General features: G+C 39.3%; 1 protein-coding gene across 1 annotated transcript; it reads left to right on the plus strand.

Moving 5' to 3' along the window:
* The first annotated feature begins 736 nt into the window (after positions 1–736).
* Positions 737–40,814, plus strand: STK33 (serine/threonine kinase 33). Its single transcript, XM_030560436.1, has 13 exons — positions 737–1,005; positions 6,480–6,596; positions 8,445–8,558; positions 10,042–10,146; positions 11,246–11,384; positions 12,863–12,951; positions 20,018–20,102; positions 23,605–23,680; positions 26,964–27,076; positions 27,349–27,434; positions 36,876–37,121; positions 38,663–38,746; positions 39,988–40,814. The coding sequence occupies exons 2-13, from the start codon at positions 6,480–6,482 to the stop codon at positions 40,153–40,155; spliced, it is 1,422 nt and encodes a 473-aa protein (XP_030416296.1). The 5' UTR covers positions 737–1,005; the 3' UTR covers positions 40,156–40,814.
* The last annotated feature ends 31,275 nt before the right edge of the window (positions 40,815–72,089 follow it).

Below are 72,089 nucleotides of genomic sequence, written 5' to 3' on the forward strand. Positions count from 1 at the left end.
TTAACCAGAAATTTATCTTTCAGTTCATTGATCAGCTGAGAAAGGACTCTTATCTGATAAGAACCATTCCACAGTTTGCCAGCTTGCAAAAACCTTGAATCAGGCAGGAAATGTAGGATAACATTTAAAGTTGGCCCTTTTAAAAAAAAAAATTAGCAAAATATTTTTCTTTTAAGTGAGCAAAACTATTTTATGGACCACTATTAAAGAACCTCCTTCATTTCCCTTTCCCCGCCATTAGTTACTCCTGAGGGAATTTTGTGCCAAAAAATTAAATTTTGCACACAATATTGGAAAATTCTGCATATTTATTTGTCAAAACAACAACATAATCATGCCAGTTACAATTATTTAGGTTTAATTAAATATTTTGAAGTATTTTAACAAATATGTTATCTCCATTTATGAAAAAGAAACAACTAGAAATAAATGTGGGAAAACACCTTGCATTGGTAATAAGCAGGAATTTATTTTTCCCATCTCCAATGTCTATGATTCCCTGATTGTGCTAGGCGTGGGTAGAAAAGCTGAAGGAAAATTTTCTTAACTACAACTTCTGTTTTTGCAGATCTGCTGTACAAACCGGTATACTTTGTTGTACCAGTCTAGTTCCTTGTCAGTGTGGCAGACATTGATAATCAGAACATAAGTTGTTTTTTTTTTGTGCCACAGATTCACTAATTGTGACCTTCCCAGTCTTCTCCTCAGCTTTTTGTTCTTCCTTCAGCAGTGGACACATTCCTGCCAGTCTTTGTGCTACCATTTAATTTGCACAGCAAGTTCTACAACACTGAACAGATGACTGATCTCAGCCAGAGCAAGAAAACCATAAATGCACCAGTGCTTCCGCTTCATTTCAACCAAGCGATGTTGTATTTTTTGCCCCAATTGCAACAAGGGTCCAATGTGCTCCGGAGGTGCTCTGCTAGAGACATCTGAGTTTTCAAGTCCCATGAATGACACCTTGCCTCACCAGTCAGAGGAACAGATCTCTCTTGAACAGAGGTGAGCAGATTGGGTTTAGAGAACCATTCCTTCCCACCCAAGTTTTATTTCATAATGACTAGTGCTCATTTCTGCTTAGAACAATAAGAACTATATTTCCCGGTGTGCCCTCGTAAGTGTGTATAGTAGAACGGCCCAGATTCTAACTACATTCTAAAACATCTTCCCTATTCACGATGTTTTTGAAGCCTTGTACCTAATAATAATAATTCCTAGCTCTTATGTACTGCATGTAACAATCTGTAATGTTTTTTTTAAAAATCCCTGGTTCTCTAGAAATTGTGGATACCATGAGAAGAGTATGATATAACAAGTTGTGCTTGACCATACCCATATAGGACCAATTATATGGAATAATCTGTTTCACTATTATAAAAAAATCTAATAATTTATTAGAACATTTGCAGAACAAATTAAATTAATATATTAAAACATGTAAATTCCTGATTTTTTTCTTTTGAAAGAAATGTAGTGTTAATATCTTACCTCAAGAGACACGAAAACATTACATATTAAATGGATTTAATGTGATTAATTAGTTAATGCTTTGAAACTGCAAAGTGGTTTATAAGTGCTAAGTTATTCATGTACTATGATGTACATTTTACTTAGAGTGAAGATTATACCATGTGAATACAGAATTATATCATTTTTAACCTAAGTTGTAAACAAATGTTGAGTAAACCCTGGTTTCAGAGGACTTTTTTTGCTCCCTAAGAGCTAGGCCAAGGAGTTGTAGTACTCTGAGACAAATTATGTTGTAGCCCTAAGAAATATGTCTGTCAGACTATATAGTGCAATTAACTGTAAATGAGGTGCTGGTAATACATGTAGTAAACAATCTAGGAGACTCTATATGTAGGTCCCCTTGACCCCATTCAGTAACGCGTATGTTGAAATACTTTGCTAAATGATGGTTTGTTGAATCATGTCCTGAACAAGGATTGATTTAGGCACATGCTTAATAGCTTTTGCTGAAGCAAAGCTTTAAATGGAAGTGGTCTAATTTTCAGAAGAACTGAGTACTCACAAATTCCCTTGAAGTCAATAGAACTGTTGTGTTTGGCACATCTGAAAATCAGGCTTTTGATTTAGGAATCTTTAGGCATCCAGGTTTGAATATGTTGGTCAGTTTATTTTCCCCTCTAATATCTTTCAATTATAGTAATCTTAAATGTTTTAATAGTACATCATAATAATTGTATGCTATATAATAGTAGGTAAAAAATTTCAGACAAAAGTATGTTTTTTAAGTTGACTATCTGTCTTTAATTTCTCTTTAGGCCACTCTTATTGATGTACAGAGTTTCTTTTTTTAAGTATTGTTCCTGCAGTAGTTAATGCATTGATTGGGGACATATTTATCTCAGAACATAATCTCTCTAATATTGAAGGTTCTAAAATTGTACAATTGGAAGTGTTAAAAGCTTTTATTGGAGGAGTGTGTATTAAATAAATATATATCTGAAAAGAATAAAATGAAAAAAGCACTTTAAACTGAATGCCAGAAGAAAATCCATCATTTGGGATATATTCACATAAATGAGTCCCCTTTTAAAGAAGCACTTCTAAATTGATGGATGCAAACTCAATATCCTCTTAAGTGAGTCATATCTGAATATACCATAAGTGACTTATTTTGCAGCATTTCTGTAAGTGGGGGGACAAAACAGGAAATGAGTTTAGCAAAGAAAGCTAAAACACATTCAGCCTCAGTTATTCCCTCACTATGTAAATAGTTTAGAGTATCTGATAATATTGTAGAATAGTCTCTGTTAGTAATAGCAGTTCTATGTATGGTAAACCTGTAGCTGACTATTTGGCCACTGTTATATAGGAAATATCCAATGCTAGACCTACCAGGAGATATGTGGTGCTTGAAAATAAAGGAGGACATTGCATTAGAATGGCGATCATCTTCTAAAATATAAGAAACCCTTTCTATTATTTAATTCAGTGTCAGATTCACATAGCATTTGTCATAGTATAATTCCCCAATCTGAACCTTAGAGTCCAAAAGGTGGGGTACCAGCATGAATTCCTCTATGCTTAATTACCAGCTTAGATCTGATAAGCTGCCACCACTCAAAAATATAGTATTTTGGGGCACTCTGGTCCCCCCAAAAACTTTCCCTGGGGACCCCAAGACCCAAATTCCTTGAGTCTCACAACAAAGGGAAATAAACCATTTCCCTTCCCCCTCCTTTCTTTCTCCCAGATCTTTCCCGCTCTGGGTACACTAGGAGATTACCGTGATTCAAACTCCTTGAATCACAACACAGAGAAATCAGGTTTTTTCTCCCCCTTTCCTCTCCCTCCCAGGCTTTCCTTCCCTGGGCTATCCTGGAGAGATAGACAGATTCAAGCTCTGTGAATCTAAAACAAAGGGATTCCACCTTTTCCCCCCTCCCTTCTCTCTCTCTCTCTCCTACCAATTCCCTAGTAAGTACAGACTCAATTCCCTTGAGCCTCAACAAGGGGAAAAAATCAAACAGCTCTTAAAAAGCAAAACTTTTAATAAAAAGAAAGGAAAAAAAAAAGTAAAAGTTGTCTCTATAATTTAGATGGTAAAAGTTACAGGGTCTTTCAGCTTATAGACACTAGAGAGAAGCCTCCCCCCAGCAAAAATACAATTTAAAATACTTCCAGCAAAATACACATTTGCAAATACAGAAAACAATCAAAAGACTATAACCGCCTTTTCTACTTAATAAAATTAGAACAGAAGAGATTTTTTTCAAAAAGATTGGAGGAATCTGCTTACATGTCTGATCCCTCTCAGAATCCAGAGAGAACAAAGCAAAACCCAAAAAACACAAACAAAGGCTTCCTTCCACCAAGATTTGAAAGTATCTTGTCTCCTGATTGGTTCTCTGGTCAGGTGTTTTAGGTTTACTGTTTAACCCTTTACAGGTAAAAGAGACATTAACCCTTAACTATCTGTTTATGACAGCATTACTTTACTTCAAACAATTTTGTAACATATCTCATCAACTGAAAGCATATTTTTCTTATCAGGCATAATTATTGCAGATAATTATTTATTTTATTTATGACAAGCATTTATATAGTGTCCATCACATTAGTATGTGAGTAAAATGAATTCCTTCTAGAGTTGTTACCACTTGAAGCTGTTTCTGTAGGTCAGTCTGTGACCAGGAAAGTCAAGGGCACTTGTTCGCCCATTCCTACTAAGGCCAGCATTTATCCCTATTTTCCTCCTATTCAGTCACCAGCTCTATATGAAGAATTTTTGTGTCCCCAGCCAGGGCTGTCCTTGGGCATACACAGCATACATGGCTGCGTAGGGCACCTGAATATTTGGCCCGCCTCTTCCTATCCCTGTTCTGACCCTTCCTACAGGCTCCCACCACAGCTGGCTGCTGCAGCCTGGTGAGTCTTCCTCCAGAGTGGATCTAGTAACTTAAAAGTGAAAAAGCCTTCTAGCCTGCCAGATCTCTTAGCACAACATTGAAACTGTTAAAGAGTAATTCAAGTGGTAGTGAAGCCATTTAATAGGCATTTGCCAACCCCAGGTATATACTGTTCAGTTTCTTAATTTACTGACAAAAACAGTTATGCATTACTGTAATATTACTCAGACATGTTAGTCTACAAGACCTTAGTTTAAAATTTGCTTTAAAAATTTCATTAGTGTGTTGCTGAAGATTATAAAATCGCATCTCTAAAAAAATCATTCCATAAGATTTTTAAAATGCACAATCTGAGTATTCATCTTTAGTCTTAAATGCTTGGATCTTCAGACATACAGTTTTTTAAAATAAATCCTTCAAAAGACCACCCTTAAAATACACATGCGAGCCTGGGCTGCTGTCGGGCCATAAGGTACCAGTTCAATAATACTGCATCGGGCCCCCATAAAACCTACGGAAGGCGCTGTGCCCAACACCACATAATTTTTAAAACACAATTAAAACTCCTCTGATTAAGAGTATTATGACCTCTTCATTCAGGTCCCAATTTAGCAAAGCACATAGGCAAATGTTTAACTTTGTGCACATGAGTAAGGACTTGCCTCCAAGCATGTGAGTAGTATGATTGACATCAATGAATGTCTACAGCTAAGTACTTAAGTGCTTTGCTCAATGGGGTCTTGGTCATTAATTTTGGCTAATGGCTGTAATGTTTACCTCCACAAAAGATTAAAATGTGTCTGTGTCACTGCCGTACTCTACCATGCAAGAAATTAAATGTTTGAGAATCAGACTGTTAGGCTCTAGAACTGGACAGGAAATGGTTTGCTCATTCCATTAACTTTTTTGAGATTTCAGAAATTTTCCTATTTGGTACTGGGAGGAAACCAAGACCTTTTGAAGTTTTTCAAAGAAGAGAGAATGCATCATCCTGGAACATGTTGATTCAGACCAGGGACTTGAGCGTGGATCTTCCACATCCCAGATGTATGCCCTACCCACCAGACTATTTGGTTTTCTGAGGTGGGTCTTTCTCAATCTCTCCTATTGGAGCTGTCCCACTTTGTATAAATAATTAAATATTTATTGGAACAGGAACTTGAATCCAGATTTACTGCATCCTAGGTGAGTACTCTAACCACTGGGCTATAGTCAGTCTCTCTCCCTTTTTCTCTCTGGCCCAATGAATATTTTATTTATACAAAGTGGAATAGCTGTAACAGGAGAGATTGAGACACCCAATTATAATAGCCAATAGATTCAGACTAGGAACTTGAATCTGGGTCTCCTACATCCTAAGTGAGTGCCTGACCCATTTTGGTTTCTCTCCCCCCCGGCCCCCAACCTTCCTTTTAGTTTTGACTAGAAAGTTCACCCTGGACCTGCGAAACCATTTCCTGATGAAAGTTTTGTCGAAATTGGTACATTCCCACAAAAAGTTTTGGTTTCGACACACATGTATTTTCTGACAAAAACCTGGTTAGTTAAAAATTTTCTGACCAGCTTCACTAGGAACTCTAGCGTGATCATTTTGTTTGTGTGTGAGAAAAATTCAAAAACACACATTAAAATTGGCACTGTAGGACCATATTGGCACCACTTTGAACAGCCCAGTAAAGTAAATTGTGTCTAAAGATGCCATGTTACTAAATGTGGTTATTATGATGAAGTTTTTGAGCCACTTCCTGTCCAGTTAAGCCCCTCTGTAAGCAGATACAAGTCTGCTGCCCTTAATGGAATAGTTCCATTTACACTAACACAGAATGTAGCCCATTGAATACAAGCAATAGAGACCTGCAAAAGACAAAACATATTCTTGTTTTTTACGTAATTCTGGATAGATATTTTGCCATCTTCAATTTATTGACTATTAATCTTAGGCTATATGGAATCCTGTAATTGATTTTTAAATCTTGTTAATCTTTTAAACTGTTACATACTGTGATTTAGTGTACTCTATATCTTACAATACTGAAATATCTAAGAATTTTTAAAATAGTGAATGTAGTTTAATTTCATGCTTCATATTTTTGTATAAAGATGCCAAAATCAGAGCTAATAGAATCTTATAGAAAAATGCTCACCCAGTTAGCTCGCAGCAGTAGTGCAGAAAGCAAAGTTCCTCACACACGAATAGATGATGGAGCTGCTATTCAGGTATGTAGCAACTTTTATCATTAATAATATCCTACTGAACCTTAGGTTTAACTGTTTTGCGTCAGCAGATACAGACTTTTAGCTTTGTTTGTATAACATTTTAATCATTTCTGGGAATTTGAGCTTCCCTTTTTTCCCAAAAAAGAACAATTTGATATTTCAGCACCTTATTCCTAAAATAGATTGCAGCTGTTTTTCATCCAAGGGAATCTGAGTCCTGATTTTCCGTCTTAAGGCTCCTGTTGACTATGTTTAGCTAACAAGGAGCTAGACTCCTCTGTTCAGGAGTCCAGATCCTTTCCCTGCTACCACTGTACAGCTATGAGACCTTTTGAAAAAGCCAATACCAAAAGTCTTTCTTCTCCTGTTTAAGTGAGAGGATAACTCTTTTTTTTTTTAAACAAGTACCAAAATAAAAGGGGTATTCCTGCTATTTTTGAATCCTATTCTTCCTGCTCATTTATCTCACACTTAAAAGAAGAAAACCCCTAATGAGAGGCAGAAACACCTATCATCTGACTTCAAAATGCTTGGTTAATGAAGATTTGTTTTGTCCATGAATTTTGCTTCAAAGAGGCAGAAACCAGAGCTGTAAAATGACCTGCTGTGTGTGGTTAGAAGTGCAGCACTTCATTTGCAGTCCATTCTGTGTCTCAGGATATTAATTTGTTAGAGCAATGAATTTACTCTTAACTAAGAGAACATCCCTTCCCCCTACCCCTCTATGAAAAGGAACAGACCCAAATAAACAGTTCATTGATTGGGCCTATATGCCAGTGCAGAAAAGTTAACCAAAAGATCCATCTGTAGGTGTGCTGAGAAGTCTGTAAAGGGTTCACAACACACATTTGTTGTTCTCTCTTGTATTTGTTTCTGTTACTTTTTGGAAATGTGTTGAAATTAACATAACTGGACCTTAATACATTAGAAATATCTTGTCTCAGAAATCATATCTTTGTAATAGAAATAAAACTGGAGCACAAACCCAGTAGTTTCCTTTGTTGCTCACGTTTAAAGTACTAAGCTTTTGTTTAAAAGAAAAAAATGTTTAAGATCTCATTGGCCTGCTAAACCTAGGGTTGTGAGTTCAATCCTTGAGAGGGCCATTTAGGGAACTGGGGTAAAAATCTGTCTGGGGATTGGTCCTGCTTTGAGCAGGGAGTTGGACTAGATGATCTCCTGAGGTCCCTTCCAACTCTGACAGTCTATGATTCTATGATTCTAACTTGATCCCAATCACCATTGAAGTTGTTGAAAGGCTTCCAGCAATTGCAATAGGCATTTAATGAGAACCTATCATATTATTTACATACAAGTTTACAAATCACAGATACACAGGAAACTTAAATTTGCCTCTTGTAAGTATAGAAGAATTGTGATTTTTGTGTATTTTGTTTCACAGCATATTTGAATGCTGCTGTTCTAAGGCTAAACTACCATTGAACATGCTTGGGGTTTTGCCTGTGTTAGGTGTGCATAATGTTTGTTTTAACCTACATTATCTATTATTCTTTTGTAACTGTGTCCAGCACTCTAATTTGTGGATAATAAATAGTCAGATGATGAAACAAAATTCTTTATTGATTTGCCCACAAAATTTTCAGATGGAGAATTCATACTGAGATCTACATAACTCATCACAGTCTAGCCTCTTATATCAACTGGTATTGACAATTGGAACAGGTGTTCTCTTAAAAATGAATCTTGGTGTACATGAGCAGGATTCATCATCTCCTGTTAAAGAGATCTTTTAAACATTCCAATTCAGATACTTTTAACAATGACAACTATATTTTGCCACCAAAGTTTTTAAAACAAAATCTCTTTTTCTGGTTTCTGTTTCCTTAGCAAATCTATTGTTTTGGAAGAAAATTAGGACAAGGCAGCTTTGGGGTAGTAATTGAAGTAAAACACAAGGAAACCGGCAAAAAATGGGCAATAAAAAAAGTTAATAGGGAAAAGGTAAATATTATGTAGATCTCTGATTTATTTTAAACCTGTCTTACTTTTTCCTTTGATTTTCTATCCAATCTGTTTCTGCAGTATCTTTGTGTATCCAAAACTCACATTGCAATAAGTGCATGTATTTACTCTCACTGTTTAGTTGATATTCTCATTATCTCTTCCTTGTAGCAGAAAGTGAGTCACATCAAGTTTTAAATATTAAAAATGTAATATAAAAATGGAGATTGGGGTTTTTACTCCTACATGGAGTCACAATTGAAGAAAAAGTTTGCCGGATCAGACCCTTAATTATCCAAATCTATTTAGAGAACATTGGATGTTAAGTGAATACCATTTAAAGTTTATTTCTTTTTTGCTAAATAATTTTTTAAAATCCTAAATAAAACAAAATATTAGCTTAACTGATTTTAATGATGATTTACATTTAAAAAAAACTATGTGAACATAGTCTGAGAGCTTACATGCCAAATTTCAGCCACCAACTGACTTTTTTTTATGGCTGAATGACAGACCTTGAAAAGGTGCAATACTGTTAAAACTTAATATTAGTAGCCCCTGTTATTTTGGTGTGTGACAGGCTACTAGCTGTTCCAGATTTAGAGCTATTGTTGTATTACTGCTCATAGTTTTACCATTATTAAACATTGCTAAACTGACAATGATTAATTCTCCTTAATTAAGTTACTGCAAACAGGTTAGGAAAATATGGTTCTAATAATCATGTCTTATCATATGACAAGAATAGTAAGCTTAGGTCTGATCATGTTTTGGATGGGAGACCTCCAGGACGAATAGATTGTAGTCTTCCATCTAAGATGGTACTAAGCCAAAGCCCAGTGTGGTGTTAAGAGGTGCTGTTCTGTCTGTTACTTTCTAATGAACAAGACAAAAATCATTTACGTTCATTTGAGATCCCCTTGCAAATGTTCACAGGATTAGAGATGTTAGCTCCAGTGAGCTGGCCAGCTTCCAACTTGAGTAATTACGTTTTGTTTATCTGCATTCCCCTGATATTCTTCTTCATTTTCTGTCTTGAATGTTTGTGTAGTGTTGCTGTGTATGTTAAACAGTGCTCATGTTCTTTCCATGTTAGGTAAAGTAATTCGTTTTTGTGTCTCTCACACATATGTGTGTTCTCACATTTTTCCCATCTTAGGAAAAGTAATTACTATTTTCTCTCTCACATGTATGCACGTGTATAAACCTGCACACAATTTTATGAAGTGCTTCAGAAAGGTTTATGATGGAAAGACTGTATATAAATGTAAGACATTATTAGTTGAAAAAGCTAAAATATAATGGTAGCAACCCCAAAGTACAATAGGATTTATTTTGTAACTCTTTTTCTAAATGTAAGACATGTTCATTTGTTTAACACGTTCTGTAGATTTCTTTAACAGAAATTACCATTATGGAATATATATGGTCATATATGAATATTGTCATGCTCTGTAAAATACATTTTCCATCTAAAATTAAGGCTGGAAGCTCTGCTGTGAAGCTACTTGAACGGGAGGTGAGCATCTTAAAAAGAGTGAACCATGAGCACATAATACATTTAGAAGAGGTGTTTGAGACCCCGAAGGTAAGGGTTCATTAATTGCAATATTCTGAATGCTATTAATATTTAATGAAAGATGCAGAGATCAATAGAAGCTTTCTTTTCTGCATTCTGAGATAATTCCTCTTGCTTTCTTGTACACTCCCCTCTCTTATAGGACATTTCTCCTCACCTAGTGACTAGAAAATTGTGGAGAAATGTACATTTTAATTCTTCCTAATTTTTTCCTAGGCTGTTCTAGGCAGTAAATATAAATCCTTCTGCCAGCAGTTGAAAAGATAATCAAAGTCCATGTGTTGTCATTTCTTGTTTAAAGGAATTAGCTTGCTGGGCCTACTTATGTGCCTGTCTCTAACAGGAGCAGATAACTCTTCTGTTTGGCCAGCATAGGTTTGGCCTTGGTTTTTACATTTTTTTTTCTTTTGTAAATTCACAACCCAATTATTTCTTTTCTTTCAGGATTAGCTAGTTTATAGTCTGGTACTGTCATAGTGAAGTTTATTTTTTTTCTCGTCATGTTTGTTGTAGCACTGTGTAAGGGGGAAGTCCGCTGGTTGCAGTGTGGCAGACAACACCTAGACGGAAGCTAACTTTCCGTTTTGATTTGTCCCATTTTCTCAGAAATAGCTGGAAGACCAGAGCTTGATGGATGCTTTTTTGAGAGTGAATTCGTGTCATTTTTTAAAGTCACTTACCTCACTATTTGTGAAAGGGGGTTGGTTGTTGCTGTGTTGGACAGCACAAAGCTCAAGGACACTGTAGTGATGCCACTGTATGATGTCCATTACAGTGGCACAGATCAGTTTTGATGAACTGTAAGAATATATTTGATCTTTTCTATTTAATTAGTCAAAGCTTGCTCATGTGATATGTATTTATAGCTTTATTTGTAGTCATTAAAGAAGATCATGTTGTGTCTTTAGGCTTAGTGATGCTGCTATAAGATTCTCTTTTTTAAGAAGTTGACAACATGCTGAATGAACTCTTAGAACAGTCTTTAAAGTCCATTTTTTAAATTTTTGTTGTACATGTTCTTGAAAATTTGAGAGTTTATTTTAGTACTCAAAATACTCAATCTTGTATATAAAAGAAAATCACTATTTTGGTTCTTTATTAATGTTAGCGGATGTTCCTTGTAATGGAGCTGTGCGAGGATGGAGAACTTAAAGAAATTCTTCACAGGAAAGGATGCTTTACAGAGAACGAGACAAGGCACATAATTCAAAGCCTTGCATCAGCAATAGCATATCTTCACAAAAAAGGCAAGGATGTTCATTTCTTGCATTTATTAATTGGCTCTGAATGTCAGGTTTTTGTTTAAGAGTAACAGTGAGCTCTGTTTATATATATATTATTTATGTCCTAGAGTACTGGTGTCCCTGTGACCTAGAAGTGAAGAATCCTACATTACTGCTTTCTCCCCACTATTTAAACTGTTAACATTACCTTTTGCTTCTTTGTTCCAGCACCATCCATCTGACAATAACATGAATTTCTTCTTAAGTCTCAACCACTTTGCATTACAGCGTTAACTTTTTTCAGCTGCTAAGTAAATAGTCTTATTATAGCAGAGAGAAAGAAGCAGGCATGGAGTGCTCTAGATATTCCTTAATTGTCTGTCCTCCACTTGGTGAGATGCAGTCAACATCAGCATTTTAATTCACCCCAGAGAAGCATTAAAATCTTACACAGTCCATGACAGAGTTAACCAATTCAGCCAGAAAACTAGAGTTCAGTGTATCCAGTTATTTTTCCCTATATTGTAGGAGTATGAAGATTTGTATTTGAATAACACAGAAAATTTTATTCATCTCTATATTTTGGAATTAGTTGGAGGAATTAGCAGCTCCTCTTTTTCTCCCACCCAGACATATGATTCCTTGTCTGTGGAATGGCCCCTTCTTTAAGGCAAGTATGGCTTTGGTCTTCTCTCTCTTTTTGCTGATACAGACTAACATGGCTACCACTCTGAAACCAAAATTAATGAGGAGTCCTTGTGGCACCTTAGAGACTAATAAATTTATTTGGGCATAAGCTTACATGGGCTAAAACCCAAAGTGCCCAAATAAATTTGTTAGACTCTAAGGTGCCACAAGTACTCCTCGTTCTTTTTTCTTTATTTTTGGTGGGCAGAGAAAGGGGAATAAAGAAATCTACAGTCCCATCCCCTTTGGTCTCTTGGATATGAAATGAGATTATATTTATGAAAATACACCTCTACCCTCTTATAACACTTCCCGATATAACACGAATTCGGATATAACGCGGTAAAGCAGTGCTCCAGGGGTGCAGGGCTGTGCACTCCGGTGGATCAAATCAAGTTCGATATAACACTGTTTCACCTATAACGCAGTAAGATTTTTTTGGCTTCTGAGGATAGTGTTATATCGAAGTAGAGGTGTATATGCACATTTTGTAAATCTGTAATCCACTATTTTTTTTCTATAAGATGTTCACAGGTCTGCTACTGTATAACACAGAGCAATGCAAACTGTTTTTCTTATTACAGATCGTCGGGAAGATGGATCCAAATTTGATCCAGATTTGGAATCTTCATATAAGACTCCTTGAATCAAAGGGCAAATACTCCTTCCTTTTAAGTTTTCAGTAATGGAAAGCTAAATACATTGAAACTGAAACTCATTTGAATGAGTAATTTCCACAAGATAAAAATATTTGTCAGAATATTTTGACTACAAGTGATAAATACATTTTTATTTATTGTTCTCTTCCTTGACAGATATTGTTCATAGAGATCTAAAACTGGAAAACATTTTAGTTAAAAGCAGTGAAACTGATGAAGAAAATGAAATGAAATTAAATATAAAGGTAGGACTAGAAATTGTAGCAACTCTTTGCTTTGAGCAATGGTTTAGATACCCAGGTATCCAAGTCAGCCCCCCAATAATGCCTGTTTGTAGCTTTGGAATAGAGCCACTATATTGTGTTTTAAGAACCCTAACCCTAAATCCTAACCCTGCCCAGCCTAATGCAAATATTATTGAAATGAATCATTTTGGAAGCTAAGTGCCACTGCTGAAAGATACTTTTTTGGGGGGTCAAATATTGGTGGTATAACTTTAGTTCAGTTGAAACAAACCTTAAAGAAAGCATACCTTATTAATCTACCTCTACCTTAGGATAGTTCCAGACTCTTAGTAACAGTAAGTTAGCAGGAATTCTAAGCTATAATTTTTAAATTATGTGTATTGCCTATTTAATGTAAGTGTGTTAGTAATTTAGAAAAAAGCACATCTAGTCTAAACCCTTGATTTAAATATAAATTATATACCATTCTAGGCTTTGTTGAATATTACTAAGTATTTACTAACTAAACACAATTAATGTACCATGTACTTATCTATAGAATTGAATTGTAATAATTGGTCCTTGAAGGCTAATAAATCATATGTTAGATCATATACTAGCTGTTCCCCATTTTAATAGCAGCTGCTGTGTGTTATTACAACCTCGCAGAATTGAAGTGTTGGATTGCTGATCTGCTCCAGTAGATAAAGTTGTATGAGAGAACATACTGCTTATCTGTATAAACATAAACACAATATAGAACATACTGATTTATCTATATCATATCTCATACATTGTGTAATACCAATGCTTTTATAAAATGCTCTGGAAAATTCTACAGTACAAAATCCAGCCTACATGTACCTTGGTCTCCACTTTGCATAACTTATTTTCATTCTGAGAAACATAGAATTCTGGATCTAGATCTCTTCATCCAGTGTGGGACATGTGGGCTGCACCTCTCTTCCTGCAAATAACAGAGGCACTTCAGACTTATCATGAGTCAGAACAGCCATTCTGTTCTTAATGTCCAGTTCTCTGCCTCCAGCAGTGCAAATAGAGCAGTGATTCAGTCCTCCTGGCTTATCCAGTGACAGTCTTGCTTTTATACCTCAGTTTAGAATTGCAGCAAGCAAGATCTTTCTTTTTCTTCTGTCTCTCTCTCACTCCCCTGTCCCTCAGGTTTTTCTAGGCTCCATTCTTTAATAGGACTATCTACAGAGATCTTTCCCTCTGTTTACCTTATCCTCCTCATGGTAGAAGAGGTCTGATGGAACAATCTGAAGACCAAGGGAGAAAATGAGAGAGTGGGCTGTGGAGATCTTTTCATAGTTAGTGGCAGTAGAAGTGGTTGCAGGATAGGAGAGCCACAGAAACCAGGGAAGAACAGCTCCCCTGTTTTACAGGAATTATGTATATGCAAGTACGTGGCTTATAAAAACCTTGCTCCTCATTTTCCCTTTGTCCTCTCAATCATAACCTTCCTCACCCTTTTCCTTCTCCCTTTCTCATCCCCTTCAACATCAATTACTGGCATTGCTGCCTCTTCCTCCACAAAAGTAATTAATTGCCCCTCACCCAACAAAATCAGCTACAGCTGCTGTCAACCTCTATCATCTTTCTGTGGGACCCTCATGCTGTTGCTCCTGTTCCTCTCCTGAGATTTTTACATGCTTCCTTCAGCCCACTGCCTGAAGTGGGAGAATTGCTGTGACCCATACTCTGCCTCTACTCATCACCAGGCTTTCAAGACTTGTGAATATGGATGCTGGGATCTTCACTTCCCTCTCTCTAGCCCTGAGGAATGGTGTCTGCCTGAACCTTCACTATTCCTTTGACACTAGACGGAACAGTAACATCTATGGAAGAAGTGTGGAGGCCTATTGCAGCAGCCAGGAGACAGATGCTTCTTGGTGAAGGAAGAGGTTCTGCTCAGTGTATGGTATATGCCTGCACAAGGCAGAGTCCCACACACCCCTGGGTTTAGAGAGAGTCCTGAGTATAAGGATAGAAACTCCCTTTAATTCCTGTCCACCACAAAATATGAAAGGAGGAGCTCTGCTGGGTAAAAGTTCCCAGGGTAAAACTTGGGCCAGGGACACCAGGAGAAAGGCCAGACCCAGGAATAGGACCAATCCCTCTTTCCATTCCAAACTGCAGCTGGACTTGCATCCATCCAGAAATAGCACTAGAGGGCAGGATATTCCTTCTCCTGGCAACTTCAGTCATATGAACACTGGGGATAAGGCAGTATGCTGTGAAGATAGGTGCTCTTACACAACCTTGGAGAAAAAAGGAAAAACGTCAAATCATTCTGAAGGCATTTAATAGGTTTTAGGACTAGGAATAGAGAATCTGTCCCTCAAGACACAAGGTGCACAGGAATCTACACCATATAGTAAGAAAAAGATCAGGAAAAGTTTGGTCTGAACTGGCAGGCATATAAGCATCAGGCCTTCTCATTGTCAGTCACTAATACAAAACATTACCTTTCATTCTGTCTGCATCCCCAAGAGTGTCTATGAAAGAACTGGCAGTGATACTATCCACAGAGAAGTCTAGGAACATATCCTCTGATGGCATACTTGACAGAATGTCAGCACCAGGCACCTTGTGAGAAGGAACTACTTAGTATCTCTCCATGCTACAGATAAAAAGTTTGTAATATGAAGAATTCTCTAATCCCCCTCTTGGAAGATTGCCAATCTGGGGGTTGAGAGATACACAAGGAGAGCCAGTCTTCCTTACGCAATTCAGCAACATTCAAGCACCAATGTTTAAGGTGATTCAGAGCCAAGAGTCACCAAGGCATCCTTACATGTATCTTCTACAGTCTTGCATGGAGATTCCTATATGGATATTGTGACATAGTTCCTCCTCCACCTTGGTGGGTCCTGCGCTTATTGGCAGATTTGCTCACCTCAGTGATCTTCCCCACAGTCTCGATCAACTCCTCCTGTGTCTGATCAGGAGTTGGGAGGTTTAGGGGGAACCCAGGCCCGCCCTCTACTCCGGGTTCCAGCCCAGGGCCCTATGGATTTGCAGCTGTCTATAGTGCCTCTTGTAACAGCTGTGTGACAGCTACACCTCCCTGGGCTACTTCCCCAAGGCCTCCTCCAAACACCTTCTTTATCCTCACCACAGGACCTTCCTCCTGGTGTCTGATAATGCTTGTACTCCTTAGTCCTCCAGCAGCACACCCTCTCAGTCTCAGCTCCCTGTGCCTCTTGCTCCCAGCTCCTCACACACACTTCGTCTCCTCTGGCTCCTCCCCCATCTGACTGGAGAGAGCTCCTTTTAAAACCCAGGTGCCCTGATTAGCCTGCCTTGATTGGCTGCAGGTGTTCTAATCAGCCTGTCTGCTTTAATTGGTTCTTGCAAGTTCCTGACTACTCTAGTGCAGACCCTGCTCTGGTCACTCAAGGAACAGAAAACTATTCACCCAGTGACCAGTATATTTGCCCTCTACCAGATTCCTGCACCCCATTTACCTGGGTCTGTCACAATATGAATTAATGAGAGAACTTCAGGGATTAATTTTAGAGGCCTAGAATCTGTCTACAAGAGACGCAAAGGAAAGTAAAGATACCATCCAGAGTGATGCAGTCCCTCAGTTGGTGGGCTTATCTACATGAAGCCCATGTAATGTAAGATCCTTCCTTCACAATCCAGATACTGAACTAGCTTATTCATCCTTTACAAAACATTTCGGCTTCACTTTTAATTCTCCACAGTCTCATTCTTGGGCAGAAAGTTGCTCTAGGTGATGATCCTGTAGTAGATAAATACTGCTAATTTTAGGGAAGAAGGAACCTTCTTTCTGTCCTACATATCTTCTCCTCCCTGTAATTTTCTCTACTCTTCTCTGTATTTCCAAATGTCTCTCGTTAGGGGAGAGTTGAGGATCCAGAATGGAAAACAATTTACCAGATGATTTCCTTTCTGATACTGACCTATCCCACTGGGTTATTTTTGTGATGGTCTCTCCTTGGGTCACTGTGTATAACTATCATAGTTGTATTGTGGTGTTACTGTCAGGAGTTTTACATCTATCAACTAGTAGAAATTAAATATTTCAGTACACCTTGGAGGTGCTTGTTTTCACAGATCCTAGCAGGTGCCACCCACTGCTATGAGGGTAGTCCAAGCTTTTATGCTCTGGATTCCCAGGAGTATATTAGAGTTTGGTGCCTGAATGGAGTTCAGCCACTGCCCCGATCTAAGAGTCCTTACGCATGCTCTCAGGGTGCAGACCTTGTATCTGGCATCCTTCCTTTGGCGTGTTGGAACCCATTCTCCACTTACTTAGCCTCTCTGGGCAGAGCACTGACCCTTCAGGCTACCCAATACTTAAACATGCCCCTTTCCCAGAACTCCATCCAACAGGTGCGAAGCTTGTGGTTTATGGTGTAACTCTCAGGGTCACACCGTAGTTGTGATACCACACACAAACACACATACACTCTCACTCTCTGTTCAGTCTGTCAACTTTATGCTCTTTATATTTTATCATGGTAAGCACAGGAGAGTGCAGATCACACAAAACAATAAAACACTATAAACACAATGTCCCTCACTAGCTTACCCTTCCCTTGGGAATTTTTGGGGGATCATCTGTGTTCTGGTAGACAGAGTCTTTCACCTCATTGCCTACCCTGGCCTAGCAACATCCTCCCTTATCTTACTTGGGTGCGAGATGGCTCTCTCCCACTTCCCCTTCTCTATGAGTCCCTTTATAAACAACTTATGGGGTCACCTGCTTCTTTTGTTCTGCCTTCTGTTTTCTCCACTTCTATCAAAGCCCCCTCCCTTAAGACAAATAGAGGAAGTGTCTTCTCCCAGCTACAATAAAGCCATTAGCCCAAGATGTTTTACTTTGAATAGATGATAGTTGAGTGCTGATCACTCCCCACTGTCTTTGGCCTGGGAGAGACATGACGCAGCTTGCTAATTCCTGATGGATTCACATCCGTGTAGGCTTTCCATGACACAGTAATTTCATGATATAATTTCATAAAATTATCAGCAATTCGGAAGTGGTACAGACAGATCCTCAAATCATCACACTTAACTCAGGGATGAAGTATACGGCCAGTTCCCAAAGTCCACTGGACAAGTCTGAACTGCCCCCCATATTTCCAGAAAAAGCTGCACAGTCCACATCTCTCTGACTGAGAGGGAGATCACTCACAGAAAAGAAATCATCAAGTAACAAATATTCCATTTGTGATTTTACTGAATTAGATGCCCCAAGGATGCTAGAGATGATATAATGAAAACAGAAATTGCTGCACTTTTTATAACAAATTAAAAAAAAAAAGCTGTAGTGTGCCGCCTTTGCTGTGCTGTCGCATCCTGATGTGCAGAGGTGACAGGAGCCTCGCACAGCCCAGCACACCTTCTCTGCGGTATGCAGCATGGCCCCAGTATTCAAAGGCAACCTTCCTTGTTCTCAGGGATGTCACATTATGGCTGTGCTGTGAAAGAAGGGACTTCTTGCACCCTCTCCCCACAGCAAATCATTGCAGAGGGTTTGACCCCCATTTTATGTCATTTGTATAGCTCGGAAATATTGTGTGTGAGGAAGCAAAGGGACAGAATATAATGTTACCCTTTCAGTATTTAACGTAAAGTTGTGAAAATGATTCCCAGTATTAAACACTCGGAATGCAAAAGAGCAAACAGCTAAGTTTAAAGAAATAAAAGGAAATGCTTGTTAAAATTAAAAAGTTGCTCACTGCAAACATCTCATGAGATACATCTCTCGTTCCCATGAGAGTCCAGAGCAGTTAGCAGAGATAAATGTAACCTCAGGTATACTTCGGAACCACAAAATATAATGCCGCTTACTCCCTAAAATAAACAGTAGTGAAGAGTCTCCATGTTAGTTCACTTTGTATTAGAGAGACTTTCTAAAGTGTGGTTAATAGCTTCTCTTTTTGTAACCTACTCACACTCACTAGTTTCATATAGAATACACCTCTAATTTGTTTTTTTAAACAATAACTAACTAACTAAATAAATAAAAGGTGTTTGGGGTTTTTCCAGACCAATTTTCCCAGCTTCTGTCTTCATTTCTTGGTTCAAGGAGCTGCTGGGATCCCACTCTGAGGTCTCGATCAGACCAACAGAACGTTGCCCACAGAGCTTCCTGTAAAATTATTTTTCCATCCCCTGCCATTTTTTGTTAAAGAGCCATCCTGTGAGGTTAAGGGAGCCACCAGTGACTTAATAGGCAAGCATAAACACATTGAGTACAGTGCAGAATGTGTTAAGCAAAGCAGAGTGCAGTGGACCCAAGCTGCAGACCAACCAGGCAACTATTTCTGAAGAGCTGCAGAAGAGCCTTTACCCTCTTTTTTCTGGTTCAGGCAGCTGAAGTGTGCTTTCAACAGCCCCTCTCCCCTGCTGCTGCCTCCTCCCTCTCAACTTTCCTACTGCTGTGCAAGGAACATTCAATCATTGCGAGGAGTGGACCCACATGGGAGCATGCTCTAGTCACTGCTAGAGTAAGGAGTTGTTTTTTGCAACAGTCCAAACTCTGTGCTGCTCTTAATAAACAGCTCTTTGATTTACCAGAAGTTGGTTTTGCTTCACTTGACTTTCCTTCCAGACTTCTGGCCTTCTCCTTACTTATCCGCACCATCGACTGTATCTGATTATTGCCTCTACTATCTGTACTAGATTTTAGGTTAGCCTCCCAGCCTGCCCTATCAACAAGGAAAGCAAAATGGTTAACAGGAATTTGTCCATTGTCCTTGGTGTATTCCTTTTTGATGACCTCTGGTTCTAAGGTTATCTTTAATATCAGGAAAAACCTTTCAAATATCTTAGGTTTAGATAGTGGAACAGGTTGCCTAGCAAGTTATGTAGTGTTTGATACAAAGTAACAGACGTATGAAAGGAATGGGGTAGAGTCCTTCCTGCTTGAGGTAGGAGATTGAGTGGGATGATTTGAGAGGTCCAGTCAAACTCCATTATTTCTGACTACAGCTGTTTTGCAACAAACAATGAACTCTGAGCTGAACAGAAGAACTTCAGCTTCATGTCAGTATGGATAGTTTCACTACTGTGTTGTTTCCTGTAGGTGACTGATTTTGGTTTAGCTGTACAGAAAGCAGGTGGTAGCGAAAGCATGTTTCAGTCTACGTGTGGGACTCCTACCTACATGGGTAAGTTCAGCACTTCATACAATTTATGAATGTTTGTTTATTCTTATCACAGGAAGAAATGCAATTATAACTCTCTGTGTTCTTTCTTGCTCACAAATAGCCATGGAGAGGTGCCTATTTCTAAGCTTCTTTTGTCAGGTGCTTCCCCTTCCCTTATAGGAAACAGCATACTAGATCAGGCTAGTCTAGTCCAGAGGTGGGCAAACTATGGCCCGCGGGCCACTTCTGGCCTGCGAGACCGTCCTGCCCGGCCCTTGAGCTCCCAGCTGGGGAGACTAGCCCCTAAACCCTCCCCTGCTGTCCCCCCCCTCCTTGCTGTCTCAGCTCGCCGTGCTGCCAGCGGTCTTGGCAGGGCTGCGAGCTCCTGCCGGGCAGTATGTGGCGTGGCTAGCTCTGGCCGGGTGGTAAGGAGATGGAGAGCGGGGGGGTTGGATAAGGGGCAGCGGGTCCTAGGGGGCAGTCAGGGGATGGAGAGCAGGGGGGTTGGATGGGTCGGGGGCTCTGAGGGGGGCAGTCAGGGGGTGGGAAGTGAGAGGGGGCAGATGGGGGCAGGGGCCAAGCTGTTTGGGAAAGCACAGCCTTCCCTACCCAGCCCTCCATACAGTTTTGGAACGCTGATGTGGCCCTCAGGCCAAAAAGTTTGCCCACCCCTGGGCTAGTCTGATATCCTGTCTCTGAAGTCCGTACCATATGCTTCAGAGAGAGGTGCAAGTAACTATAATGGATAATAATAATAATAGGGGAGAAGTTTCTTTCTAACCCTTGGCAGTTATAGTGACCAACTTTGTGTCTTGAAGCATGAGGCTTAATATTCCTTAAAAACTTCGTATCCTATTTTGTGTAATGTGAATGTTCACAGTGTCCATATAAATGTTTAATTCACTTTTTTTAATCCTACTAAGTTCGTGGCTTCTCCTGTTGCACTGGATTCCATAGGCTAGAAATGCATTTTGTTGAATTTTTGCACCCAGTGTAACAAGGGTAACACAGCTGTTGGATACTAACAGATTACATGACTAATGTTTGTTCAGACGTCCTTCCTCTCTCCAGTCAGCTGGAGAGCAGGCTAGAAAGGTCTGAGGTCTTGCAGAGAGAGCTCACACTGTGGATCTAAGGGAAAGAGGCATTGACTTATCCCCCATTCCCACAAAAGCAGAATCCCAACCCTTACTCGGGCCTTCAGCATGCTCATTACTTGTTACAAATTAAACGTCCTAACTAGAAACAGGAAACTTGTGCTTCTAAAATTTCACATACATCACCACCACCCCAAACCTCCCTCAGATAAAATGGGAGGACATGGAGACCCTAGTCTTCCTAAACTATGCAAAGGAAAAAAGAGGATTAAACACTGAGGCTATGGCTACACTTCAACTGCTACAGCAGCACAGCTGCAGCACTGAAGCTGTACCGCTGCAGCACTTTAGTGTCAACATTCACTAGGGAGTTGAGAAGGATTCTCCTGTTGCTGTAATTAATTTGTCTCCCCAAGAGATGCTAGCTACGTCAATGGAAGAATTCTCTGTCAACTTAGCGCTGTCTACACTGGGACTTAGGTCAACATAGCTATGTTGATCAATGTATACGTTTCTCACACCCCTGAGTGATATAACTGGTTTGACTTACCTTATTAATGTAGATGTGGCCTAATATTGCTTCACATAGGAACTACCTTATGGGTGGTTCTGTCTCTGACAGTGGCTGGTATCTGGTGCTTCGGAAGACGTTGAAAGAAATATTGAAGTTGGTAATTATGGAGTAACCTGCCCATAGGTCAAATTTGTTAAAACTCCCTTCCTCCTCTCAAATCAGTTAGCAGATGTCTTATGACCGTCTAAACATTTTTTTAATCTTGTATATTGTGGATGTCCTCATCATCCAATATCTAATTCTGTTTCAAATCCTACCGAGCTCTTTGCCTCAATGATACATTGAGGCAGTGAGTTTCACAGATTGATTAGCTGACTGTGGATTGTTTAACAAAGTAAAAACAGATCTCCTTCTGGGAAAGATAATGAAGAATAAAAAATTTAGCCCCACAGGCATTTCAACCTACAAAAAAATGGTATCTCAAAATATTTTTTAAAAGGAGGGTTCTGTGTACGATGACATTACTTTATGCTCAGTAGCTAACCCTTACAGCTAATCTAGAAATAGCTGTTCTTCCTATTCAGTGTGTGTAACCAAGTACAAGCTAGGCACTTAGAAATGCTTTGGGCCACATCCTCTGGTGATGTTATTTCATTACCTTTATTGGAGTTACACCAGCGAAGAATCTGCCTCTCTATATTTTATTGTCTTGGAGACATGAAACTGTATGAATTCTCCAGCTCTTGCACTTTGCAATGTAGCGATCTTTTCTCTGCTTTTAATAGAATAGATTAATGATAGTATTAAAATATTCTTAAAGTATAATAGATTAGCTAATATCATAAGGATGAGATGATATTTTGATTTATAGCTTTTGATAAATTTGGCAAATACTGACAATGGAAATACTCCTTTTAACATTTTGTGTACCAGTTGTGATGATATGACAGTATTTTAAAGTACATTCTGTAGCTTGATATCTTCAAAGCAAGAGGCAAAGGCTTTGAAAAGGAGACTTTAAATGACAACAGAATGTTAAATAGTATATTAAAATGTTATTGAGGTTGAGATAGTTGATCAGACTTTGTTGAAATGGTGGGAGAACAGCTTCTAAGGCAGCCAGTGTCAATTTGCTTCAGTGCTGCATAGGTTGGAGTACTGATGCATGAAGCATTTAGCTTTCCTTTCTTTTCTGGGCCAAAACATGTCATCTTCACTGATTCTGGGAATGAAGATCTCAAGTCTTGCAGTGAACTCATGACCTTCAGTCCCATGGTGTAGTAGATAAACTACCACCAATTTGGCTCCAAAGCAGCATTTTTTAAAAACATACGGCTATATCGACGTAAAAATGATTAGTGAATAGGTTCCAGTATATGCATTTTGTAATCTAGTACACACAGAAATAAAGATATAAAGCCATTTAAGTATTCAAAACATTTTTATTTTCAGAATTGTTAATTTTACAGTTTTTTGTACACTGTACACAATATATGTTAGACAATATGTGCTACCAAAAAATCCTTATGCCTTATGAAGAAAATGTGACTATTCTTATATATTACACTTATTTTTCAGAAAGGAAACATGTTTATGTGGTATCATGCAGTACTTTAAATCAGTATTTTATAAATAATGTTTTAACAATTTACGACTTGAAAAACAATACCACATTTAGTCACAAGTTAATGTCACAATGTCACAATCCTGTTAGCAGCTAAATGATAAAAGTGAGGACACATCAACATGAATTGTTAAAGCCTGTACATTATTCATTTAAATATCTGCTGTTGGTTCTTTTTTTCATAGGGGAATAAATTATAACACATCAGCACATTTTTCATGTTTGTGTTTAAGCATTTAAAAGTAATTTTTTCTATTATTAATATTATTTTTTCTCCTTGGTTGGTAGCCCCAGAAGTTATCAGTGCCCATGACTATAGCCAACAGTGTGACATTTGGAGCATAGGCGTCATTATGTACATGCTGTAAGTATTTTGTAAAATCAATATAAATCTACTGTCCCTTTATAATAAAACTGCTTATGAATTTTCATTAAGTTCATTAAGTTCCATAGTTATAGTTGCACAACTCAGTACGATAGAATATATTCTAAAATGGGCATTAGAAATTGGGTGATTTGATTGGTTAATAAGAATTCTGAGCTGTGTCTGCAATCAGCACAATCCACTGCTCAGAACTTGTAAAATTCAGAACAGTGAATTGTGTTGATAACAGTCACAGCTCACAACTTCTGACCTTATTCCTTAATTAGCAATATAAATATTTTTAAATTAGCATTTTATAATCACAACGTTAGACCAATGTAGCATTAATTCACACCTAGTTGTGTTGGCAGCACAAGATCAAACATACTGTACGTGAGTTAATAGAATCCATTTCACATTTCTTTTTATTGCTTAATTTGAAAATAGTTTTAGAGAAAGCAGTAGGATATTCTTCTGTTAACTCTGTTTTTGCTAGTGGCACCTCCCTGTCCCTCATGGCACAAGTTTCTGGTCTTTCCTTAATGGGTTTAAAGACGCTATTACACCTATTACTGCCACTATCACAACTTTGACCCTTCTAGGCTGCTATTAATGCCTCCCTTTGACATGTTCCATCTTGACACCAAGTGTACTATTGCCACAACAGGCTTGATCTCTACTTATCTGGGGGGGAATAAGGTGACTCATGAACTCAGTTTTCATGAATGATGATGCACAGGACTGTCTCTGAATAATGGGACAATGCCAGCATGATGCATTTTTATATATAATTTAAGCGGAGATGTACTTTAAACTTTCCGTTTCATTTCTATTTTAACATGTAGTGATAGAATCAGGTACAACAGTAATCAATGAGGAGAGTCCATTAACGTGTAGAAATATGTTAGTTTATTGATGAATAAAGGTTTCTTGTTGCTCAGTATGCTAAGTGTAAGCCTAAATCCAGTTGTGTACTGGGTAGGGGTAAAGATTTTATTTCCTATCTGCAATCAGCACTGCTTTGTAGCAGTTCAGAGGGTGCTAATATAGACAGCTAGCTAACATGTTACCCTATAGGTAAGGCTTTTACATAAGGAGGCAAATCTAGCCTCCCTCCTTCCCTCATCCATGCCCTGTGGATAGTGTATACATTGCTCATAGCTAACCAATAGCTGACAGCAGATATGGGGTACACAAACCCTGTCACTATCCAGTACTTATAGCATCATAGATTAAAATGAAGTCATGCTTAAAATTCTTTCTTTTCTTGAAATTGAGTTCCATGTGGATAAGTGCTGGGGAAGGGAGAGGAAAAAACAGTGAAGGATAAAAGAGAACACAGCAGTTTTTGTTGAAAGTGATTTTGAGATTAAAGCTTTAGTGGAGGAAAAAGTGCTAAAATATTAATTTTATGTTTTACCTTAACAAAATTAAAAATTAAAACAAAGTAAAAAAAAATCCCTGGATAATAATTCTGTACTTTGATACAAAGTGACAGACATCCTTCATTAGGAGATGCCAACTACATTTCAGTTGCTATTTCTGTGTTTTGAGATAGAGCTAAAAACTTAATTTATGGCAAATAATTTATTTGATGAATTTAGGCTTTATTTCTCTTTTCAAATAGTCCACGAGCAGAATTTAATCACTATTTGAAATTATTTGCCATGTAAATCTTTGTCTGTAGATTGTTCACAAGCAACTTGTTATGAATATTTGAAATTTAATTTCTCGTCGTTAGTTTTTATTCAAAACATAGGTCATATATTTCTGCTATCTGATTTGGTCATCATTCTGTAGACTCTGGTTTCCATGGTAAATCTTTCACATTTACAAGTCCAAAATTTACTTTCCATGAAAATTATATTGTGATCCCTTAGAATTTGCTGTTTCTGTGAACATTCCTGCGGGTGAACTAGATTGTTCATAGAAACCAAACACAAAAGGGTCAAGAACGTAGGCAAAGGAAATTCATTTTTTTAAATCTTTGCACAAATGTTTTCATACTATTTGCCCAGCTTTGTTCTGAATGTGTTCATTTGTTTGTTTCTTTCCACATTAGTCAGTATATAATGAATATAAAAGATAAAAATAACACAATGTAGTAATACTGTATTGTATTATTTCCTTTAAGTGTAAACTGAATTGGCAGAGATGAAGTCCAATACCATGTAGTCCAGTCATTTGTTTTAATACTGTGCTTACTCTACTATCAAGCAAGTTGTTATATAATTTATTCGATGCAGAGAAATGCCAGGGATGTCTGTATTCACAAATTATTTACACTCATGCGTGCGCACACACATACATATATCTCCTAGATATTTTTCTGAAACTTTTGTAGATTTATTTTCTTAAATCACTTTTCTGTTGACACATTAGTTTAGATTATCCACATTCTGTAGCTCAATAAAGTGTCTAGATATGACTACATATAGTAAATGTCAAATTTAAAAAGATCAAAGTTACTTAATTTCCTATAGTGCAGTTCTTTCCTGAAAATTGACTTTGCTCAAACTACATCATGAATTTTCATTTTTCTCTCTCTCAATGACTTTTGTCAATTTTTTTCAATTTAGAGATTTAAAAAAAATGTTTTAACTGCTAGTGCCACAAACTCAACCTGGGCTCTGAGAACTGAACTAGGCTCTTTCTGACTCATGCATTTTGGGGGCTGAGACTGTGTTAATCACTGTTTGAACAATCCCATGCAAAATAATTTATTAGGTTTAAAGGTCTGAAGGGACCATGATAGTCATCTAATCCAACCACCTGCATAACATAGACCACAGAAGAATAATTCCTAAATTTAGCCCAATGACTTGTGGTTGAACAAGAGCATATCTCTTAGAAAAACATCCAGTCTTGATTTAAAGACTTTAACTGATAGAGAATCAATCACGTGTCTTGGTCAATTATTTCAATAATGTATTATCGTTGTTAAAAATTTGTACCTTATTTCCAGTTTGAATTTTTCTAACTTCAGTTTCCAGCCATTGGATTTTGTTACACCGTTGTCTGCCAGGTTAAAAATCTATGAGATATTAGTCATCTTCTCCCTTTGTGGATTGTGACTGAGACTGTGATTAAATTACCTCTTAACCTGCTCTTTGATAAACCCCTTAATCTTGCCTAGTAAAATATATTTTTCAGCTCTTGAAACATTCTTGTAGATCCCTTCTGAACCTTCTCCAGTCATACTGGTCTGTTTTATCTTGAGTATCTGTTATTCCGTCAGGCGACAATGGTAAGAATCTATTGATTGACCTTACTTTTATTGTAGATTATGTGGTGACCCACCCTTTATAGCAAGCTCAGAAGAAAAACTTTTTGAACTAATAAAGAAAGGAGAACTGCACTTTATTAATCCAATCTGGCAAACAGTTAGTGAGGCTGGTAAGTACTAAACTATCTGACAAAACAAACACCAATAATACAACAACGAACTCAGCAAACAATTACAGTATTTTGGATCTCCTTAACTAATTTTCTCATAAAAGTAAAAGTGAGTCTAAGAAAAAAAATTAACTTAAATGATTTCATGAGCTAACTTCATCTCATTATAAGTAAGATATTCTCTACTGAATTAAAGCACTCAGACATTTGGGAGATATGTTGGGTTTGTTATAATTAACAGAAATGAGATTTATCAAAGTGTCTTTTTATAGCTAAACATGTACTGCAGCTACTTCTGAGAGTAGATCCTGCCCACCGAATCACAGCTAATGAATTGCTTGATAACCTGTGGATAACAGTAAGTTTTGAGTTTTTTCTAACTGAATTTTGACGTTCCAGCCATGCCTGCTGTATCACCTCTGTCCTTTCCAATAAATAAACAGACATAGCCTCCTGTTTAGGTCTGATCCAATTCCCAATGAAGTCAGTAGGAGTATATCCACTGACTCCAGTGGGCTTTGGATAAGGCCCTTAGTTTCTTACCAGGGCCTGAGACTGCGTTTCTTACCCAGGCAAATTTATGCTGACTTCAAAGGGTGTTTTATCTCCATAAGGAAGTACAGCATCAGGTCCTGGCTGATTAAATCTCACAACATTCGTGTAATGTTGGTCAATATAATTATACCTGTGTTTTAGATGAGCAAATAGAGCCACAAAACAAAAGTGACTTTCCCTAGATAAATGAGTTACAGAGCCAAGAAGAAAACCTAGGAGTTCCAAACCTCTAAGTTCTGTTATCACTGCACTATGATGCAGAACATCTACACTATGAGAATATTAAACACTGAGGTGGTTATCAAAACACATGCACACCATTATGCAGCTCATTGGAAGGTCAGGCAGAAGGGATGGAGATGGGGAGATAGCAACAAAATAGTAGTAGCTATCTTTATTTGCTCTTGTAGCTGGGCTCAATGCTAAGAGGACACAGAGGCACCTGAGGCTTATCAAGAATCATTGGCTCTGTAGGGGAAGTAGAACACCTCTATACGTGACTCAGAATGAGCTACCAGTTCCTCATCACTCCCTTAGCCACAACAGAGCCACTCCAGCAGCAATAAAATGGCCCTGCTCTAGCTGAACAGGGAGATCTCAGAGGAGACAATCAACTGCTGTCATGTGAATTCTTGGGGCAGGGCCATGGCTGACCCTGACACTCTCTCAGTGGCCTGTGAAATGTGATGACACCTATATTAATTCTGCCTTGACATACCAAGAGAACCTCTCTGTTCTGTGCATCAGTAAACTGTGGACCTGGAAATCTGCTTTCATTGTTGGTTTGTGGCTTACCAAACTGTACATTAGTGGAGTTCTAGTGTAAATCATGTATAGGAGCTACAAAATTCAAACAGAACATTCCTCTAATTCATAATAAACCTTTCCTTTTCATACTATATATTTCTTGAACACTAGACTTAATTTACTATGTTCTTTTTCATTTAAAAAGTAGGCAGGAGACTAGTTTTTCTCAGATCTAGCTATGCATTTTCCACAAACAAGCCCCACGTAAATTATTTTTATAATTACTGGTAGTAATTATGTGTCCAACACCTGCAAATTTAGTTTCAGCACAAGGCAGTAACCCAGATTCTCTGTCAAGTTTGGATTTTTATAGATGATGGGATGGATTTTTAGCCCAAGGTCATATTGGCTTCTGCTATCACAGACCTTGACAACAACCCCCCACCTGAAGGAAGTCCACTGGTCAGGGGAGTGTAGTTACAGAAGGCATCTACAATCACTCCTCTGTCCTCTGTGTACTGAAAAGTAGGGACCAGGGGATGTGCTGATTTAAGAGAACCCCAGGTTCAAGGTTCCAAGCATAATGTAAAACTGTTCTCTCATGACAAAACTCTCTGGAGCCAGTAGTGCTGCAGACAGCAATCTCTCTCCTACGACCTCTTATAAATTAAGCTGTGGGAATGCATAACTGACCTCTAAGAAAATACCCATGTTAACTGACTCTGTTTAAAGAATGGGTGCATTTAACATGGCTGTTTCCCTAAACTTAGATGGGACTTCTGTTGAATATATGCTATCTCTGTTTAGACCTGAGTCCTGCAGCTGTTTTTTATTAGTAAACTGTTTATTTAATTTGCCCCAAACATTTGTTGTCTTGTACATGAGACTCTGATATTGTGACATTAGAAGAGGAGTAGTTAAATGTTTTTCAGTTTCCAATAAGAAACTCGCTAGATTTGCTAAGGAGTGTAGAGTGAGGAAGTGAGGACTTTCAGTGATAAGTGATACTACTTATGTGTTGTCTTCAGTGTTCCTTAAGATGTCTGAGGGATCTGTAGCTCCTGTTTAACTTCAGTGGGAGTTGTAGGTGCTCAGTGCTGAAAATCAGGCCACTAGTTTCTACTTCATGCTTGTGCTTTGATAGCATTTTTGATTTTTGAAGTGTCCAGATGGGTAACATGAAAGTGCAATATCATGTAGAGATTTGTAGTGCATAAAAAAATTAAAAATTAACCCCTCGGTGCCAAGTGACACATGAGTTCCTGCGTAAGAGTTAATGCATTTGGCATTACAATTTCCCACCAGAAAATCTCAACCACCTGTACCCAGAAGTTATACAGTCACAAGTTAGCCTGCATAACAGAAAGAGACATGTCAAAGATAATTGTGGCAAAATAATAAACAAAATTCACTGTAGAATTACATTGCATTTACAGGTAAATCAGCAAACCTCAAAACCAATTTTAGATAGTAATTAACACAGAAGTTTTTCTGTTGTCTGTTTCAGACGATATGTAGTTTGGCTTCGGGCTCTGCAAAGGATTGCTGATTAATTATTTACAAATACTTATTAATACAATTTTATTTCTAGTTTTGATTATTTTTTATATATATCATTTTGCTGCTTTTCCCAACCCTTTTCACTTTCCCTTTTCATCATCTGAAAAAACAGGCAAAAAAGAGACCGGAGTAGAGGACTCTTGTTAAGGTCAGATGAAGGAGAATAGTTGTATGGCAACTAAGATGTTGTTGTGTTTAAAGGATCTGCTGGTACATTATATTTTGCACATGGTTGATATAATTCTCTTTAGGAATTTTTAGAACCAATATAGTTTATTATTATGTGCATAGTTTAGTGCAATCCTATAATTTCCTGTCAACTGTTCAACCTTAATACTTGCTCATAACCTATATTCCATTTCCTTTCTATCTAGTACTGTGTATTTTAAGCTTGAAGGTGCTACATCTCTTTTTTTCTTCACCATCCACTGTGAGAATGTCTGATGTGTTTTCTCAGCGCTGAGACTGGCAGAGGGTGCTGTTTCCTTTCAGACAAGGGGTTTGGATTTTCCCCTGTTATTAATGTTTTTTTCCTTGGTACAGTCTGTGAGCACTGTTGAAGGTGAACTCTTCCACAGTTTGGATGTTTTATCATTTTCTGGTACTGTGATACAATTTTTCTGTGGTGAAATTACCAGTACATTATCTAGCTTGACGCGGAACCAGGAGGTACAGCATTTTTCTGAGTATAAACTTCCACACACAGAATGAGATTTTTTATTTCTTTTGGCTACAAACTTCTCAAAATCAACCTTCATTAAAAAAACCTCTGCTATCTAATATATGGCCCCAATTCTGCAAAACATTTAAGCACATGCTTAAACCCATCCCTATTCTGCAGATTACATAAAGGTGTGCCTCACTCCCATTTAAGTCAATGGCATTGAAGCATGTTCCTAAAGTTGTACAATGCCATAAAGCCCAGATTTTTAAATGTATTTAGGCATTGCCTCAGAAAGGAAGCTAAAAGATCAGGTTGTAACTGATTAACTCGTACAACATTCCTGTAAAGTAGATTGGTATTATTTATATCTATTATATAGATGGGCAAATTGAACCACAGAGAAATTGTGGCTTTCTCATGGCAATTAATCCATTTAACTGCCTTAGGAGCCTAACTGTGAGCTTCTAAAGTGATTTAGGAGCCTATAGTCTCCAAAATCAGCTAGTTTTTGCAACACTGAGCAGAACAATGACTAAACGAGTTTTTTAAATAGTTTAAGTACAAAATAATCCCGACAATAATATTGGTCCATGGAAATGGTAGATTTATAAATAATAATACAGAAAATGCAGAGTTGTTCAATAAATATTCCTGTTCTTTATTTGGGAAGAAACAGATGATATAGTCTCATCATATGGTGATAACACTTTTTCCATTCCACTAGTATCTCTGGAGGATGTTAAACAGAAGCTACTAAAGCTTCTAAGCTTTCTAAATCAGCAGGTCCAGATTCAAGAGTTTTAAAAGAGCTAGCTGAGGAGCTCAGAAGACCATTAATACTGATTTTCTATAAATCATGGAGTACTGGGGAAGTTCCAGAAGACTGTAAAAAAGCTAATGGTGTACCAAATTTTAAAAAGGGTAAATGGGATGACCAGGGTAATTATAGGCCTGTCAGCTTGGCATTGATCCAGGCAAAATAATTGAGTTACTTATATGGGACTCAATTAGTAAAGAATTAAAGAAGGGTAATGTAATTAATGTAAATCACCATGGGTTTATGGAAAATAGATCCTCTCAATATGACATGATATTTTTTTATGAGATTATACATTTGGTTGCTAAAGATAATAGTGTTGATGTAGTATATTTAGACTTCTGTAAGGCATTTGACTTCACAACATTTTGATTAAAAAACAGGAAGGATATAAAATTAACCTGATGCACATTTAGTGAATTAAAAACTGGCTAACTGATAGGTTTCAAAATTAATTGTAAAGGAGGAATTGTCACCAAGCAGGTCTTTTTCTAGTGGGTCGCATAGGGATTGTTTCTTGGCCCTATCCTTAACATTTTAATCAATGACCTGAAAGAACACACATCATCATCACTGATAGTTTTCAGGTGACCCAAAAATTGGGGGAGTGGTAAATAATTAAGATGACAGGTCACTGATTCAGAGCCATCTGGGTCACTTGGTAAACTGGGCACAAGCAAACAGTATGTGTTTTAATATGGCTAAATGCAAATATATACATTTAGGAACAAAGAATATTGGTCACACTTCCAGCACAATGGACTCTATCTTGGGAAACCGTGAATCTGAAAAAGATTTGGTGATTGTGGTGGATAGTCAGCCGAACATGAGCTCCCGATGTTACAATGTGGCCAAAAGAACTAATGCAATTCTGGGATGCAAAAACAGGAGAATCTCGAGTAGGAGTAGAGAGGTTACCTCTGTATTTACACTGGTGCAATCATTGCTGGAATAGTGTGTTCAATTCTGATGCCCACAATTCAAGAAGGATGTTGATAAATTGGAAACGGTTCAGAGAAGAGCCACAAGAATGATTAAAGGATTAGAAAACATCCTTTATTGTGATAGGCTCAAGGTGCTCAATCATTTGGTTTAAAAGAGAAGGTTAAGAGGCTACCTGATTACAGTCTATAAGTACCTACTTGGGGAACAAATATTTAAAAATGGGCTCTTCAGTCTAGCAGAGAAAGATATAACATGAACCAATGACTAGTAGTTGAAGCTGAACAAATTCAGACTGGAAGTAAGGCGTACACTTTTAACATGAGAGTAATTAACCAATGGGACAGTTTACCAAGGGTTCATCACTGGCAATTTTAAAATCAAGATTGAATGTTATTCCCTAGGAATTATTTTGGGGCTATTTTATGGCCTGTATTATTTAGGAGATAGACTGGAGGCTCACAGTGGTCCGCTCTGGCCTGGGAATGCATGAATATATACCTTTAAAATTCCATGCTAAGTGCTTAGCTAAATAGGGAAGGACTGCTGAATCAGGGCTCTACAGAGAAGTCATTCCCTTCATTAAATAACCAAAGGAAAAACATTAGTGTTTTATTGTCCTTAATCCTGTCTTCCTCCCCATGTGTCGCAGCTGCAGACCGCCCTGAACACATTTGGAACCTGTGTGCTTCTGTTGCACAGGAAACAGGATGTAGAGGCACCACAGAGGGCCCCCCTTGCTTCTGTGCCACAAAGCACAACTCTCTGTGGATTCCTTCTGGTGCGTGGGAGTGGCAGAGAGATGAAATGTGGAAATGGTAGCGAGATTACCTAGAGCCACTGGAAAAATCCCCAGTGGGAAAGGGATGGTAAATAGCTGAGGTTGGAAAGATGGAAAATGTATAACCCAAATGGAAAGGCCACCTCTGAAGACATAGACATAAAGGCACAAAGGCTTCCATAGCCAAGAAAGAAAGAACAATGTCTGCAATTAGAACAGATATTAAGGTCCTAACAGAGTTTAAGATGATGAAAACAGACAATTATATCAAATAAACAGCAGATTAGAAGGAGGTGACAAAATGCCGGGTTTAAACAAAACCCCTCTCCCTATATATGAAATGGATGCTAGACAGATGAACAGAGACCAATAAAGAATTACATAATACTTAAAGAGAACATAACAAAAAGTGAAGTGGGAAAACTTAAATAATAAAACAGCTTACCTAATGGGACAGATTACCAAGGGAGTTGGTGGAATTGCCTTTATTACTGATACTTACTACTAGATTTGATCCATCTCTATCAGGAATAATGATCATGATATTATCAGTTCTGGAAAAATGCAAAGGGGTGATGTGACAGGGTAAAATGTCCAGGAAAGGGATAACGACTACCTGTCTGTCACATAGCTCAACCAGGTATTTAAGGAAAAGGTATGTCCTTTTTCTGGGGGCCGAGAGAGGCCAGGGGAAAGTCTCTGGGGACTGCATCCTGTGTTGGTCAGAGAAATTGCTTTGTTTTAGTGTTACGAGTTTTGTGTTTGAACAATAAATTGTGCCCGGAAGCAGACGCCTGCAATAGACTCAGGCATGGCACAAGTTCTTTCTTGGGATGGTGAGATAGCACACCAGCTTACAGAGAGACTAAATGACCCATTTGACAATAATTTTAACCCTGTGACTTCTGTGATTCTATAGAGCATGCATTTGAAAAGAGTGATGAGGGTCAAAACATTTAAAACGGAGATGGGAGTTAGTCTCTCATAGACATCTTTTATGCTACAACTGAGTTCAGAACTTAGTTTCCACATTTTTCCACTAGACACAAAATAATGTATTTTATTAATAACACATTTCAAGAAGAGAAGCAGTTTTACAGTGCTCTCTACAATAATTTTTCCAGTTACTTTCCCTTCTGCTTTTATGAACTACGTTTGCTAGTTGATTTTACTGCTTTCCTTGCAAGTTTATCCCATGTTAGTTATTTTATGTTTATATTGCATTTGCAGTGGGTGAGAAGCTCCTGCTTCCTTTTTAATGAACATATCTCTTATATATTGACAGATGTAGTCAGAGTTCTCTTAGATAATCATTGTCTCTCACTTCACTCTGAATGGAAAATCATAAAAATGAGTGTTTTTGTCATATTAAGTATGTATGAGGCAACATTCTTGCTCTCCCATGCTTGGTTATACAGTTATTCTGTTAGTTATTTAAAAAAAAAATGCTCCATAGCTTCTTAACCATAAAATTCCTCAGGGTTCACCACATTTATCAGTCTATTTAAAGTTTTTAGCTGTCTCTGTCAACTTTCCTCATGGTGTCAGTAGCCTTTAGACATCTTTTTCTTCAACTTACTACATCTCCAACCTGATTTGAAGACTCCACTGTTATTTCTATAATGTTTCTCAACAGCTGACAGGAGTTTGCTACCCTGGCAATATAGTTTGTTTTCTTATAGAGACTTAGTCATGACTTCCCCCATATTTTCATCCAAAGAAGTGCTGCCCTGTGTTAACTCCTAATGACTTGATGTCTTATAGGAATGGAGGGAACTCAGCACTTGCAGCAGATATGTGGCACTTTTTATCATCAGAGAGTCAGAGCCTATATTTTGAACTATTGAGTTCCCTTCTGCCATTGCCTTTTCTTGTGCCCAGTTCTGTTGCCCTTATTGTGTGCAGAAGTGTATTTTTCAATGTTTTAATTGTTTTTGTGGGGAGTTTTTGTTCTTTTTAAATCTCAGGTTCACAGAACCAGTTAAACTGAAAAGCATTTAGTGAAATTGTTAGTCCTGGTTATATCCGTGACTCATTCTTTTTACTGTAACCCAGATTTTGTCTCCCACTGTGGTTTCTGATCAACATTCTCCAGATCTCTCTGCTTCCTCTTGAAAATTCTCACTGATGAGCTTTTCATTTTCCTGAGTTTTCTGTAGTGGGGCAAGTTGGCTTTTAAGATCAGCAGTCTAGTGGTGCTCACTAAGCTGAAACCGTGTGTCCTTCTAGATATGTGCTGGGTGTCTTCCTGGAGGAAATAGCGCATCTTACATTATTCACAAGTAACTGGACATCTCTTCATTTTGTGTCTTGAATCTTACTGAAACACACGCTCTTAAAACCTGGACAGAAAAAGCTGAAAAGGAAGACAAAAGAAAGTGAAACAATGTAAAGACAGCCAATTAGTAATCTACGACTCTCTTTACCCACAATTAGCACCAGATGCTAGCCAATTAAACTCAACAGGTGTTCAAATGAGCCAACACAGACAATTAACTTAAATGATTCCACTTTCTTGAAAATTGTCAGAATACAAACTCCCACTTCTCTTTATGTGCTGTATAATTATCTGGAGCTCTTTAAGGCCTAGATTTTTTTTTAAAAGGCCTAAACTCAGCCTGGTTTTGTGGGTACAATTCAATGTACTTACATATTTAACTGCCTGATTGTGCCTGCAAATGAGGTAGTTAGTTTAGTGTCTGTGCTATCCATTTTGCCCACATTTAATTGCAGATTTAAGTAAATGAATCCATTTCTAGTTTACTCTGCACATGTGCCCTATTTCACACAAAAGAAATTCATTCCAGGCACTATCACTCAAGTGTAAAAAGATAAAGTCTTAGTCAGAACTCTTAATTGACATATTGTGTCTAGCAATTAGATCGAGGACTTGGAGTAAGGATTCATGCATTCTAGTTCTTACTCTGCCATTGATTCACTATATGACTTTGGACAAATCACATGCTATGTGCCTCAGTTTACTTATCTGTTCAGAGGAGATAATTAAACTACACAACAACTCTGTATTTCCAATTAATGCTAGTAAAACTGAGATTCTTAAAAGACAGGTGGTATATGTACAGCGTATTATTTATTATTAGAACTCCTTTCAAAAACTCAACAGAAAGACAAATTTTACTGTTCAAAGCAAACCTGCCTTGCACACGTCATACATTTGAACTTCTCTCCAGACTTTCAGAATCACAACACAGAGAGAGAGAACATATGAATGAATGGTATAGGCTTTACAAAGTTGCACAAGCAAGGTGAAATGATGGTAAATAGAATAATTATTTAGGTTTCTATAGTCTCCTCTGCCTGACTGAGCAGAGGGAACAAGAACCTGATGGATCCAAAAAGGGGCAGTGCTGCCTCCACAGCACTGTTTCCTCTGACCCCATAGAAGTTCCCCTACTCTTTGTGGAGGTTCCATAGGAGTTCAGGCTCTACTGTTTGTTTCTAGTCCTAATATTTTGCTTGCATTGGGGTGGGTGAGGTTCAAACCATACCCCTCTCTTGAGAAAACAGTGCCATAGTATTAAATAGAGAACATTCTGGCATTTATTTACTGTATTTGGGATCTCGGTCAGGTAGAAAGCAATACAAAAACACATGTTTTCAGATATAAAGCTTACAGCAAATAGGCAAGTTACTTTGGTGTTAAATTTTCTAATGTTGTGTGTTCTAGAGTCAATAAGTGAAAAAAAAACCACAACCAATTGTTACCATGTAGGGTGAAACACATATTGTCCAGAGACCATTTAATGTCCTAGAGCTGATGAAGGAATGGAATAACAACATGGACATTGGTGAAGTTTGCAATGTGGAAGAAGAACTGAATAGTCCATCTACTGCATTGAATCAGGATAACGTGATTGAAGAGCTGGAAAGTCCTGTTAGCAGCAATGGCAACTCAGATGTTGGTGCAGAAACTGAAAAAGAGAGTGGGAGCAGTAAACCCTGTACACCAACAAAACAGGTATATGTGCAATACTCTGAACAAATAAAACACTATATAAGTGCTAAGTATTATTAGGGAGCAATACATCGGTAAGGTAAGGAATGGTGAACATGACCTAGTGCCATAGAGGATCGCTGGAACCTAGTGAAAGATTTATACAAAGAGTACAGAATCTGAATAAATACAAGGATACAGGATGAGCTGTGTACTGTACAATTACCCTCTGAAGAGAAACAAAACTAGACTGACCCAGAATACCAATTCCTTAAGAATCTATTGCTCCTGTTCACTCCCTTAAGCTGGCGTGTATGCAGAAACTTAACAGAAAAGGAATAGGATATTAAGAAACTGATATTATGGGCAGATGAGGAAAAATCTCTGATGGACACTCTATTCTTTTCTTCTACATTCCTTCTGCATTCTGTAAGTCGGAGTCACAAGAAACCATCCTGGGGGAAGTAAGGTAAACAATAGTTCGCAAGCAACACATGTATAAACCACTAGTGACATAGTGAAACCCAAGGTATAATGCTTATAATAGGCATTGCTTTGACTTCTCAGATGATTTGTTGCTTAAAATATTGAATTTTCATAGTATGCAGCTGAATCCCTGGCCTGAAGAGACTAACAGCTATAATGCAAATGCTGGTGGTTTTGCATTAGCTATGACCTCTGTCTCTTAGATTTATTGATCAAAATGCAGACTGTTCCTGTGCAGCACGTTGAACTCTTCACTGTTATACAGGATGGCTCCTGCTCTGGAAACGGTTCCACTTAGCAGAGACTCAGCCTTGAATATGGAGCTGCAATGCTGTGACTATATCAGAATAGAATATTCTTGTTTGAATTAGAAGCTCCTCCACCCCCCTGAATAACTGGACTTTGCATAGGTAGTTCCATAGGGATATGGGGAAGAAATGCTCTCCTCACTCAAACTGCAGAGCTGCTCCTCAGCTGCAACTGTAGCCTTGATGCTGTGGTAGCTCCTACTGCTACTTCGCCCCTGCTGCAGTGGGGGAAGAGGGTGGTGGCAATGCCTTGTGGATCTGAGGAGTACACGCTCCTCAAGATCACTGTGTTCCTCCAGACCAACTGCCTAGAGACACATACACAAGCTATGCAGAGCTGGGCTCCCCAAATGTTAACCCCTCTTGTCCATACAGTGGAACTATTCCCAAAACCATTTGATCTGGGGTCCCCACTGGAGGAAGGAGCTGGATTTTGCAAGAAGGGAAAGGTGTGCTTAATGCACATACACAAGAGCTGAGCTGTGTACGAAGTTTACTGATGGTAAACTTGCAAGTAAAAAATGTATATAAAAATAAATGGGTCTAACTTTTGTCAGTTAAATATTTAATCAATCTATCTGGCTCTCAAAAGAGCTGTGTTTGAGGCTATTCAGTATGTCTACGCTACAATTAAAAAGTGCTTGGCACCAGTCTGAGAGCCCAGGCTCCAGCCTAGGTCTTTTATCACAGTGTAGACATATTGTAGGCCCTTTGCTAGCCTCCTAAGTATACTTGGTTTATTACTCCAACCACTTGATTTTTCTTTCACAGGTCAACAAGAAAAAAAATAACTCAAATGCTTTACCAAATGGGACACTTAAAAAGAAGAGTATAACCCCCAAGCCATCCATTGCTGTAAGTGTTCTCTCAGAAACACTTTTTTCCAATTTTCTTCAGTTTTACTTAATTTGTTTTCTTTGCTGACATTTTATTTTAAGACACTTTTAGAATAAGAGAAAAAATAGTGTTTAACTAGGGACAGGTGAGTTCTTATTCACTTTTTAAAATAGTGTTTTGCAATAAAATTTATAATTGATTTCTCTTATGAAACAAAAGTGCTTGAAGACCTACCATCTCCCATTGAAATCAGTGGTAGTTTGGTTGCCTGACATCCTGGAAAATCAGGCCACTTGTTGTAGGTTCCTAGGTATGGATTCCTAAAGAAGCACCTAGTTTTTAAAATTTTTGTGGTAAATCCTATGTTATCTATGTTAAAGTGTCTGTGACTTAAAAAGGGTACAGCGCAAGTGAGCGAAGGATGAGATTTTTGCACAAGAACAATTAAAATTTATAAAGATTAACATTTAAGGGCTAGTTCCTCAGCTGATGTAAATTGGCATCATTCCGTTGCAGTCATCAGCCGATTCATACTAGCTGAGACTGTGGCCCAAGGAGTGCTCTTACAATAGTTAACTGCACTTTGTCAGAAAGTAAAAATATAATGATTGCGATTTATGGGATGGCTGTTGACTGCTTTATTGGTTTAGCCGGTTTTTAAAAAAATCAGTTCTAGTTAGGTGAGAAACCTGGAAATTAGAGAATAAAACTTGGTGAACTAAGGAGTATTGGTACGCTCCTGCATTGACCAAGTTTTAATCAAGACCCAGAAAAGAAAAAATAATCCTAGTTGCACATTTATAAAGGATAAAGGTAAGAGCTTTAAAATGTATTTGGATTGTTATGATAATTGAATAACAATAATAGTGATTATTATATTCCTTAAAATCATAAATCTTGGTACAGAAGTCTGGCTAATGAAGACTAATATCAGATAATTACAGTTGGATGTAAGTAGTCCTAAACAGGTATTAGGAATGTAGTGTTGTCCCCAAAGCATAGGATTTTAGATTGGTGGAATGAAAGCTGTGCAAATATACCATGGAAGAAGATAAGAATTGCATTTTTCATAGATCAGCTTCTCTTGCACTTTATAATGTCCTTTACTGTCTTTAACTGCTTTTTTATAACTTAAATTGCTGTAGAATAGTACTGGCATGGTACCACTACATAACTCATCTGCTTTTTGTACTATGATGTCTACCATTATTTTGTTAACATAAAAACACATATATATTAAACTTCTTTTTTAATTATAGTCCTCTGCAGGTAGGTCAGTATCTCCTGTGTCAAATTCAAGGCGAAATCAGGATAGTCAAGAAAGGAGGGGGGAGACAGAAAAATCCTCTGTGTCTTCAAGCCAAGGAATGGGAAATAAAAACATACCAAAACCCGCTACCACACTTAGAACCAAAAAGAAATCATAGGGTTTCCATCAACTTTGAACAACATACAAATGGGGCAACTTACTTGTGCCAAAGTGTTGACACTGCATAAAAATGGACAAGTACATCCTGAACTGTTAACCTTTATGCTCTCCTGAGCCCTGTAATCAGCAGAAAGCTCTGGCTTTCCTCTAACACTGAAGAAGATTCCAAAGCAGCGTGAACTCCTAACCTGTAAGAGGACATCCACTGATAGTATTGTTGTCAGACTGCAGATTATCAAATTGTCTAAATAGATATGTAACTTATTTGTTCTACACTAGCAGGCACTGTGCATGTGGGTAGCTCACTAATATGAATCCACTTGCTATGTTTTACTTTAGATTATTTAGTTTTGTCACAAACATATATGGCGAAAAAATGAGATGCCAGAATCTGTAATGGGGGGTTCCTAATAACATCGTGCCCTTTGCACTATAAGAATTTTCTAGGAAACGGCTTATAAAGTTGCTCTAGGCGTTACAGCACAAATACTTGAGTCAATGAAATTTGTTACTGCTATTTTAGGTCACTGTAGATTGCTTACAAAACTTATTTTAAACTTGACAGATGGGAGATGTATTTTTGAAATATGATGAAATTGCTGTGGTTCTTGCTGATAAACTTCTGATGTGTTGATGAAATACTTAAATAAAAGCAGATGTTAGAATAATGGCCTTTACATGGTAATTTATCTTAATGTTCAAAAGGACAGTGAAGTGTGCTGTTAAGCTAAGGCTTGTTGTGCATTTGCGTAAAATAAGAATGTATTCTATTGTTCAAAAATCAGTGCCTCTCTCTGAAGGTAAGACTCACTTGTAGACCTTCACATTGTTCCACTGGGAGGAGCAAACTATACAAATTCTTGGTTAGTTAAAACTTTATATTACAAGTTATTCAATCACTTATGCTCAGGACGTTCACTGTGTATTGGGGGACCAAATAGATTTTTTTCTCTTATTTCCCATAAAAATACTTGAGTTTCTTTTGTTCTTGTCAGAACCTAGATGTCACACTTTTTCACCTGTTTCTATTTGGGTCATAAATAATCTTATAAAATTCAAACAGATTGTGCAGGAATCTGGACATTTAAAAAAAAATTTTGATAAATCCATTAAAATCTCTTGAATCATTCAATATCAACACAATGAAAAACCACTCAAATTCTTTCTGAAGCCTATAGATAGATCCTGCTTGTTTAAGTACCTTATATGGAGTGTTAATCTTCTGGTTGTTGTTTTTATCTTATGACATAGAATGAGTTCAAGGATGTAAATTCTCCAGACTGTACTAAATTTGATAAGAGTATAAATTTCTATATTCATCAGAATATCACTTTAACCAGGCCATCCTTCCAGTATTTTTCCTATGCTGTCTTGGTTGTCTCAGCAAAGCCCTGTTCCACATACTGGATCTAACAGTCTCTCTGTTTTTATTTGAAGCGAACAAAGCCTCTTACAAAGTCCATCCGGATTTCTGAGTCTCATGACACCAGCGTGTTAGTTCTTTAGGCCACAATCTGACCTATCTCTTGTTGGCTATTAACTCACATTGCTCATTCTTTTCCTTTAGCGAGACAGTCACTTGAAGGGCATGTCGGAACCCACTCTGTTAGAGCTGTGGCTGCATCATTAGCCAACCTCAGGTCAGTCCTACCTGATCACAGTAGTTGCATAGCTGCAAAATGAAGTTCTTTCACTGACTTGTACAGTGTCGAGGGTGCCTGTGTTCTGTGTTCAAATAAGCCCTTTTGTAGCATATATAGAATTTTGAGAAGCCCAGCAGACATGCTGACAGTCTGCCACCGCTGCTCTTTTGAACCATGGGAACCTGAAAATTTACTGCCCCACATCAAAGGAGTATACCATTTTTACAGTGCTGGCACTGTACAATAAGTAACATTTACCTTTAAAGTCAGGAGAATTATTTACTTCCCACTCTCCTGAGAAATTACACAGGTACCCAATTCTGTAGAGCTCAGTGGTTCCCAGCCTTTTTGATTTGAACGTACCTGTTTGGCAGATCAGTGCTGGGCCCTGTTATAACCTTATTCCCAGATTTGGACCTTAGCGTCCAAAATATGGGGGTTAGCATGAAAACCTCCAAGCTTAGTTACCAGCTTGGACCTGGTACTTGCTGCCACCACCCAAAAAATTAGAGTGTTTTGGGGCACTCTGGTCCCCCCGAAAAACCTTTCCTGGGGACCCCAAGACCCAAATCCCTTGAGTCTCACAACAAAGGGAAATAATCCTTTTTCCCTTCCCCCCCTCCAGATGCTCCTGGAGAGATACACAGACACAAGCTCTGTGAATCCAAACAGAGTAACTTGCCCTCTCCGTTTCCAATCCTGGAAACAAAAAGTACTTTCCTATTTCCCCAGAGGGAATGCCAAGTCAGGCTAGCAATCCAACACACAGATCTCCCTTGATTTCTTCCTCCCACCAATTCCCTGGTGAGTACAGACTCAATTTTCCTGAAGTAAAGAAAAACTCCAACAGGTCTTAAAAGAAAGCTTTATATAAAAAGAAAGAAAAAATACAAATAGTCTCTCTGTATACAGATGACACAATACAGGGCAATTTCTTAAAAGAATATTGAATAAACAGCCTTATTCAACAAGAATACAAATCAAAGCACTCCAGCACTTATATTCATGTAAATACCAAAGAAAAGAAACCATATAACTTACTATCTGATCTCTTTGTCCTTACACTTAGAAACAGAAGATTAGAAAACAGAACTACTTCTCCAAAGCTCAGAGACAGCAGGCAGACAGACAAAGACTCAGACACACAATTCCCTCCACCCAAAGTTGAAAAAATCCGGTTTCCTGATTGGTTCTCTGGTCAGGTGTTTCAGGTGAAAGAGACATTAACCCTTAGCTATCTGTTTATGACAGGCCCCCTCTACACAAACTCTGCCTTGTCCTGGTATGCTGTGCTTTGTTGCAGTTGCCATATCTGATCTGTTCGTAGTCCATTCTCTCTCATTTTCCTAGTGGTGTCTCGATCTTTTTCCATCCTGTATGTACAGTTCTGGTTTTCTTTTAAATTGTTATTGCTTTCTCTGTCCTCCAGTGTTCTTTCCTTTCTTCTTGTCCTTCCTTAGTTTAGAGGTAGTATTTGCCTTCCTTAGCAGTAGTGGAAGGGGAGACAGAATGGTATTGTCCCCCTGGTCACAGAGCAGGTGGGGACAGGGCTTACAAGCTGCATTACTGCTGCTCCTGTTTCAGCACTCCTCCTTATCTCACAAAGAGGAAGCTGGCACACGTGCAGTAGTGCTAGTGGAGGACATCACTGGTACCTCCATGCACATTGGAAGCAGCACTTGCTGCAGGGATGCACCTGTTCTCTACCCACTCCACCCTACAGGCTGGGCAACACTGGTGCAGCTCCTTGAGCAGCACTTCTCGTGTGTGCTAACAAATGATCACGTTTGTGGTATGGCTTGGGGGGTAGGGGTTTCATCCCACAGGCCTTGGAAAGATTGTTGTGAGTTTTGGCCTCTCCTTTCTGCCTGGCAAGCTTACTTGCTCGTCATTGAGAGGTGATAACAACCCCTGCCTTCTTGACTCACCTGATAAAATTTCCAAGTTTACCTGTCAGATTTTCTGGGTGAAATATAGCATCCAATTTGCTGTGCAGGGACTGGAAAAGGCTTGTGACTCCACCCTTGTTAGGATCCCAAAGACTGGAGAAGCCTCCATTAAATCAGTAAGTGCCAGGGTTTGATCAGACAAACCTATTCTTAAACTACAAATACCCCTTACTGTAGCTCCATGCATTCGTTTACCTTGTTCCTTGCTTTTGTCTTTTCTTCATTCCTTTTTGGTGTCCACATTTTCCCTCAGTTGAATTTTTCCTTCTTTAAAAGATTTATTTTTCTTTCTCAAGTTTCCCTTTCATTCCTTCTTTGATGTGTTCTTTCCTCTCTTTTCCCACTCTGTATCTTGAGTGCTTGCTGTCCTCCTCTCCCCAGATCTTTCTGCATCACTGCTTACCCACTCCACTGAGCTCAATAGCTTGCAAGGATCTTTGCCCATTTCCCTTCTGTTTCCCCCTTTTTCCACTGTCTGTTTCCCCCTTTTTCCACTGCCTGTTTCTCCCCTCTCCTTCTACTCTCTCTTGCTTCCCATTCCATCCTACTTATATCCACTTAACTAGCCTCCAGTACTATGCTCTTCCTCTGCTCCTCCATCCTGGTATGTGTGTCTCTCCCTTACACCCCTTTTCCTAGTGTTTTTTTTTATTCTTTCACCTTACCACCTGCCTGTCACTGTGTCATCAAGATGAAAGATGAGTCAGTGGTAACATTTACATCAACATATTATGTGTCTCTCTCAGACTTACACCTCAACCTTTCCTGCTACTGCTAACTTTTGTGCTGCATCTCCATTGACATTTTCCTTCCAAGTTGATGCAAGCTGTCTATCAGCATTTTAACCACAGTCTTGTCTAACTCCTATGCAGAACTGGTCTAAATGACACAGGAGTTTAAATATTGGTGGCTGCTGGCAGCCTGTCTACACTAGTGCTCCCACTGTTTCTACCATCAATGGAACTGCACCAGTGGGAAATTTGAAATACTAATGTAGACAAGGCTTTAATCAACAGTAACCTGATCCTTTAAAAATGCAACACCAGTTCATTTATTTCTCATGCCACACATACAATTTTAATAGATACAATCACCCTTAAGAATGTTTCAAATATTAATATTATGTACAATTACAAAGCAGAATCCCTTTTCTGTATGAAATGATCAGCGTCTTTGAACTGAGCACATAGTTTGCTCTGTGAACATCAAGTTTACTGTAAATCAGAAACTTACTCGTCGTTGTATTAGACCTAATTAAGTGCAGAGCAATGTCAGGCTTTTTTGTCTTACTTTTCTCAGCAGAGGCTGACTAGTGAATTTTTGCCACCCCTTCAGATGTATAAAGTTTGCATGTAAAATGTTTAAAAATAGGTGAGGCACATGATGGAGCCAAAACAGATGACCTGTTGATTTCAGGACACCCAAAGAGAAGAATTTTTCTTACAGAATGGTTGCATTATGGCACTTGTCATATTTTGCCCCATTGAATTATTAGCAAGAGTTCACTGTTTTTTTTTCATGTTGGGACACCTGAGTGCTTGGTAAATCTGCTCCTCTGAAAAGCTTTGTTGTGAAATTCTATACTTGTTTTCAGGCATATTACGCTTTCTGTGAGCAGCAACAAAATATGTTTGAAAATATTTAACATTGTTTTTTACCCCACAAGGTTCACCTGAGAGAGAGGAAGTGACATTAGAAGTCTCATACAGTAAATAGATTTCACAACCCATGAATGAAAAGACATAAAGTATCTTCCTTTTCAGATTTGAACTGTAAAGCCAAATCTGGAAGGGTGCATATACTGTTGATATGGGAGTATGCACTGGTAGAGTGATGTTTTATAAGAAAAGTGTCATCATTTCAATTTTGGGTCAGAGAAGATTTAAGAATCACTGTAATGTTTTATTTTCCTTTATTTCCATCAGAGTGTTAGCTCTTGCTGTGTGTTGGTGAATATGTATTCAGAGGATGGTATGCAGGTATCCTTTTCTTTTTCCACTACAGTCCTATATTATTCACTCTCTAACAGTAGCCCTTTACACCGACTATCCTTTTAAACAGACAGTATCTTGAATGTAAGTATTTAAGGGAATGAGAAGCATTTCCTAATTGGTTTTGAAGGAGATTAAAAGTATAACATTGTTTGTTTCCTCTCCTTTGTGAAACAACCAATGCTATTTCTCCAGTGACACCTTTTGTGGAACTTCCTTGTACTCTTTCCCTGTTACTTTTCTGCCTCAGGGTTTGTGTGCATGTGCGCGTGTGTTCATGCATTTAAAATTTGCTGTTTGGTAACCCCTGCCATGGTTTTTTGTAATTCATAACATTCAGATGGTTTAGCAAAGGATCAGTTAACTACTCTCCACTTGTCTGGGTTTTAAATTTGGTCCATACGTAAGCATAACCCCAACTCTGATTCCAGGAACACATTACCTGAGATAATGTTCAGGCTTACTTAAAAAGAGTACCAGTGGTAGGCATCATTTGTACCTACGTCCTGGGATTATATATTATATGAATGTCTGATTATTTTTGCCTACTTGCTTCATATCCATTGGATAAAAAATGTCAGTTACAACAGGTTCAAGGATCCATCTGTTTCCTATCTTTCTCATCTATCTGTATTAAACAGTTTTTAGACAATAAAATGGCCTACCAGCACTCGCTCTCTCTATCTCTGTCTCTCTCTGAAGGTTAAATGCAAAAACTATCACTTTCAGCCAGTTTGATGGAGTACCAGTGGTAGATTACAGTGGGATCCTTGGATTCTGAACATCATGGTCAGAGATGCTGTGGACAAAGCAGTAAGTTTAGGGCCAAGCTGTAGGTTGAGATTGAATAGGAATCTGAATGCTGCTGGTCAGCTGCTTGCTATGGGTATCTGACCTGCCTTGCTTAAGAGGAAGTTCAGGTAGTAAGGGGTGGCTGGAAGGAAGTCTGTCTAGGAAGTAGGCCTGGGATAGAAATCTGAATGACCTGAAGAGGAAGGAGGGTGGGAACTAGAAGGAAGACCCTGCTGGTGAGCCCAAAATGTTGATGAATACAGGCACTGGTTAGCCTTATTTCACCCTTGTGTAGCAGTCTGCTATTAATTGACCAAAAGAGCCCAGGCAGGATGATTCTGTAATCTAGATGCCAGAAATCTGATCATCCCAGGAGAGTAACTCACAACTTCTGTTGACTGGCTAGGAGATGTGTGTGCACATCTCCAGGGATGATCTGGCCTTAGGAACATTGTTCTCTGTATTAAGGAACAGGATGGGAGTTACCCTTAAAAATAGTGTAGATGGGGGATGCAGTGCTTGGGTGAGTAGTTAGCTATGTAGAGTACATACCCAGCAGCTCAGGTGTGTCTTTACTCACCTAAGCACTCCCTGCTCCCCCATCTACACTGCTGTTTATACCTGTGCTGGGCGGGGACACGTAGTCTGTGTACTCTACACACTGCTGAAAAGAATATGCATTGGAGACGTACCGTAAGTGCCTAGCCTGTTTCCCCCTCGACATAAGCAGAAGGGAGCTGGAAAGTTACAGTTTTCATAACTGCTTGAATGCTAAGATCTGGCTACCTCACATCTTTCAGCATTGTTCACTTATCTACACCAAGTATGATCTCTGAACCAGAACAATGAATTAATTTGCCTTTCCACCCCAATCAAAACAAATGTCTATTAGGAAGCCACGTATATGATGTAAAATTACTTTGAACCAATATTCTTGGCTGGTATAATTTGAATTTAATAATAGGAGTGAAGTTTAATTAAAAAGTATGCTAGAAGTGAATTTATCATTCATATTAATGCTATGTAATATAACACTATAGCATAGCTTATCATGCATCTGTTTATAATCTGCACAAAAAGCAGAAAAGCACTGTAAGCATCACTGTATCCATTTTGGGAGTCTGTTAATAAAATAAAAGATTGCAATAAAAATGACTCCTTTTCCTTAAGTATCTGGTTTGCTAATTATCCAAAAAAATATATGGACAGGGTAGTCCATAGTACTAGGATAGTCTAAATTATCACACTGTCTGCCAGAGAATGCACTAGGGAGTTAGTGCAGCTTTCTCACCATTAAAACTAAGAAATGTTTTAAAAAAGATTGTGCATTGCTGTGTATGATCAAAGAAAAGGAGAGATTGTATGAGTGAGAGAAGGTGGTAAAAAATCAGCAGCACCAAGGTTCCAGCTATTGCAAAAGACCGCTGAGGAAAAACGTCTCCACATAACTTTTAAATAAAGAGAAGTTAAAGCACTTGTCAGAGACAAAAGTTACCCTTTCCCTGTTTACTTTTCATGAATTTTAGTGCTCAAAAAGTGCCTGATTGACCACTCTGAACCCTAATGTCCTTGGTTTATTACAATAGGAGACAGCAAAGGCAACTACAGTCCAAGCTTCCCTAGACTGTTCTGCTATTTATGCCCCTAACCTGACCTATAGGGACCACCTCTAGCAGTAATGTGGTACTTCAGTTCGTATGTCCTATTCGGTTGTTGGCGCCTCTGCTGAGATTGCAAGCAGACTGTGGTGATGTGGACACTTTGGAGTTAGACTGAGAGACCAAACTCATTTCACAAGGACATTAGATGATCATGAGTTTCAGCTGCTACCAATCTAGATTTGCATCTGTTATGTAAAGATGAGTGGATCCATTTTGTACTCCCAGTTCCTGTGGCCATTACTCCCCCATCTTGTCAATTGCTAGTGAGTCACTGTCATAAACAGATAAGTAAGAGTTAATAGAACAGAAGTACTTCATGTCTCTTTTGCCTGTAAAGGGTTAACAAGATCAGTGAGCCTGGCTGTCACCTTACCAGAGGAACAATCGGGATAGGATACTTTCAAATCTTGAGGGAGGGAAGTTTTTGTGTGTGCTGTTATTGTTTGGTGGTTGTTCTCTCTGGGTTCTGAGAGCGACTAGACGTGCAACCAGGTTTCTCTCCAATCTCTCTGATACAGGCTCTTATGTGCTCAGAATAGTAATTACTAGGTAGATAAGGCGAGTTAGGCTTATGTTTGTTTTCTTTATTTGCAAATGTGTATTTGGCTGGAAGGAGTTCAAATTTGTATTTTGCTGAAAGGATTTTAATTTGTACTTGTATACTTAGGCTGAGAGGGTATTCCCAGTGTCTATAGCTGAAAGACCCTGTAACATATTCCATCTTAAATTTACAAAGATAATTTTTATTGTTTTTCTTTCTTTAATTAAAAGCTTTTCTTGTTTAAGAACCTGATTGTTTTTTTTTATTCTGGTGTGAGATCCCAGGGGACGGGGTCTGGATTCACCAGGGAATTGGTGGGGAGAAAGGAGGAAAGGGTGGAGAGAGAGGTTAATTTCTCTCTGTGTTAGGATTACTTTCTTTCTCAGGGAGAGTCTGGGAGGGGGAGAGAGAAGGAGGGGGGAAGGTGAATTTTCCTCTCTGTTTTAAGATTCAAGGAGTTTGAATCACAGTAATCTTCCAGGGTAACCCAGGGAGGGGAAGCCTGGGAGAGGCAACGGTGAGGGAAAGGGTTTACTTTCCTTGTGTTAAGATCCAGAGTCTGGGTCTTGGGGGTCCCCGGGCAAGGTTTTGGGGAGACCAGAGTGTACCAGGCACTGGAATTCCTGGTTGGTGGCAGCGCTATAGGTTCTAAGCTGGTAATTGAGCTTAGAGGAATTCATGCTGGTACCCCATCTTTTGGACGCTCAGGTTCAGAGTGGGGGATTATACCATGACAGTCACAATAACCTAACTTATCAGTGGATTGTTTTTCTCCTGACACATGACAACCAGTGACTGGAAGAAATTTGATCAGAAGAAAGACTCTTTTTAGTGGTCTGGGAGAAAGAATGCACAATAGGATGATGAAGATAGCTGATCTATTAGAAAGATTGTTGATGTGGAGAAGTTCAGTGGCAATCAGAAGGACTTGAATAAGCTTCTGCATAGAAAGGTAATGCTATAGAGTAGTGTTTCCCAAACTTGGGACGCCACATGTGTAGGGAAAGCACCTGGCGGGCCGGGCCGGTTTGTTTACCTGCCATGTCCGCAGGTTCGGCCGATTGCGGCTCCCACTGGCCACGGTTCGCTGCTCCACGCCAATGGGAGCTGCTGGAAGCGGCACAGGGCTTGCAGTGAGTCATCAGCATCTCCTTGTGGGGTTCCCACACTCGGTAACAGGGTGGGTCAACAGAAGAACCCTTTGACAGATTCTGTTGCAGATGAGTTGGCAGAGTGCTGGTGGGGGCAGGAAGGGAAAGACACTAGGGACACAGAATAAGGGTAGAGACACATGACCTCCACATAGATAACCCCAGGACTCCAACTGACCCTTAGAATTCATGCTGGGTTTGTGGTCTGTTCTTGTGTTTGTCCCTTCTCCGCCCCTTGAAATGACTGCAGTGAAAAAACTCAGCAAGGAAACATTACTGAGAGATCCTCTCCTGTAGCTTAGAGAAGGGAGTGATAGGGCAACTGCTATTAATTGACTGATCTATATTATTTGGTGTATGTATGATTATGGTATTTTCCATATTTAAAATTAAGCATGGGGCAGACCATAGTTGAACAGAAGACAAGTATTGAACACGATGGCCTAACGGGACTTTTTCATGCCTAACATAGGTTATAATGAAATGTTTATAAAAAACATTAAACACTTTGGCCTGAATTCTGCCCTCCCATGCTTCCACATGGGTTGCACAGATGAAACGGGGGGCAAAATTTGGAACTAGTGTTGGCAGTCTTTAATGTGCTATTTTTAGATCTACTGATTTTCTGCTGTAACATTCAGGTTAAGGAAATAAATGGTGAAAGCAAATTTTTATATAGCAAAAAGGTCTTGATTTTTAAATCTCACTGCTGTATATTTTCAAGAAGTTAAGATATTTGGCACATAAGGGGTCTATAAACTTGAAATAATATCAAATTACTGAAATTCCAAATTTGACCTACCTTAAAAACATCCTAATGTGATCAGGAATGTCCTCTGGCTTCTAAATATTAAACAGGCCAGCATTCTCTGACTGAGAAATTAAAAAATAGCAAATTGCACATCATATCTTGCCATATGTGAGCTTCTCCCCTGGGCTCTGCTCTACAGCAGCGTTAATTGACTCATGCAAACCTCCTCTCCTGAGTTGTGGCCGTGTGAAATAATAAACAATGCTGATGAACAAACAAGCATAAAAAACAAAGAGCCATGTTAATTTCAGCTCCATTAAAAACAAAATCAATTTTTGGAAAATGGAAAGAAAAAAAAGCAATAGCTAAGGACATTTAATTGAATTAAGAAGTCAAACCTATATAAATGGAACAGCTTAAATTTTCAGAGGTGACTAGTGATTTTGGTTCTCTCCGTTTTTGGGTGTCCAACTTGAGATGTATTAAGGAGGCCTGATTTTTCCAAGAGTATCTGCTCAGCATTTTTTCTAAATCAGTGCCTTTTAAGGTGTCTCAAATTGGGCACCCAAAATCACACGTCACTTTAGAAAACGTAGATCATTGTATTTATGTATGTTTAACTCTCCTTAACCAGACATGGACTAGGATACACAAAGTTGGGAAATAGAGCTGCAAGCTGTGGAGAAAGGCCATTAATTTTATTGTGCAAGTTATTCATTTAATAAAATGCCATGTTACAATTATACTAGTTTAGTTCATAGTAAATATATAACAAAGTTAATAGGTTAACAGTAGGTTAATGACCGTAGTTTTTGACCTTGCATTTATGTACTTATCTGTCCTGTGGACCTCAAAGAAATACTACATTAAATCTTCACAACCCTCCAGACCCACCACTTCAAGTGCAAGACAGACATTAACTTTGTCTTCACAAATTAACAGTCCATTTTGGTCAATTTCACGGCCATAAGATTTTAAAAATTGTAAATTTCATGATTTCAGCTATTTAAATCTGAAATTTCATGGTGTTGTAATTTTAGGGGTCCTGACCCCAAAAGAGTTGTGTGTATGGGAGGTTTTGGGGGGGAGGTTGGTACTGCTACCCTTACTTCTGCTTTGCTGCTGGTGGCGGCACTGCCTTCAGAACTGGGCAGCTTGAGAGCAGCGGCTGCTGGCCGGGAGCCCAGCTCTGAAGGCAGAGCTGCTGCCAGCAGCCGGGCAGAAGTAAGGATGGCAGGGTATGGTATTGCCACTCTTACTTCTGCACGGTTGCCTGCAGAGCTGAGCCCTCAGTCACAGCCACGACTTTCTGGCCACCCAGCTCTGCAGGCAGCAGCACAGAAGTAAAAGTGGCTTGGTATGGTATTGCCACCCCTACTTTGGCACTGCCTTCATAACTGTGCTCCTGGCCAACAGCCACCACTCTCTGGCTGCCCAGTTCTGAAGGCAGCATGGAAATGCCCAGTTCTGAAGGCAGCATGGAAATAAAGGTGGCAATACCGCCCCCCCCCCCCCCCCCCGCAAAATAACCTTGAGATCCCCCTGCAAAATAACCTTGAGATCCCCCTGCCTTTTGGGTCAGGACCTCCAATTTGAGAAACCTGGTCTCCCTCGTGAAAACTGTATAGTATAGGGTAAAAGCACACAAAAGACCAGATTTCATGGGAGATGACCAGATTTCACGATCTGTGATTCATGGCCATGAATTTGGGTAGGGCCCGTACTAAAGAAACGACATTAAAAGAATATTAGGGTTGCAAAATCAAGCACTCAAAAGTTAGGAAATGCCTGAATTAATGTTGCCTGTGCAATCTTAATTTGCCCCCTTTTGTGCATATGCACTATGATTCAGATTTTAATTACACAATCATGTACTATTTTTTCCACAGGACTCCTGCCTCATTCAGTGCACAGAATGGATGGTGCTAATAGGGTTGCTAGTCAATATATATATTTTCATCATCCAAAGTGTGGGTCCCATGCTATTTTTGCTACACATCGTCCCAACCCTGCACTGAATACAGAATTATTAATGTCCTCACCTGCTTTTCTACGATGCTCTTGTCTCTTAGTGTTTTGCATACATTAAAGAAATTATCTTCACAACTTACCTGTGAGGTGAAGTGATATTATTCCTTTTTTAAGCACGAGGAACTGATGCACAGATATTAAAGTCAAAAATTTTCAAACGTGTCCACTAATTTTAGGTGCCCAATTTGAGGAGTTTAGGGCCTGTTTTTTCAGAATACTTTGCATTTTATAGCACTTCATATGTTCAGTGCAAAACTCCCATTGACCTCAGTTGCCGCTGTGAGTGCTCAGCACTTCTGCAGATCAGACCGCAGGAGTTTCAAATTGAGTACTCAGAAACTAAGAAACACACATTGGCCGCCTGTAGAAAGTATAGTGTAAGTGACTTGACTAGCATCACATAGGAACCCAGGCAGAGACAGGAATAGAATCCAGTTCTCCAGGGCAGCATTCTAACTGCCTTACCTATGAGACCATCCTTGCGCTTCCTGATGTTCCCTGCCCCAGGAATAGTGGGTTCAGTTCCAGATTCAGTGGAGGGGGGGGTGTTCTCTAATGGTTTTGGACCATTCAGCCCTTGTCCTTTCCAGCCTCTTCCTCTTCCCTTCTATTCCTGTCTTCTTTAGAGAATAGAATAATAGAGGTGCTCTGGCTTCGTGGTATTCAGCAAGAACACCTAAAATACAGTCCCTCCATTGGCATCTGTCCTGGATTTGGATACCCGCTTCCACTAACATGGATTTCAAATATCAGCAAATAAATTCCAGAGGCCAAGTCCTGAAAACTAGTGCAAAGACAAAAGGTACAATAGTTTTGCCTTGGGGAAACAGCACTGAAGCACAACAGGGAGCTGAGAATTCCTTGCCTTCACCAGCACAGGCTTTAGGGCCTTCTGTGCCACACAGTGTATGTACACGTGCACCTATCTGCTCCTGTCCAGTGTGGAATTTGTCCTGGGTTGACCCACTGTAAATGCCCCCAAACACACTCAGTTCCTCTTCCTATTGAAATGGAAACATAGCATTTCCACTGTGTGGTCCTGGTGTGGAAATGTGTTCGTTTGATAGTTGCAGTCCTTATAAAAAAGGTTCTCCTGTGAGCTCCCACAGCAAAGCCTCCTAGTGCTTTGTTATGGCAGGCCTGCCAGTTCTAAGGGTTTTCTGAAGAGTGTTTTCAGCTCCTGCCACAGGTCTGCTGGGAATGTCCATCTGTCCATGTGAAACACATTCTTCATGTGTCTGTTGACAGAACAGGACGTTATTTCCGTACATACTGATTTGGTGACGAGGTGGGGACATAGTTATGTATCTGGTGAGATAGTGCTTATTTATGTCTGTGCTGTGGAGAGGGTTGAGAAGTATTGCCATGAACCGGTGTTTGTGCTTTTGGCTCTCTATCACATCCTAAGGCTCCAGCAGTGCATGTAAGTGTGTATAAATGAACGTCATATTATGTACATTCATGTAAATGGATGTTCTGCTGTTGTTTTGCCACAAGAGGCTGGCAGAGATGAACTGATGACTCCGAGACAGAGGCTGTCTGGGTGCAGGACACAAGCAGCCTATTAACTTTCTTGATATGAAAGCCCGGTCCACCTTTCTCACCACCTCCTCACAGGTCCCTTGTTTTCTAATCCTGAAAACCTAAGAATTTTGCTTTCTTCACATGTTCAGGGTCTTCATAGCTTTGTTTATAAGGCAAAACTAATCTCAGTTTTTTTCTGCTACTTATGCTTTTGGTGGTTATTTGCCACTTACTTGGTTGCACAGAATCATAGAACTGGAAGGGACCTCGAGAGGTCATCTAGTCCAGTCCCTGCACTCATGCAGGACTAAGTATTTGATCATCCCTGACAGGTGTTTGTCCAACCTACTCTTACAAATCCCCAATGATGGAAATTCTACCACCTCCCTAGGCAATTCATTCTAGTGCTTAACCACTCTGACAGTTAGGAAGCTTTTCTTAATGTCCAGCTTTATCGCCCTTGCTGCAATTTATGCCCATTGCTTCTTGTCCTATCCTCAGAAGTTAAGAACAATTTTTCTCCCTCCTCCTTGTAAAAACCTTTTCTGTACTTGAAAACTGTTATCGTGTTCCCTCTCAATCTTCTCTTCTTCAGACTAAACAAACCCAATTTTTTCAATCTTCCCTCATAGATCATTTCTAGACCTTTAATAATTTTTGTTGCTCTTCTCTGGACTTTCTCCAATTTGTCCATATCTTTCCTGAAATGTGGCACCCAAAACTGGACGCAATACTCCAGTTGAGGCCTAATCAACGTGGAGTAAAGCAGAATTACTTCTTGTGTCTTGCTTACAATACTCCTGCTAATACATCGCAGAATGATGTTTGCTTTTCTTGCAACAGTGTTACACTGTTGACTCATATTTAGCTTGTGATCCTCTGTGACCCCCAGATCCCTTTCCGCAGTACTTCTTCCTAAGCAGTCACTTAGGAATTGATCTAAAATCCTTTGAAGTGATTGGGAATCGTTCCTTTGATTTCAAAGGTTTACCAGATGAGTTCATTAAGACCTATGACCTTTATTTATTTATTAAATGTCCAAAGACCTTCCCCGCCCCTCCCCCTCCGCCATCGCTGTCTCCCTTCCAATGACTTATAAGTATCTCAGGGACTCACTCGCAGCCTCAGCAGTGGGCTCTGTTTCCCATTGTCCAGGGTAATGCGCTTAAAGCATGAGGGGTGAACAGAATGATGCTCCCAGGTTTATGATGCACCTGCCCACTACCTGCTTTTAGCATGAAACGGGCTCGTTTGTGCTTGCTGCGACTCAGCTCCCCAAAATCCACAGCTTCTGGCAGCCCAGCCTGTCTGGGTCCCCACAGACACAGATTTTTAAAGAATCCAAAAAACAAACAATAAAACCAAAACAAATGCAAACCACATTGGACTACAAAGTTTCCCTCCAAGGTTCTGCTGCAAGATTTGCATCATGTCTTTGCAGTTCCCCACTTCACACCCAACCACTTCAGAGATGGGAATAGCTTTTGTGTTGTGTGTGGACCATCTGACAGAGGGAACGTGACACATGCTTTGCCAGAGGGTTACACAAGTATTTGGTAGTCATCAGTAGAACATTTGTGATCAGGACTCTGGGCTCCTATTGCTGGCTCTGGTCAGGGCCGGCTCCAGCTTTTTTGCCCCCCAACAAGTGGCAAAGAGAAAAAAAAAGATAAAGCAGCAATCTGCGGCACTTTGGCGGCAGCTCTACCGCGCCACTTCATTCTTCAGCAGCAATTTGGCGGCCAGTCCTTCCCTTCAAGAGGGACTGAGGGACCTGCCACCGAATTGCTGCCGAAGACCCGGATGTGCCGCCCCTTTCCATTGTCCGTCCCAAGCACCTGGTTCCTGCGCTGGCCCTGGCTCTGGTGTCGTGTAGTGGTTAGCAACCTGAGAACCAAAAACACATATTTGATGCTTTCAGGTAGTGGAACTGAATAGCTAAGACTTGGGCTTTCCATGTTGGAGACCCTGGTTCCATTCCCCTTTTTGATTTCAGTGATCTCGTGCCACTTCTTTGTTAACTTTTTTGTAAAATGGGAAGCAAAGGTGTCCAATACTTGATTGCCTTCTAGGTCTGGGAACACACTGTCTTGGTCAGTGAAAAGGTGCATCTTGCAAAGGGTCACAGACAAACTGGGAAGTGTATCTAAGGAAAAGAAAATACCCAAAGACCAAAAATTAAGCATTAATTCTTTTACCAGTACAGACTCCAATGAGTCCAGGGCTCGGTGTTTCATTGGCAATAAGTGATTCAGCAAGCAGGCAAATTTGTGAGAAACAGGGCTTTATTAAGCTTAAGTCATAGTAACATTAAGCTATGGGCTTGATGCAAACATTATTGGGTGATGTTCTATGGCTTAGGTTATGCAAGAGGTTAGACTATGTGATCATAATGTCTCTTCTGATCTTTATCTCTATAAATCTATGAAAGTAGTGAGAAACCAGATTTATATACCGAGACATTATTTGTCACCAACCTGCTCCTTGGAGCAAACCCCAGCTTTGCATTTCTGAGCCTCCAGTCCCACACCAACATTTGTTCCACCTGAAACCTCATCTGCTTTCTACAGTTGCCTACATCATACTACACTGAGGGGTAAGAGAATGTAAAGAAGCCTAAATGATGAAAAAGATTACTGAGGAAAATAATACTCCAATGTCACATTTTTGAATATTGTTTCTAAAAGTGGTGGACACACATCAGTGAGTCAGCATGCATAGCCTAGAAAACTCTTGTGATTTTTATCACAATCCTTGTGATTTTTGTTGTTTTTCTTAAAGTTGCAGCTCCTGGAGTTGTGTGGTTATTCGAGAATCTCGTTTCAAAAAAGAAATAGTTTCTAGCTATCATGGTTGCAGAGAAAAGTCTGAAAACATAAAACCAAAAAGAGTTCAGAAACCACAAGGCAAATAAAAAGAATACAAATTGGAGATAGTCCAAAGGAGAGCAGCAAAAAATGATAAAAGGTTTAGTAAACTTGACCTATGAGAGAAGATTTAAAAAACTGGGCATGTTTAGTTTTGAGAAAAGAAGACTGAGGGGGGACTTGATCACAGTCTACAAATGTCTTAAGGGCTGTTTCAAGAAGGACAGTGAGCAATTGTTCTCCATGTCTGCTGAAGATAGGACAAGAAGTAATGGCCTTAATCAGCAGGAAGAGAGATTTAGGTTAGATATTAGGAAAAAGCTTTCTAACTATAAAGGTAATTAAGTTCTGGAATAGGTTACCACGGGAGGTTGTGTAATCCCCATTATTGGGCGTTATTAAAAGTAGGTTATACAAAGACCTGTCAGGGATGGTCTACGTATACTTGGTTCTGCCTCAGCACAAGAGGCTGGACTAGATGACTTCTCAATGTCCTTTCCAGCCCTCCATTTGTATGATTCTAAGAACGCAGCATTTATTATTCTTAATAATCTCATGATTTCTTGGGTTCTGAGTCATGACTTTCAAACTTTCAGGGTTGAACACTTAAAAATGCAGCACAGTTGTGCAGACTTATTTCAAGGTTCCTTACATATGTCCTACAATTATTTGTTGTATCTCTGAATACAGATGTGAAATCAGAATAAAGCTAATTTTAATAGCATTCTTTTCCCCAGGTAAGGTCTATCAAGTTTTTATCATGACATTTGTTAGTTTAAAGTACTTTGTATGCAGGATATTTGCAGTTGCAGTGAACGAGTTCATTTAAACATAAAATCAATCAGTATTTTCAGTAGAGGAAAATTTTTAAGTACCAATTAAGAACGAAAAAGTGATCTACATCCTCTAATACAACATTAATGTACTGTGATGGGTGATTCCCAACTGCACAGTGAAAACATTCAGCTGTGCAGATGCTTACATTAGAAAAAGTGGGTATTTCTGTCACTTACTATAATTTTATGAATTAGAAGTGGTTCTTTTATTGCTCTTAATGAATAGAAACCCCATCAAATTCAAAGGCACCAAACACATAGGGCACTACTGTTTAATTAAAAGCACAGGAGAGTTTAGGAGCAATAATGGAGGAGAGGAGTACTCAGAACAGTGGATGGACTGCACTTTGCAACCTTTCAACAGTGCCTGGACCAGAGCTGTGAATCATGGATAGGATTTTCAAAGGAGTTTGGGCTTTGGGTGCCTAACTTCCTTATGCCTCTTTGAAAATGCCAGGCTGTTTACGATGAGATAGTTCTTAAAATTACAGGAGCGTGGGAAAATACTGTACTTATTTGGGAGAAAATTGTATACTTAGCTCTATCAGAGTGTGAAATGACCTCCCAAGGGAAGCATTGGGAGCCCCGTGAGGATGGGAATTTAAAACTAGACTGGCCATAGCAAGTGAAAACATAATGTAGGGAACAATCCTGCATGGAGTGGGATTAGATGATATAATAGGTCATACCCACTTCTAGTAGCTGCAATTCTATTTTGTACTTGCTTTCTTGCTTAGAAATAAAAGGAGCAGCAGCCCAAGAAGTGATCAGTGGGTAAAAACCAAAGGCAGAAGCAAGTGTTAGGGTAAATACAGCTATGGAGATGAGCTCAGGAAGGTTGTACCACACATGATGAGGACGTGTGGCATTAGCTTACACTGAGTTTTTAATATAACATCCACAGGGTTGGAGAAGGATTATATGGCATGAATATTTCCCCACATGACTCCACCTACTTCCCCACTAACCACACCCCCCAACTCTGTCTTCTGCAGAAATTTGGGAGAACAGACATGCTTCTGCCTTCAGGGGGCAGCTTCATTTATATTATTATGAAGCTGACAAGGAGTGGAGGAGGGAACATTTATTTTCAAATAACAAAACACAGTTTAAACTAGATTAAATTGTTAGCAGACCCCAATGTAAATTTCTTCCTTTGTTTTGCCTTGTCCCTAACATTCTCCTGTGCTTTATCTGCTGGGGACTTCACTGAACAGTAAGGTACTGACCTCAGCTTGTAAAACTGACATAAAAAACACTTTTTCTTTAAGTTGTGTTTGAACTTGTCTGTGCTCGGAAATATCTTTATGGCTAGACACCTTGGGGAACATCTGAAAAAGGGGGAAAAAAGAAAAAGGAAAAAAGAAAAGAACCTAAAGTTGAATTGTTGAACTAAAGATTACCCAGGCTCTCCAAGGATTTCATTAGAGACTCTTTTGTGAAGTGTTTCCAGATGCCTAGTTACGTCAAATTTGACTTTTTTTGTTCTTAGTGCCTATCTCACATTAATTTCTATAAATGCCTCTTTTATAAGTGTTCTTCACAATGAACAAGTGAACAGATGAAACGATTGTTGCTCTAAGCTTGTACTGGGTTGAACTAATGGTTTACAATTATATTCTTTGAGAATTTAGCCCATGTTTGGAGCTTGCTGGTCAAATGTGAGCTGATCCTGATTCTCCTTAAATATAGCCATTATTGGTAACAATTGCAGAATAGTTTGGACACACAAGGCCAGATCAAATGGAGCCATGCTGATTTACAGCAGCTGAGAATCAGGCCAACATTCCAGTTATTTGTGAAATGTTCACTTGTAGTTATTTGCTATGTGTAATTCATGTTGTATGGATGGTCCCTAAGTCACGAGGTTTTGTTTCTGCTCCCTGATTGGATGACTGAAGTAGTTTAAATAATAAGCATCTGGTTTCAATTTTTTAACTTATCATTTGTGCTAAAATTCACAGTGCTTTCATGATTTGTGAATATCTTCATAAATACTTAGCACCTGTGCGAAGTGTTCGAGTATTGAACAATAGGTATGTCTACAGAGAGATAAAACACCTGCGGCTGACTCAGCCTTGCAGGACTGGGACTCCAAGGCTGAACAGAATTTGAGCTCTAGCCTGAGCCTCAATGTCTACACAGAGATTTTTAGCCCCACAACCTAGGCCCTGTGAGCCAGAGTCAGCTGACTGGGCCAGCCAAAGCTGTGCTACAAGGCTTTTATCCCCACATAGATGTACTCAAAATGACTCTGTAATGAATAACAAATTGAATTGAATGCTTTTAGTTATGAAGATTAACTTTTGCTAATTGATCAGTGTTATTCTTAGCTGTACCCCACATAATCTTCTGTCTGATACACCATGCAGTGAGGGAGTGTTGTTCAAGATACCACAAAAACAGGCTAAAAAACCTACATAAATGAAGCTGCCCCCTGAAGGCAGAAGCATGTCTGCTCTCCCAGATTTCTGCAGAAGACAGAGTTGGGGGGTGTGGTTAGTGGGGAAGTAGGTGGAGTCATGTGGGGAAATATTCATGCCATATAATCCTTCTCCAACCCTGTGGATGTTATATTAAAAACTCAGTGTAAGCTAATGCTTCCTGAGGCAGGATTCACTTGTAATATGTAGGAACTGCATATCGCTAATGGCCTAGTTAACATGAAAACCAGCTTTTGTAGAATGGTAACTTAACAGATGTGAGTAGAGAACAATTGCTACCTGTCCCTTGCCAGACATGCTATTAGGAGCACAAGTCCAGAAATTCTCTCAACCCATGTAAGCAGCAGTAAGGTGGGCTGCGGGACTGGCCATGCAACAGCCACACTAGTTCAGATCACATGGCTGGTTTTATGACATCAGAGGCTGTACTAGATGTTTTGCTACCATGTTTGTGGCCTAGGGTGACCAGATGTCCCAATTTTATAGGGACAGTCCCAATTTTTGTGACTTTCTTATATAGGCTCCTATTACCCCCCAACCCCGTCCTAATTTTTCACATTTCCTGTCTGGTTACCCTATTCTGGCCCCATTCCTCTCTCTCTCTGACATGCTGATGCTGGTACGCAACATCAGCCCCACTGGGGCCAGATCCCCAGCTGACAGAAATTTGTGTTACTCTAATGACTTCAGTGCCCCTGATCGCTAAAAGTATTGCTACATTAGTAAACTCCTTGTGCTCTTTTTTTGCACAAGAGAAACATACATGTCCCTGTCACCCATGGGCATGTACCCACATAACAAAACTCCTGCATGCTCTGGCAGTCTTGCGCAGGAGTTCCTGAGATAACATTCTGCTGGGGATTGGAGTCCTTTTCTTTCCTGGAGTGTTCTAAACTGGTATCTCTTTCCTCCACTGGGATGCTGTAGTGCGAAGAGGCACCAGCAGCATCTACTGCTCAATTATGGTACTTTCCCCACACAGTGGACCATATACTGGCCACTCCCCTTCCTCCAACCCCTCAAGCATGAGTAAATGAGCCTTATATGGTAGATCTATGTAAGCTCTGACAGGAATGGACTCCTTTCCACCCACCCAGTGGCATGTCTGAGGACAGCTTTGCCTCTGCTGCATAGCCACTTATTGTTGTCCATGAGCTATAGTAATGCCTCAGCCTCTCTGTGCGGGCATTAGTTCGGTGGGTGTGCATAGCTCATGAACTCACTGTGTCATGCTCCTGCTCTGCTCCCAGCTCCCCTCTGTGGATCCAGGGAGAAAGCCACAATGAAGTGACACTCTCCAGTGTGCAGGATATTACCTCCCACTATTCCACCCCCACACTGAAACCATTGTGGTTCTTCTGACGTTAGGCTTTGGGAACCCATGCGACTGGGATACGGGTGGCAGCTTTTGTCAGTCTGTTTAGTAGCTATTTCAGTTCATTTGTATCACTATTGGTAAATTAACTGTACAACTGCCTTTCCATTTTCATTGTAACATTAATATATTCTTAGGATAAAACAAAATGAAGCTTCACTAGGGCTCTCTTCTGGAGGATCAAGAACTAGAGTAAAGCAAGGGAGGGAGTTAGAAATGGCTCCCCAAAGACAAATGCTAATGGTGGGGCGAGCTTTGCAATCCTTACTCAGGCAGAGCTGCCACTGACTTAAAAGTGCATATTGCAAAGCGTGTTTTGTCTAAGTAGGGGCTCAAGATGTACAGTTACAATGTTTTAAAGACTATAAAACGTATTTTCCTTCGTGTGATCTGAGTCATACAATTCATGGGATGGCACTGTTGCTTCTTTAGTTACAGCAAAGAGGCAGCAAACTGCCATTTTCAGATTAAGGACTGTAAAATATCCAGAGTATCCATTTGTGATCCCTTAGAATTGCCTTTGACATACAGAGGAGAAGTGGCCTTTTTGTGTTTCGTAGTTGGGATGAGTATTGCTGCAGTGCATGCTGTGTCTCTCAAGAACATGTACCCACAATGGTTGTGTGGGCAAGCGGAGGTAATATGTGGTATTAGTGGGAATCCAAGAAATTCCTCTAGCTTGCACCAGGTCCCATTCTCCTTTCAGTGAACATGGATAATTCAAATTAATGCTAATGGGTGTTATGCACAGAGGAGAGGATGATATGCCCCATTCTGCTCACTGGGAAATGCAATTTAAAGCTTTCCTGAGGCATCTTTAAATTAGATTCCTAAGAGTGTCTATCCTGTCATTGTTTCACACGTACAACTCCTGTTGAACTCAGCAGGACGTCTGAACAGATCAATGGCAGGAGAGGTCCCAGTTGTTTCTCTTTATTTTTAAAAAGTATAGAAGAGCCATAAATTGCTCTTTCTTATGGTACACACACATATACCACTGTGTGTGGTACTGATTTGCTTTGGAGCACAAACGCTTATCTCAATTTTACCTGTAATGAATGCCATGAGACCGAAAAGCAACACATTTAAAACCAATAAAGGAAGTACTTTTTTCTGCTAAGGGCAATTAGCCTGTGGAACTCATTGCCACAAAGTATCACTGAAATTGAAAGATTATCAAGATTCAGAAAAGGAATTGGATGTTTATCTGGTTAACCAGGAAATCTAAAGTTGTTGTGATGATCAAAACAAAAACCCAAGAGCTCTGGAAGATAAATAAAACCTCATGCTTCAGGGCTATTAGGAAATTTACCTGGTGATAGGTTATTCTATGACAACCTACTGCAAGGTTTCTAGTACCTTCCTCTGATAGTGATCAATGTCAGAGACAGGATACTGGACCAGATGGACCTCTTGCCTGATCCAGTCTGGCAATTGCTATGTTCCTATTTAACCCTACTGACATAAAAATGGCTGCATGCATGTAACTGAAGATAGAAAATTGCCTGTAACATTACCATAACTATACTGTCTATTTTAGAACACAGAATCCTAACACCACGTTACTTAGCTGATGATGACATTACATGACTTGCATTGGTGAAACTGCATTACAAGTTGAGCTAAGGAGCAAAGCCCAAATGATGCCCTAAATAGGATGCTGGTGTCTGCAATACCAAGTTGCTGTTTTTCACTGTTACCTTTTAAAAAAAAAACAAAACACAAGGAGAATTAAAAAAGGATATCTATCTCCTGAACAGCCTTTCAAAACCAGTGGGGGTTAATTAAAAACTAAATATGGAATCTACAAACAACCAGAAATTATTTACTGGTGTTAATTTGTTCTTTAATATTCATAACTGTTTTCTGTTAATTAAGAAGAGAGGGAGAACATGAAGAAAGGTTCCAAACAAAAGCAGTCTGCATACAGATAAGGGGTTTGATTCTCAAAGAAATGAACTAATGCATACTGTCAAAACTGAGTGAAGAATTTTTATATGCAGCAAATATGTATTGTAGCTGCAAAGCTGGCTAGATGTATGTCTGAATTTCACTATAGCAGTGTTTTGCATGATAATTTTATCACTAGTTTTGCCAAATAACTCTGTTTTCTAGCATTGTATTTCCTGCAACTATGTGGCTTTTGAATTGGCTTTTTGACTGGGGGGTGTTGAGGGTTTCTGCAAATGGCAGGAGTTTTGAAAACAAGCCTTAACAGATAAAAAATAGGATTCTATACATTTTTATACTGCAGAAATTGTGACCCAGTACTAATCTGATATTTTACCATCCATTTTTTCAGCAATATTAACTAAATTATTATTATTATTATTATTGTAGTACCTAGAGGCCCCAATCAAGATCAGGGCTCCATTGTGCAATGCACCATACTAACACATATTAAAAGACAGAAGGGTTTAAAACCTAAATAGACAAAGCATTTATTATCCCCATTTTACAGATGAGAAACCAAATTACAGCGTGATTGTGGTTTGCTCCATGTCACACAGGGAACCAGTGGCAGAGCCAGGAATTGAACCCAGAATTTTTGAGTCCCAATCCAGTGCTTTAATCTACAGAACCTCTGTTCTTCTCTTCTGCTCTCAGTAACACTAGTGCAGCCCCCCCTAAAGTAAATGTATTGCCCCACTATGTTAAACATATCCTGTAGTATAAATTCATTAAATGTGTATCGCTTTGAATACCAGCCTAATATGAACTGGGCTGATATATCCAGTTAATTTCACATTGTATGCTCAGGGCTTGTCATCACAACTAGAACTGGCCAAACAGTAAATAATTTATTTGTGAATATGTTCATGAATAAAATCACTGTTTTTTATTGCTATGATTCCTGGGCTTGTGTTATTCCTGGATATGTGGGCAACTGCTGGGTATTTGTGAACATGTTTGGAATCCTGAATGTTTCATGAATTTTAGGATGAGCGTTTATTCATCCAGGCTGTGATTTTCAAAGGGAACTCAGAGTGTTTGACTTTTAATAGGAGTTAAGTGTCTATGGATACTGGATGCTTAATTCACTTTAAAACCCTTTGAAAATCCTAATCTAAAACAATCAGTTATTTGCAATTCACTTGCTTTAAAAGTTTAATTAATCCAAGCAGGGTATAGAAACAATTCTGTGCTGCTTACGGTTTGTCTACACAAGCACTCCAAGGTGTAAATCTACCATGCACTCCAGGTGCTGCTGCAGCACACTAACCATTCCTTAGTGCACTTTGATCTACCCCTCTTTGAAATGGGAGTATATCAAAGTGGACTAGAGGAAGTGTAAGTGGACGGCAGCTGGGTCCACATGGACACTTTTAGTCTATGGAAGGCTAGCGAGGGGTAGATTTACATAACTGCTTGTCACAAACTCAGTGTTTGTGTGGACAAGCCCTTAGGTGGCCAACTACAAAACACAAATACGAATATCAGATGACTGATGGAAACAGTTCAGGAACAACTATGAATCTGAACTATTCAATGAGCACTTCCAAAAATGAGTATCCTCCAAGAAAACTGGGCTCAATTTGTGAAAATTGTGCTCTCCACAATTGAGGACTAAAATTGTCATCTTTAATAACAAATATTTCACCCAGCTCTAGCAGCTAGTTGTGAATTGGGGACAAACTGGTAGAAGTGAAAAGCTCTGTGTATTCTATTATCAACCCCTGATCAACCAGTTACCTGTTTCATTGTATTTTGAAAACAGTGTTTTTTATACTCATAGCATGACTAGACTTGCAGTGAAGAGATGGAGATGGATAAAGTCATGTGAATGGAAAGAAGGACCCAATTCTACACAAACTGGAGTCAGAGGCAAAATGCCCATTGACCTCATTAAGACCAGGAAATGGACCTATCTATACACACTCCCGAAGAAGAGAGCATGGTTTTAAAAGATTTGGATTGTTTACTTTTGTTGAAGACAACTGGTACATAGGCATGGAGTGAGAGGAAAATGAAGCTACAGTATTATAGACATCAGTTAATGGGTACAAGTCAGGATAGTTCAGGTTTCCTCATCCATCAGTGTAGTCCAATGGTAGAACTGTATGGAGATCTGATCAGATGCTTTATTTATATGACGTTGTTGATGGGTGAAATTCACCCTTGTTAAGGGCCTGTGCACCACTGAATTCCCACCCGAGCACCAAGGGTTAAGTTAGTGGTCAATTTCACTCAAGGCTATTAGGTCTAAACATTCACCTTCCTTGAGAGTGATCCCATTTAGAAGGTGTTACTTTAAAGATTCAAAACACAATTTTCCCCTTGCATCTAATTTTTTCTGTGAGCAGGAACTAGAACAATCACCCAGCTTTCTATGTGACTCTCTGTAAACAGTCCATGTAGGATATCTCTGACTGTAATGCACATAGACCCACTCTTGTTTGCAATCTGAAGGAGAGATCTTCCAAATGGGGCTACTATAGGGTGACCAGACAGCAAATATGAAAAATCGAGACAGGGTGGGGGGGTAATAGGAGCCTATGTAAGAAAAAGACCCAAAAATCGGGACTGTCCCTATAAAATCGGGACATGTGGTCAGCCTAGGCTACTATCAGGAAAGGCTCACTTTCAGGGTTAAAAAATTGATATTTCTCTGATAACTCTTTAAAAAAATCTCCCCCTCAATGCCATAATCTCAAGAAACTTTAATGGTAAATTGTTTGGAGGCTGGAAAACAAGGAAACAGTCGGTTTTGAATGAATGAGAAATAGGATGGAAGAATATGCTTTCTGCTGCAGATCAAAGATGATGACAATTTTCTGTGAGGGTATAGAATCCAGGAAGGAGGCAGGAAAAGCCTAGTGGGAGAAAGAGAAAACAAGTCTCCTTGAGTTCCAAATGAGAAGATTTAAATGATCTGAACCTCAAAAAGCTCATCATATTTAAGGTTGTAAGTAACCGCTGGATCAGGTTAAAGTTACAGTAAAAATTATCCCAGGAAAGCTTTATGGTACAGTACCAGTGCAGAACATACAGTAGTGTGGAGATTAGGAACAAACTTCAATCTTTAGCAGCATGAACATGCAATAGGGCCCTAAGAGAGATCTGAGAAAGCTATACAAACAAGTAGACATGTATAATCTTTTTGATATGAAAAAGATCACAAATTGCATCTGAAAACACAAAGTCAACATTAGCAGGGATACCTTGAGGGAGAGAGCAGCTACAGTAAGATCTGAAGACAGCTGGTAATGGGACAAGAGCAGATTTTCTCCCATTAGGGACAGTGATGGAACAGTAATTACTGAGAAGGCCAGCAACCTGCAGAGTATAGGAGTGTCTTGCTTGCAGTTCCAGATATGCTGAACTATGGCATGTGTAGGATTTGGGATATGATCACTGAACAACTGAAGCAATTGGTGGCATGCAGGTAAGAACAAAGGCGGGATATGGAAGGAAACGAGGAGGAGATGAACCCTCCAAAACTTCTTACTTGAATAATTAACAGAATATATGTGTCTTCTAAAGATAAATTTGCTAGTGAAATTGCATCTTCCTATGCCAAATTATGCCTTAAATCACATCCATGAAAAGGGACACATAGGTGTAAATAGACACACAGTTTTGGTCCAAAGTATTTTCCTGATAATGCATTACTCCTTGTCATACCTGCATTCGCCCTAGGTCACCCCCCGACTCATATTGCTTGGTAAGTACCTTGTAGTGATTCACATGGAAACTTTAACCCTTGCTGGTGTCTGACTTACAGTTTGCATGATATACCCAACCTGTAGCCTGAATCACTGATGTGCCGTACTGGACAGTACTGAGGCTGGTGATGGATTATTAGAGATGTGTATGACAATCAGATATTTAACTGTACTTTCAGCCATGTATTAAAAGAAAAAGGTATTGGCCTAAATTTTCTAAAGTGACTGGTGATTTTGGGTGCTTTGGCGTTTGAGCGTGATGTTAAAGGAGCCTGCTATTCAGAGGGTGAGTGCTCAGCAGTTACTGAAAATCAGGCCCCTTTATGGTGTCTCACGTTGGGCACCAAAAAATGGAGGCATTCAGAATCGCTAGTCACTTTTGAAAATGCAGGGTTTTATATTTGAACAGAAAGTCTCGACACAACAACTCAATGGTGAGTGACTGGGAAATGAAACTTCTGTAATGTATAGGAAGCACTTTATTTTATACTGATGTTGGCATGTGGAATTGCTTGCCAGTGGCTCCTTTGCTACCCAGAATTTCTCTTTTTATCTTTTTTTCAAGAACTAAATTCCATATTTTTATTTCTTTGGTTTTTGAGCTGTTTATTTCTCTCATTCTTCAGGAACCTGCAGTTCATTAGAGGTCAGTGGAAAGCTGTGAGTTCTCCATTTGTCCAGCAGCTTCTCTTTAGAATTGCTAGAGTCCCAGTAAGTGTAACTGCCTGACACATAACCCTGCACTTGTACACAGCTGTCTGCAGTCCTCAGTTACTCAAGTTAGGACAAGAGAAAGACACAACATTTAGAAAATTGAGAGGACAGTATTGGCATGAAGAGAAAGTGAGATAAATATCTCCTGTCTGTGTGTTCCATTCTGTGCATCTGAAGAAGTGAGCTGTAGCTCACGAAACCTCATGCTGAAATAAATTTGTTAGTCTGTAAGGTGCCACAAGTACTCTTGTTCTTTTTGCGGATACAGACTAACACGGCTGCTACTCAGAAAGTGAGATGTGTCTCTCCCTTCAGTTTTCAGATGATGATTCTGAGCTGTAGATTCAAATATTTCCATTATACTTTACAATACATTGAGGCAGTTCGATTTGATTTGTAACCTATAGCATTGTATGTAAATGTGTATACAAGTAAACATTCCTCTGATTTCAAAACAAAGATTAAACAAATGTTAATGAAAGGAAATTTGAATAAAAAATCCCACATATATTAATTAATACTGTCCTTTGTTCATGGTCAATAGCAACCTGATAAGATCAGCAGAAGCTGGTTGGGGGACACAAAAGGGTTCAAATGCATATCCTTTGGGGGATCTCATAAAGCAGAAGTAAAACATGTTTAATTGCAGAGAAGAATTTAAATACAGCAGACTTAAAAATCATTGCCAGAATTCCAGAGAAGTTGAGCACCTGAAATCACTTCTTCATCCTTTGGCTAAAATCAAGAGCTATTTAATATCCAGTGTCTTCTGTCCAGGGACTATGCCTCCATGTGCATTTGAGTTTAACCCAACAAGCTAATATAGAATTTTTCCTTTCTACCCATGGTTAGCCTAAATGTTGGACAGCTTTGAGGATTCTCATATGATATGGGATTTTTGGCAGAGATCATCTAACATGTAGCACTAACCACAAGCCAATATACAACACAGGAAACAATGACCATGCAGTCCCATGGACTCAGGTTTAGGTGTGCTAGTGGTGTTAGTCTTTCTCAATAATTGTGTCAATAGGGCCTAATCTAGAGGCTGTTGAAGTAAATAAGTCTTTCCAGTGACTTTTTTGGGCTTTGGATCAGGCCCTTAATTCATGCTTCAAAAACATTTTAAAAAAATCTGTATATTAGGTATAATGTAGATCAGTTGAAATATCTACAGTTGCTCTGGTCTCTTGGATGAGTAGTTACTTTGGCGTAAGTAAATACACTAATGATGTATTTGTGCTTTCCATCCTATGCATACAGCATGTATTTTGGTATATTATGTGTATTTACAGCTACATATTAATTTCCCAGAAGACAACTGTGTAATGGTGACAGTAAAATAGAAAGATTTCTCCTGCTCCAGTTAAATATGCACATTGGCATGTTTACTCATTTTAAAATTAATCCTATGATGGGTATTGTTTTTTTGGAACTGTTTATACATATCAAGTTGAAACATGACCAAGATTATATATTAGACACAAAAGGAAAGTTTCACGTTTAATCTGCTACATGCAGTGTTGGAAATCTGCCTCTGGGTTCATGAGCTAAATCTTGATGAAATTTGGGTTGAGCAGATTTATTGTGCATGGGCATTAGCCAACTTTTCAATCTCAATATCTCAACAGTTTTAAATGTGAAAACTTCAACTGTGCTGTAGACTACTCAGTGACCAAATGTTATTTTAAAAAAGCTCAGCTGTTCTGAGTTTATACAAGAGCAAAAATGTCCCAGAAACAGGTGAATGTCTGGTTCAGTTAGAACATGAAAATCATTCCAGCAATTTTTTTTTCAAAAATACTAAGAAAATATTTGCTTTCAACCTTAGACTTTCTAAACCAAGTTCCATTCTGGAGATATGTTTATGGTTGTGCTTTAAATCCCTGAAAATACAGGGTGTCCAGGGAGAGTACTAAAATACCCTTACTGGAGAAAATGTGAAGTGCCGCTATAATTAAGATTGATGGCAGCAGAAAGAGAATTTAAATTATGGCCACCTGTAACTAAAGTGATCTTTAGATTCATTGGAAATGGAATTCCACTGTCAAAATACTCAGCCTGTAAAAAATGAATGAGATTTTAGTTCATTTATTCTGAAAGTTTCTTGTTCATAGGCCCATTCAGATCAGGAGGAAACAAGGAAGAGTTCTGCTTTAATGACCACTGTAAAATCCTGGATTAGAGATTAGAAACTGGTTTAAATATATTGGGCCAGAGCCTTAGCTAGTATAAATCAGTGAGGCTCCATTGACTTCAATGCAGATATGCCATTTGACACTGGCCAAGGAGCTATCATCTGTACCTATAGTGTAAATAACATAATTACTGTTAAATTCTTTAGCTTCAGTTCTCTGAGCTGGCAGTGAACACATTTTTGGCAGTGGTGTTTTTGTTTTGTTTGTCTGTTTATTGGGTGGTGTGACAAAGTTCCTCCTCTACTTTGGTGGGTCCTGCACTTATTGGCAGATTTGCTCACCTCAGTGAACTCCCCCACAGTCTGGATCAACTCGTCCTGTGTCTGATCAGAAGTTGGGAGGTTTGGGGGGAACCTGGGCCCACCCCCTACTCCAGGTTCCAGCCCAGGGCCCTATGGATTTGCAGCTGTCTATAGTGCCTCTTGTAACAGCTGTGTGACAGCTACACCTCCCAGGGCTACTTCCCCAAGGCCTTCTCCAAACACCTCTTTTATCCTCACCACAGGACCTTCCTCCTGGTGTCTGATAACGCTTGTACTCCTTAGTCCTCCAGCAGCACACCCTCTCAGTCTCAGCTCCTTGTGTCTCTTGCTCCCAGCTCCTCACACACACTTCCTCTCCTCTGGCTCCTCCCCATCTGACTGGAGGGAGCTCCTTTTAAAACCCAGGTGCCCTGATTAGCCTGCCTTGATTGGCTGCAGGCATTCTAATCAGCCTGTCTGCCTTAATTGGTTCTAGCAAGTTCCTGACTACTCTAGTGCAGACCCTGCTCTGGTTACTCAGGGAACAGAAAACTGCTCACCTAGTGACCAGTATATTTGCCCTCTACCAGACTCCTGCACCCCACTGGCCTGGGTCTGTCACATATTCCGCCCCCCTGCTCAACAACAAGGGGTTGGGCAGCTTGGGAAGCCAGACAGTGCACACGTGACAAGCCATCGGCATTATCTTGATGGCTCCCTGCTCTGTGTTGCACACGGAACTGGAAAGGTTGGAGGGATAAGAACCACCTGGTTACCCTTGTGGTGTTCTCCTTGTTCCGCTGCATCCATTGCAGAGGGGCATGGTTGGTCACTAGGACAAATCTGCGCCCGAGCAAGTAGTAGCGCAATGCTTCCATGGCCCATTTTACGGCAAGGCTCTCCCTCTCACCACTGCATATTTTTGTTCCCTCAGAAGGAGTTTCTTACTGAGGTAGAGAATTGGGTGTTCCTCCTCCCCGACCATCTGTGATAGAACGGCCCCCAACCCTACTTCTGATGCATCCATCTGCAGGATAAATTCCTTGGTGAAATCAGGGGCTATTAGGACAGGGTTACTGCAGAGGGCAGTCCTTAGGTCTGTGAATGCATCCTCTGCTGCGTCAGACCATCTCACCAGATCAGGTCCACGGGCTTTTACTGGGTCAGTCAGGGGGCTTGCCCTTGTGGCAAAGTGGGGGATAAATCATCGGTAATACCCCGCTACACCTAGGAATGCCCTGACTTGTTTCTTGCAATGTGGTCGCGGCCAATTTTGGATGGCCTCCAACTTGTTCACTTGGGGTTTTACCAGACCTTTTCCCACAATGTAGCCAAGATATTTGGCCTCCGTAAACCCTACAGCGCACTTGGCAGGGTTTGCTGTAAGGCCAGCTCACCTGAAGGTATCAAGGACTGCCTCCACCTTCTCTAGGTGACTTTCCCAGTCTGGGGTATGAATGACCACATCGTCCAAGTAGGCAGCAGCGTAACTGTTATGCAGGCCTAATAGCTTATCCATGAGGCGCTGGAAAGTAGCTGGGGCCCCATGTAGTCCA

This window comes from Gopherus evgoodei, chromosome 4, assembly GCF_007399415.2.
Source record: "Gopherus evgoodei ecotype Sinaloan lineage chromosome 4, rGopEvg1_v1.p, whole genome shotgun sequence".
Classification (NCBI taxonomy): Eukaryota; Metazoa; Chordata; order Testudines; family Testudinidae; genus Gopherus; species Gopherus evgoodei.

Excerpts from the sequence above, each read along its gene's own strand:
- STK33 (XM_030560436.1), top strand. The coding sequence starts at position 6,480 with ATGCCAAAATCAGAGCTAATAGAATCTTATAGAAAAATGCTCACCCAG. Across the intron at positions 8,559-10,041 it reads AAAAAGTTAATAGGGAAAAG|GCTGGAAGCTCTGCTGTGAA; the intron begins GTAAATATTATG and ends TCTAAAATTAAG. Across the intron at positions 38,747-39,987 it reads CCCCCAAGCCATCCATTGCT|TCCTCTGCAGGTAGGTCAGT; the intron begins GTAAGTGTTCTC and ends TTTTAATTATAG.